The sequence below is a fragment of the Ranitomeya imitator genome, chromosome 2 (assembly GCF_032444005.1).
Source record: "Ranitomeya imitator isolate aRanImi1 chromosome 2, aRanImi1.pri, whole genome shotgun sequence".
Lineage (NCBI taxonomy): Eukaryota > Metazoa > Chordata > Amphibia > Anura > Dendrobatidae > Ranitomeya > Ranitomeya imitator.
The window spans coordinates 309,832,723-309,904,811 of record NC_091283.1 but is presented as its reverse complement, the minus strand read 5'-3'; the positions used below and the strand labels follow the sequence as shown (position 1 = coordinate 309,904,811).

Genomic DNA, 72,089 nt, shown 5'->3' with positions numbered 1-72,089 from the left:
CGCTCCGTACACTTTGTACACACATGGCTCCGCTCCGTACACACATGGCTCTGCTCCGTACACCTTGTACACACACAGCTCTGCTCCGTACACCTTGTACACACACGGCTCTGCTCCGTACACCTTGTACACACACGGCTCTGCTCCGTACACCTTGTACACACATGGCTCTGCTTCGTACACCTTGTACACACATGGCTCCGCTCTGTACATCTTGTACACACATGGCTCCGCTCCGTACACACATGGCTCCACTCTGTACACCTCGTACCCACATGGCTCCGCTCCGTACACTTCGTACACACATGGCTCCGCTCCGTACACACATGGCTCTGGTCTATACACCTCGTACCCACACGGCTCCGCTCCATACGCCTCGTACACACACGGCTCCGCTCCGTACACCTTGTACACACACGGCTCCGCTCTGTACACCTCGTACATACACGGCTCCACTCCGTACACCGCGTACACACATGGCTCTGCTTCGTACACCTTGTACACACATGGCTCCGCTCTGTACATCTTGTACACACATGGCTCCGCTCCGTACACACATGGCTCCACTCTGTACACCTCGTACCCACATGGCTCCGCTCCGTACACTTCGTACACACATGGCTCTGCTCCGTACACACATGGCTCAGCTCTGTACACCTCGTACCCACACGGCTCCGCTCCGTACACTTCGTACACACACGGCTCCGCTCCATACACCTCATACACACGCGGCTCCGCTCTGTACACCTCGTACATACACGGCTCCACTCCGTACACCGCGTACACACATGGCTCCACTCCGTACACACACGGCTCCGCTCTGTACACCTCGTACACACACGGCTCTGCTCCGTACACTTTGTACACACATGGCTCTGCTCCGTACACCTTGTACACACATGGCTCTGCTCCGTACACCTTGTACACACATGGCTCCGCTCCGTACACACATGGCTCTGCTCTGTACACCTCATACCCACACAGCTCCGCTCCGTACACCTCGTACACACACGGCTCCGCTCCGTACACCTCGTACACACATGGCTCCGCTCTGTACACACATGGCTCAGCTCTGTACACCTCGTACCCACACAGCTCCGCTCCGTACACCTCGTACCCACACGGCTCCGCTCCATACACCTTGTACACACACGGCTCCACTCCGTACACCTCGTACACACACGGCTCCGCTCTGTACACCTCGTACACACACGGCTCCACTCCGTACACCGCGTGCACACATGGCTCCACTCCGTACACACACGGCTCCACTCCGTACACCTCGTACGCACACGGCTCCGCTCTGTACACCTCGTACACACACGGCTCTGCTCCGTACACCCTGTACACACACGGCTCCGCTGTACACCTCGTACCCACACGGCTCCGCTCCGTACACTTCGTACACACACGGCTCCGCTCCATACACCTCATACACACGCGGCTCCGCTCTGTACACCTCGTACATACACGGCTCCACTCCGTACACCGCGTACACACATGGCTCCACTCCGTACACACATGGCTCCGCTCTGTACACCTCGTACCCACACGGCTCCGCTCCGTACACTTTGTACACACATGGCTCCGCTCCGTACACACATGGCTCTGGTCTGTACACCTCGTAACCACACGGCTCCGCTCCGTACACTTTGTACACACATGGCTCCGCTCCGTACACACATGGCTCTGCTCCGTACACCTTGTACACACACAGCTCTGCTCCGTACACCTTGTACACACACGGCTCTGCTCCGTACACCTTGTACACACACGGCTCTGCTCCGTACACCTTGTACACACATGGCTCTGCTTCGTACACCTTGTACACACATGGCTCCGCTCTGTACATCTTGTACACACATGGCTCCGCTCCGTACACACATGGCTCCACTCTGTACACCTCGTACCCACATGGCTCCGCTCCGTACACTTCGTACACACATGGCTCCGCTCCGTACACACATGGCTCTGGTCTATACACCTCGTACCCACACGGCTCCGCTCCATACGCCTCGTACACACACGGCTCCGCTCCGTACACCTTGTACACACACGGCTCCGCTCTGTACACCTCGTACATACACGGCTCCGCTCCGTACACCTCGTACACACACGGCTCCGCTCCGTACACCTCGTACACACACGGCTCCGCTCCGTACACCTCGTACACACACGGCTCTGCTCTGTACACCTCGTACACACACGGCTCTGCTCTGTACACCTCGTACACACACGGCTCCGCTCCGTACACCTCGTACACACACGGCTCCGCTCCGTACACCTCGTACACACACGGCTCTGCTCTGTACACCTCGTACACACACGGCTCCGCTCCGTACAACTCGTACACACACGGCTCCGCTCCGTACAACTCGTACACACACGGCTCTGCTCCGTACACCTTGTACACACATGGCTCCGCTCCATACACCTCGTACACACACGGCTCCGCTCCGTACACCTCGTACACACACGGCTCCGCTCCGTACACCTCGTACACACACGGCTCCGCTCCGTACAACTCGTACACACACGGCTCTGCTCTGTACACCTCGTACACACACGGCTCCGCTCCGTACAACTCGTACACACACGGCTCCGCTCCGTACAACTCGTACACACACGGCTCTGCTCCGTACACCTTGTACACACATGGCTCCGCTCCATACACCTCGTACACACACGGCTCCGCTCCGTACACCTTGTACACACATGGCTCCGCTCCATACACCTCGTACACACACGGCTCCGCTCCGTACACCTCGTACACACACGGCTCCGCTCCGTACAACTCGTACACACACGGCTCCGCTCCGTACACCTCGTACACACTGCTCTGCTCCGTACACCTCATACACACGCGGCTCCGCTCCGTACACCCTACACACACACGGCTCAGCTACATCCACACTGTAAACCCCTCCTGACCTCACACATAAACTTCCCCTCATCCAGCACCATGACAACCAGCACAGCAGAGTCCTGCATACTGAGGCCCCTGATCATGTGACCCCTGACTCCTCCCCTCCTGTGACCTCATCACAGGTCCTGTGCGCACGGAACTGCCATATATGTGGTGGTTGAGCCTAGAGTGTATGGATTGGGCTCCTTCCTGGTTTCCTGACTGCAGCCCATACACTCTAGCCGGCTCACTGTGAAGATGCTAGAGTGTATGGGCTCCTTCCAGGTCCTGACTGCAGCCCATACATTGTAGCTGGCTCAGTACTGAAGATGCTAGAGTGTATGGGCTGCAGTCAGGTATATATTCCTGAAGATAGCAGACTTTATGGGCGGCTGCCTGGCCCTGACTGCAGTAAATACATGACACTAGACTGTATGTGCTCCTTCAAGGTATAAATTATTAAAACCAGCAGAATATATGGGCTCCTGCCAGGTCCTGACTGCAGCCCATACAGTCTAGTCAGCTCACTGGTGAAGACACTAGACTGTATGGGCTCCTGTCAGGTATATAGTATGGTAGATACAGACTGTACGGGCTCCTGTCAGGTATATATTATTGTAGATATAGACTGTACGGGCTCCTGTCAGGTATATATTATTGTAGATACAGACTGTACAGGCTCCTGTCAGGTATATATTATTGTACATACAGACTGTACGGGCTCCTGTCAGGTATATATTATTGTAGATATAGACTGTATGGGCTCCTGTCAGGTATATATTATTGTAGATATAGACTGTACGGGCTCCTGTCAGGTATATATTATTGTAGATATAGACTGTACGGACTCCTGTCAGGTATATATTATTGTAGATATAGACTGTACGGGCTCCTGTCAGGTATATATTATTGTAGATATAGACTGTACGGGCTCCTGTCAGGTATATAGTATTGTAGATACAGACTGTACGGGCTCTTGTCAGGTATATATTATTGTAGATACAGACTGTACGGGCTCCTGTCAGGTATATATTATTGTAGATACAGACTGTACGGGCTCCTGTCAGGTATATATTATTGTAGATACAGACTGTACAGGCTCCTGTCAGGTATATATTAATGTAGATATAGACTGTACGGGCTCCTGTCAGGTATATATTATTGTAGATACAGACTGTACGGGCTCCTGTCAGGTATATATTATTGTAGATACAGACTGTACGGGCTCCTGTCAGGTGTATATTATTGTAGATACAGACTGTACGGGCTCCTGTCAGGTATATATTATTGTAGATACAGACTGTACGGGCTCCTGTCAGGTATATATTATTGTAGATATAGACTGTACGGGCTCCTGTCAGGTATATATTATTGTAGATATAGACTGTACGGGCTCCTGTCAGGTATATATTATTGTAGATATAGACTGTACGGGCTCCTGTCAGGTATATATTATTGTAGATATAGACTGTACGGGCTCCTGTCAGGTATATATTAATGTAGATATAGACTGTACGGGCTCCTGTCAGGTATATATTATTGTAGATACAGACTGTACGGGCTCCTGTCAGGTATATATTATTGTAGATACAGACTGTACGGGCTCCTGTCAGGTGTATATTATTGTAGATACAGACTGTACGGGCTCCTGTCAGGTATATATTATTGTAGATACAGACTGTACGGGCTCCTGTCAGGTATATATTATTGTAGATATAGACTGTACGGGCTCCTGTCAGGTATATATTATTGTAGATATAGACTGTACGGGCTCCTGTCAGGTATATATTATTGTAGATATAGACTGTACGGGCTCCTGTCAGGTATATATTATTGTAGATATAGACTGTACGGGCTCCTGTCAGGTATATATTATTGTAGATATAGACTGTGCGGGCTCCTGTCAGGTATATATTATTGTAGATATAGACTGTATGGGCTCCTGTCAGGTATATATTATTGTAGATATAGACTGTACGGGCTCCTGTCAGGTGTATATTATTGTAGATACACACTGTACGGGCTCCTGTCAGGTATATATTATTGTAGATATAGACTGTACGGGCTCCTGTCAGATGTATATTATTGTAGATACAGACTGTACGGGCTCCTGTCAGGTATATATTATTGTAGATATAGACTGTACGGGCTCCTGTCAGATGTATATTATTGTAGATATAGACTGTACGGGCTCCTGTCAGGTATATATTATTGTAGATATAGACTGTACGGGCTCCTGTCAGGTGTATATTATTGTAGATACAGACTGTACGGGCTCCTGTCAGGTATATATTATTGTAGATATAGACTGTACGGGCTCCTGTCAGGTATATATTATTGTAGATATAGACTGTACGGACTCCTGTCAGGTGTATATTATTGTAGATACACACTGTACGGGCTCCTGTCAGGTATATATTATTGTAGATATAGACTGTACGGGCTCCTGTCAGATGTATATTATTGTAGATATAGACTGTACGGGCTCCTGTCAGGTATATATTATTGTAGATATAGACTGTACGGACTCCTGTCAGGTATATATTATTGTAGATATAGACTGTACGGACTCCTGTCAGGTATGTATTATTGTAGATATAGACTGTACGGGCTCCTGTCAGGTATGTATTATTGTAGATATAGACTGTACGGACTCCTGTCAGGTATGTATTATTGTAGATATAGACTGTACGGGCTCCTGTCAGGTATATATTATTGTAGATATAGACTGTACGGGCTCCTGTCAGGTGTATATTATTGTAGATACAGACTGTACGGGCTCCTGTCAGGTATATATTATTGTAGATATAGACTGTACGGGCTCCTGTCAGGTATATATTATTGTAGATATAGACTGTACGGACTCCTGTCAGGTGTATATTATTGTAGATACACACTGTACGGGCTCCTGTCAGGTATATATTATTGTAGATATAGACTGTACGGGCTCCTGTCAGATGTATATTATTGTAGATATAGACTGTACGGGCTCCTGTCAGGTATATATTATTGTAGATATAGACTGTACGGACTCCTGTCAGGTATATATTATTGTAGATATAGACTGTACGGACTCCTGTCAGGTATGTATTATTGTAGATATAGACTGTACGGGCTCCTGTCAGGTATGTATTATTGTAGATATAGACTGTACGGACTCCTGTCAGGTATGTATTATTGTAGATATAGACTGTACGGGCTCCTGTCAGGTATATATTATTGTAGATATGGACTGTACGGGCTCCTGTCAGGTATATATTATTGTAGATACAGACTGTATGGGCTCCTGTCAGGTATATAGTATGGTAGATACAGACTGTACGGGCTCCTGTCAGGTATATATTATTGTAGATACAGACTGTACGGACTCCTGTCAGGTATATATTATTGTAGATATAGACTGTACGGGCTCCTGTCACGTGTATATTATTGATGTCAGAATGTATGGGCCCCTGTCAGGTATATATTAGTGATGGTATCAGAATGTATGGGCCCGTCAGGTATATATTAATGATGGTATCAGAATGTATGGGCCCCTGTCAGGTATATATTATTGATGTCAGAATGTATGGGCTCCTGTCAGGTATATATTAGTGATGGTATCAGAATGTATGGGCTCCTGTCAGGTATATATTATTGATGTCAGAATGTATGGGCCCCTGTCAGGTATATATTAGTGATGGTATCAGAATGTATGGGCCCGTCAGGTATATATTAATGATGGTATCAGAATGTATGGGCTCCTGTCAGGTATATATTATTGATGTCAGAATGTATGGGCTCCTGTCAGGTATATATTAGTGATGGTATCAGAATGTATGGGCCCCTGTCAGGTATATATTATTGATATCAGAATGTATGGGCTCCTGTCAGGTATAGATTCAAGATTCAAGATTCAAAGAAGCTTTATTGGCAGGACCAAATACACATCAGTTTTGCCAAAGCAAGTGTATAGAGGCAATAGGGATAGGGACTGAGGGGATGTTGGGTAGGAGCTGTGGGGGGAGGTGGATGGGGCAGATCCAGGTTGGGGGCTATAGTCCATGGCATAGGGGAGGTGGATGGGGCAGATCCAGGTTGGGGGCTATAGTCCATGGCATAGGGGAGGTGGATGGGGCAGGTTCAGGTTGGGGGCTATAGTCCATGGCATAGGGGAGGTGGATGGGGCAGGTCCATTGTGGGGGCTATAGTCCATGGCATAGGGGAGGTGGATGGGGCAGATCCAGGTTGGGGGCTATAGTCCATGGCATCATAGTTCTCTTTCTCGCAGTCTATGGCATTCGCTCACATACCGCGCTGCTATCTCCACCGCTCTCTCTTCTTCTCCCAGCAAGATATATGTTTTCTCTTCCTCCTTCATGGTGATGAAGTCTGGGAAGAGATGTGAGAGTCTCCTGAAGTGAGTGTCCCTCACTGCTGAGTATTTGGAGCAGTGTAGCAGGAAGTGGGTTTCGTCCTCTATGGCCTCCTGGTCACAGTGTTGGCACAGTCTTTCCTCCCTGGGCTTGTAGCTCTGCCTGTGTCGGCCACATTCGATTGCCAGAGTGTGGGCACTGAGTCTATATCGGCTCAGGATCTGGCGGTCTCTGGGGTCCGGGAGTTTCTCCAGATATGGGGCCAGTCTGTAGTCTCTCTGTAGGCTCCGGTACATGGTCAGTTTCTGTGAGCTGATGATATCATTCTTCCAGTCACTGACATACCTCTCCTGGCCTTCATCTGCCATCTTCCTAATTCCGGCTTTTGTCAGGTTGTTGTGATTGGTGTTCTGCTCCGGTTGGGTTTGGCTGGGCTGTTCCGGGGGTTCTGGTTTTTCTGTTTCACCTTCATGTATCAGGGCTTTATGGTGATGGGAGCTTGGATTGCTCCTATGCAGGTGAGCCCGGAATGACAGCGCCCTCTTTAGAACTGTCAGGTGTAGAGGGAATCTGCCCAGCTCGGCCCGACAAGCACTGTTGGAGGTGCTCCGATGGACCTGGAGAAGGTGCTTGCAGAATTCCAGGTGGAATATTTCTGTTGGACTGGAGTCCCACTTTGACCAGTCTGGGTAGGTGTGAGGACCCCAGACTTCGCTGCCATACAGGAGGATTGGGGCGATGATGGAGTCGAAGATTTTTAGCCAGACCCTCACTGGTGGCTTCAGATGGTAGAGTGTCCTTCGGATGGCATAGAAGGTTTTGCAGGCCTTGTCTTTCAGGGTCTCTATGGCTTGTTTGAAGTTCCCTGACCGGTGAATCTCTAGGCCCAGGTAGGTATATTTGTCCGTTCCTGTGAGGTCGCAGTTGTTGAGGATAAATGATGGGTGTTGGTCTGATCTTCTCTTTCTCCTCTGGAACACCATGGTGTTGGTTTTCTTTAGGTTGACCGGTAGGGCCCAGGTGGAGCTGAATTTCTCTAGGATTTTCAGGTTGTCCTGGAGGCCTTTCTCGGTTGGTGACAGCAGCAGCAGGTCATCTGCATACAGCAGGAATTTCACCTGAGCGTCGTGGAGGGTGAGTCCTGGTGCTGAGGAGGATTCCAGGGCGGTAGCCAGCTCGTTGATGTAGATGTTGAAGAGCGTTGGGCTTAGGCTGCAGCCTTGTCTTACTCCGCGGCTCTGCTGGAAAAAAGCCGTTCTTTTGCCGCTCACACTCACGCTGCAGCTGCTCTCGGTGTAGGAGCTTTTGATGACATCGTAGGTCTTTCCTCCTATTCCACTCTCCAGCAGTTTCAGGAATAAGCCCGGGTGCCACACTGAATCAAAGGCCTTTTTAAAGTCCACAAAGCAGGCGTATATCTTCCCATTCTTTGTATTGTAGATGTGTCTCTGAATGAGGCTGTGCAGAGTATAGATGTGGTCAGTGGTGCGGTGGTTCGGCATGAACCCTGCTTGGCTCTTGTTGAGGACGTTGTGCTCGGTGAGGAAGGTGAGGATCCTCTTGTTCAGGATACTGTTGAACAGTTTTCCCAGGTTGCTGCTGACGCATATGCCTCTGTAGTTGGCTGGGTCATACCTGTCCCCACTCTTGTGGATGGGTGTGATGAGGCCTTGGTTCCAGGTACGAGGGAAGTAGCCGGCACTCAGTACAATATTGAAGAGTTTAACCATTGCAGCCTGTATTTCTGGTGGGCTGTACTTCAGCATTTCTGGTAGGATTCCATCTAGGCCACCGGCTTTTCTACTTCTTATGGAGGAGAGTCTCTCGGTTACTTCCTGTAGTGTTATAGGTGTATCCACCGGGTTTTGGAAGTTTTTGATTTTTTCCTCCATTGCTTTTAGTTTCGCCATTATGTTTTCCTGTTCTTGGCTTAGTCCTTCCTTTGGAATGTCTTTATAGAGGTCTCTGAAGTATTGGAGCCAGAGGTTGCCATTTTGGATATGGTTGTTGTTTTTCTTGTCTTTGGTGTCCATGTGGTTCCATAGTTCCCAGAAGGAGTGGTCTTGGAGGGCGTCTTGGAGTTGATTGAGCTTCGTAGAGATGTAACTCTGCTTCTTCCTCCTGAGGATGGTTTTGTACTGCTTTTGTATGGAGTCATAGGCTTCCCTCAGACCCAGGTGGTTGGGGTCTCTGTGTTTCTTGTTGGAGGCTGTTCTCAGGGTCTTCCGTACAGCTTTACATTCTCTGTCAAACCAGCCATTGACCTGTGTTTCTTCTGGTCTCTTGTAGTCGACTTTTTTAAGGTCGGACAGTCTGGCCATTGCGTAGAATATATTGTTGAGGTCCTTTGCTGCTTGGTTCACTCCCTCTGGGTTTGGCATGTACTCAAGGTTGTAGAAGTGGTGGAGCATCCGCTGTATTTCAGGTCTTCTGGAAGCTTCTTTATATCTTAGTGCCGATATTGTATATATTATTGATATCAGAATGTATGGGCTCCTGTCAGGTATATATATTATTGATGGTATCAGAATGTATGGGCCCCTGTCAGGTATATATTATTATTGATATCAGAATGTACGGGCCCCTGTCAGGTATATGTTATTGATGATATCAGAATGTATGGGCCCCTATCAGGTATATATTATTGATATCAGAATGTATGGGCTCCTGTCAGGTATATATTAGTGATGATATCAGAATGTATGGGCCCCTGTCAGGTATATATTATTGATATCAGAATGTATGGGCTCCTGTCAGGTATATATATTATTGATGGTATCAGAATGTATGGGCCCCTGTCAGGTATATATTACTGATGATATCAGAATGTACGGGCCCCTGTCAGGTATATATTAGTGATGATATCAGAATGTATGGGCCCCTGTCAGGTATATATTAGTGATGATATCAGAATGTATGGGCCCCTGTCAGGTATATATTACTGATGATATCAGAATGTATGGGCTCCTGTCAGGTATATATTAGTGATGATATCAGAATGTATGGGCCCCTGTCAGGTATATATTAGTGATGATATCAGAATGTATGGGCCCCTGTCAGGTATATATTAGTGATGATATCAGAATGTATGGGCCCCTGTCAGGTATATATTAGTGATGATATCAGAATGTATGGGCCCCTGTCAGGTATATATTACTGATGATATCAGAATGTATGGGCCCCTGTCAGGTATATATGCTGCGATTGTTCTCGTATGCCGATTCGGCATGAAAAAATAATCACAGATGTGATCTGCCCCATAGATTAACACTGGTCCGAGTGCCATGCGATGTTTTCTCACATAGCGCTCGTCCGTATTCTACGCTAGTGTGACCCCGGCCTTAAACTTATGAAGAGACACAGACCACCTGCAGCTCAGCCTTCATCAATATTTAAATTACAAGTTTTTCACCATCCAAAAAATGCTATTTTTTACCTAGTTCCATAGGTTTCTTAAAGGGAACCTGTCACCAGGTTTTCCCCATATATTGTACCACCAGAACCCATATGCCCTTATACACACCCTTCTACAGTGCTGTACCGTACATACCGTATATACTCGAGCATAAGCGGAGATTTTCAGCCCACTTTTTTGGGCTGAAAGTGACCCTCTCGGCTTATACTCAAGTCATTGTCGGCGGGGGAGGGGGAGCGGCGGCTGTCACATACTCACCTGCTCCCGGCGCGGTCCCTGCATGTCCGATGGTCTCCGGGCAGCTCTTCCTTTGTTCAACGGTCACGTGGAACCGCTCATTAATGAATATGGATGCATATTCATTACTTTAATGAGCTGTCCGTGACAGCTGAACATAGGAAGACGCTGCCGACTCCCGGAGACCATCTGACAGTGAGAAGCTGCCAGGGACCGCGTCGGGGGCAGGTGAGTATGACGGGGGAGGTGAGCATTGCGCGATATTCACCTCTCCCCTTTCCACCGCTGCGGGCCGCTCTGTCCTCTGGCTGTGACTGTTTAGGTCAGAGGGCACGATGACGTAGTTAGTGTGCGCGCTGCCCTCTGCCTGAACAGTCAGTGCAGAGGATGGAAGACAGAGCAGCGCGCAGCAGTGGAAAGTGCCGGGGGCCTGAGCGAAGAGAGGCGAGTATGTGTTTTTTTTTTATTTTATTCGCAGCAACAGCAAATGGGGCATAATGTGTGGAGCATCTCATGGGGCATAATCTATGGAGTAAAATCTATGGAGCATCTTATGGGGCCATCAACCTTTATGCAGCATTGTATGGGGCAAAAGTTTCTATGAAGCATCTTATGGGGCCATTATTAACATTTGTGCAGCATTATATGGGGCATATTTTAATATGGAGCATCTTATGGGGCCATCAAACTTTATGGAGCATTATATGGGGCTCCTCATTCAATATGGATATTCAAAAACACTTAACCTACTGATGTCTCAATTAATTTTACTTTTATTGGTATCTATTTTTATTTTTGACATTTACCAGTAGCTGCTGCATTTTCCACCCTAAGGCTTATACTCGAGTCATTAAGATTTCCCAGTTTTTTGTGGCAAAACTAGGGGGGGGGGGGGGGTGGTCAGCTTCTACTCGAGTATATACGGTATGTCCCTAAGCCAACGTGCATAATGTAAATAACTTCTTATACTCACCTACGGGGCGGTCCGGTGTTATGTTTGGCGCTGGTCTTCATCCGGCACAGTCCTTCCCGTGGATGATGTGTTCTACATCATCCACACAACCTCCCTCATCACGCTTCTGTGCAGGAACACTTCTCTGCCGAGCACAAAGCAAAGTACTGCAACGGGCAGAAAGAAGTGCGATGCACAGGAGCACGATGGAAGACACCGTGTGGATGACATAGGACGCGTCATCGACTCAAAGAAAGAAGGACGGTGATAGAAGAGGAGAAGGCCCCGGATTAAGACTAGCAAAGCCCATTGTATGGGGCTAGGCAAGTCTTAAGGGCATACAGATAGTGGTTGTGCTTTATAAAATGCTGTATATAAGGGTATACAGGCAGTGGGCCTACTATATATACACAGCATTCTAGAATGCTGTATATAAAGGCATATAGATAGTGGTCGTACTTTATGTGGGGGGGGGGGGGGCGGCGCAGAAACAATGTTTGAATACCCTGTAGTAAGTGAACGGCCACAGTGCAAGAAAATAAAGGGTACTTAGTTAACACTTTTTTGGGGGCCTGAGAAAGGAGTCAGAAAAGAGCATCGGGGCGGACGCGCTGCTGTGAATGTCAGTGTCTATATCTAGCACGGCATAATTTTCATAACCAGCAGAGGGAAAGCTGACAGCTGATGTTAATATTCTGGAAAGGAGCCAATAACCATAAAGGTTCCCAGGCTATTAATATCAGCTCACAGCTGTTTGCTTAGCCTTTACTGGCTATTTTACAGTGGGACACAAAATATTGACATGGGGTCCCCCTATAAAAGCTGTAGGCTGATATTAATAGTCTGTGAAGAGGCCATGGATATTGGCAGCCCCAGAGGCTAAAAACCATCAGCTCTCAGCCATCCCAGAAATGGCGCATCTTATAGATCTGCCAATTCTGGTACTTAGCCTCGCTCTTCCCACTTGCCCTGTAGCAGTGGGGCTCAGATTTGTGGGGTTGAGGTCACCATTTTATTGTCAAGTAACATCAAGCCCACAGGTAAGTAATGGAGAGGCATCTATCAGACACCTCTCCATAAGTAAGCTGGCCTACTGTCACCTTACAATACAAAAGGTGACATTAACCCCTTATTACCCCATATGCCACCGCTACAGGGCAGTGAGAACAGAGGCTGAGTGCCAGAATTGGCGCATCTTACAGATGCACCTTTTCTGGGGTGGCAATAACCATGGTCCCTCTCTAGGCTATAATATCTGTCCTCAGTCACTGACTTTCCCTCTGTGGCACAGAAAATTGTGTGGGAGCCCACGCCAGTTTTTTCAGTGAAAACATTTTTATTAAATACATACAGGTCCCAAATTTTACACACACACATACTACTAACCGTATTAGTCACTGACCTATATAAATCTAACCGTTCTGCAATGGTTTACTGTATGTAAACCATGTCTCCTATCCTGCAATGATTTGACAGAAGCCGACAAATTAACTATTTGTAAATATTATAAGCTGTCAGTGTGATTTTACTGTACACTGCACCTGAATTGCAAGCCTTTAAAAGGACACCATTGCGTATTTCTCGCAAGTCAAACTGATGGCCCGTGTGGTATGAGTTTTTCTTGCATAAACAGACTTTCATTGGGGATTCTCGGCTGATATACGGTGCAAATCGCAGCATAGTGCAATTTCACTCGCACATATAATACGGCCGTGAAAAAAAAAAAAAGTGATGGGAGCTGCCCAACAGATTAACATTGGTCCGAGTGCTATGCAATTTTTTTTTCTCGCATAGCACTCGTCCGTATTCCTCTCTAGTGTGACTCCAGCCTTAAAGGGAAAATCATTCAAAATTTGAAAATTTAAATTTTTTAAAATTTCTGATATTTTTACAAAATAAAGCAAAACATTAACCCAAGTTTATCATTAGCCCAAGTTTACCATTATCATAAAGTCTAATATGTCAGGAAAAAAAACAACCTCAAAATCAATGGAATATGTTGAAGCATTCCAGAGTTATTACTACATAAAGTGACACTGGTCAGATTTTAAAAAATTGGCCCCGTCACTGAGGGGTTAAATGCTTGTACAAGTGAACATTGTTTCAAAAGTGGTTTACCTGTCTAAGACTGGTTTCACACCAGCGTTCGGCAGCCTTCTTCCTCCGTTAAGCCCCACCCACTGCTACACCTCTTTCAGCTCCGCCTACGTCTGCATGCATCCCCTATCTTTAACATTGGGTACACAGGCACGTGTCGTTTTGACGATGCACTGAACTGCGTCGAACGCAACATGTTGCATTTTGTTGCGGTCGGCGCAGCATTAAAACAACGCATGCAGAGGCATCCGCTTGGCCTGCGTACCCAATGTTAAAGATAGGGTATGCAGGACGCATGCAGATGCAGGACGCATGCAGACGTAGGCGGAACTGAAGGAAGAGGTGCGGCATTGGGCGGGGCTTAACGGAGGAAGAAGGCTGCCATCCGCAGCCCTGCCGAATGCTGGTGTTAAACCAGCCCAAGGCTGTTATTATAGCACCTTACGTCTTACGCTAGGTTCACATTGCGTTAGTGCAATCCGTTAAGCGCATAGCGCTAGCGGATTGCGCTAACGCAATGTTTCTAGAGGGTCGGCGTTCACCCTCCCCGCTAGCGCAGATCCCTGATCTGCGGTAACGAGGAACGGGCCTCAAAAGAACGGCACATCGCTAGCGCGTGCCGAAAATGGCATGCGCTAGTGATGCGCTTCAGCTAAAAGTAACATTGCTGTCCATGGGTGCGCTAACGGACCCGTTGCACGGCGTTAATCTCGACATTTTCGCCGTGCAACGCAGTCCGTTAGAGTTAACCCATTAACGCAATGTGAACCTAGCTTTACACAGATACATCATGGGCTTGTCCTGCCCTACGCATCAAATGAAAGACAAATACAATGTGGAGACTTAATCAGAGCAATGTTTTATTTACATTCAGAACTGGTTTAAGAGGTAAACAATTACCATTTCCCACAGAAATCTCAGACTTTTACTTATAGAAATACTGGATAAATATCATTTTAACAATAGATATAGAAATATTTCTAATTTTATAAAACTGCCTTTTTTTGCATAGAAAAACTTTATGCCTGTCCTTGTTTCATTTTATGCCTTTGCTTGTTTCATTTTATGCATTTCTAAAGTATTGTAAAAATGTAATATGCTGTTGGTGCATGCGGGCAGGACTGTCGGTAGGGTATGCGGCTCTGAAGCCCCCCCCCCCCCAGGCCTGCTTCCGGTGTCTGAGATTTCGGTGTCCCGGACCTGAGATCATAATACTGGCCTTGAATTGTGAAGGACACGGCAGCCGATCCTGAGAAACATCCAAGGTGGGAATGCCCCATCATGTCGAAGAGAGTCTGCTAGATCCAGGCCTAGCAGACCAGTACTGGTGGGTTCATGGATGCCAGGAGGGAGCTGGCCTAAAGGAAGGTCTCGTCTTTTCCTGGCGGGTCAGGAAGTTGTCCCGTCGTTTTTTTTTTTTTTTGGACAGAACATTTCCAAAACAACCAAATTTGAACAGATCTCTTGGGAGGCAGACTTTAGTCCTCTGTTGCAGAAGCGAAGTACTCTTAAACTGATAGGCGCAGAGTAGGACGCACTAGAAAGTTGGCGTGCATGATTGTTCAGGGCGCTGGCGGTGTGGACCGGCCACCAGAGAAGGCCTAGACCAAAGCCTGGATATTTTAAGAGCAAGGTCACTGGAGCCTCTGGAAAACGTGGAGGCTGCATGAATAGGAAGGTTTCCTCAGGAGACGTCCACATTGCTCAGGGGAAAACTAGGACATATTTGTCCTGTGTTTTTTTTTTTTTTTTAAAGTAGCCCCCTTACTGCCTCGTAGGATATACCAGTCCTTAAGATCACAAATCCTTTTTCGCAGAGCGATGATGAAGATGGGCATGGAATAACCTGGACGCAGAGAGGCGAGAGGGTAGGGCGATTCGTGGCATGAACGGTCCTCCGGGGAACCCCAAACACTCTTGATGTGTTAGGGCCTTGCCTCGTAGACCACAGATGATATGGTAGTGACAATTCTAGGTGGGAGATTAGAGTGACAATTCCACTGTCGCCCTCAAAAGCCATATCTGGGAAGAAAAAAAAAAATTAAAAAGAAAAATCGTTAATAAAAAAACCTCCCAAAAACTAAGGCCTAAACTGGGCTGGGCGGTCCAGACCCATGTCTTCCTCCTACTGACATTAAGTTAAAACAGATTAGCTTCGTGCTAGTTGGTGGTGTACCCTCCTCTACAGGAAATACCTAAAAAAAATTTTTGCATAGCATAAGCAGCATACACCCATTTTTTTTTTGTGTACCCCAATGAAGCATTAGCTCCCCCACATCAACCAGAAGGCCACACAGCATAACCTCGCTCCCCCAGTCAGAAACCTCCACCTCACATTAACCAGCGGACCCCACAGGATAAACCCAAAGCCCACCAGACATTCCCTCCCACAAGCGTAAATCCCCATATGACGCCCCCTGCCCCCAACCATAAATCCCATCAGACACCCCCCCAATCGGATGCCACCCCAGCTTAACCCCCCAGCATAAACCCCCATCGGACGTCCACCCCTCCTCCAAGCATTACTCCCATCGTACACCACGCCCACCCAATAATAAACCCCCACCGGACGGCCAAACCCCCACAGGATGTGGACCCCCCCATCCAGCACACACCCCCATCAGACGCGGACACCCCACCCAGCACAAACCCCCCATCGGACGTCCACCCCCGACCCAGCCTAAACTCTTATCGGACGTCCACTCCACCCAGCCTAAGCCCTCATCAGCCCCCCAAACCCAACCCATAAGCAGGTCGCCCCCCAATAAAGGGGATCCCTCCGTAAGCGGCAGGTCGCCTCCCCACGTCCCACCACAGGCAGGTCGCCTCCCCACGTCCCACCACAGGCAGGTCGCCTCCCCACGTCCCACCACAGGCAGGTCGCCTCCCCACGTCCCACCACAGGCAGGTCGCCTCCCCACGTCCCACCACAGGCAGGTCGCCTCCCCACGTCCCACCACAGGCAGGTCGCCTCCCCACGTCCCACCACAGGCAGGTCGCCTCCCCACGTCCCACCACAGGCAGGTCGCCTCCCCACGTCCCACCACAGGCAGGTCGCCTCCCCACGTCCCACCACAGGCAGGTCGCCTCCCCACGTCCCACCACAGGCAGGTCGCCTCCCCACGTCCCACCACAGGCAGGTCGCCTCCCCACGTCCCACCACAGGGGTCCCCCAATAGCCTGCAGCAGGTCTCCCCCCACATCCCACAAGCAGATAGCCCTCAAATCCCACAACAGGGGTCCCCCACTAAAAGGGGTCCACCCCGTAAGCAGGTCACCTCCAAACCCCACCACAGGGGTCCCCCCCAACAGCCAGCAGGTGCCCCCCAAAATCCAACCACAGGGGTCCCCCACAATAGTCAGCAGCAGCAGGTGCCCCCCAAAATCCCACCACAGGGGTCCCACCACAATAGCCAGCAGCAGCAGGTGCCCCCCACAACAGCCAGCAGCAGTAGGTGCCCCCCCAAATCTCACCACAGGGGTCCCCCCACAACATCCCACCACAGGGGTCCCCCACAACATCCAGCAGCAGCGGTGCCCCCCCAAAAAGCCCACGACGGGGGTCCCCCACAACAGCCAGCAGCAGCGGTGCCCCCCCAAGAGCCCACCACGGGGATCCCCCACAACAGCAGCGGTGCCCCCCCACAAAGCCCACCACAGCAGCAACGGTGCCCCCCCACAAAGCCTACCACAGAGGTCCCCCACAGCAGCAGCGGTGCCCCCCCCCACCACGGGGGTCCCCCGCAACAGCCGGCAGCAGCGGTGCCCCCCCCACAAAGCCCACCACAGGGGTCCCCCACAGCAGCAGCGGTGCCCCCTCCCCACAAAGCCCACCACGGGGGTCCCCCACAGCAGCAGCGGTGCCCCCCCCCACAAAGCCCACCACAGGGGTCCCCCACAGCAGCAGAGGTGGCCCCCCCACAACAGCCGGCCGGCAGCAGCGGTGCCCGACCCCCCCCCCCACAAAGCCCACCACAGGAGTCACCCAAAGCAGCAGCGGTGCCCCCCCCCCCACAAAGCCCACCACGGGGGTCCCCCACAGCAGCAGCGGTGCCCCCCCCACAAAGCCCACCACGGGGGTCCCCCACAGCAGCAGCGGTGCCCCCCCCACAAAGCCCACCACGGGGGTCCCCCACAGCAGCAGCGGTGCCCCCCACACAGACAAGCAGGTCGCCCACCACAGAGCCTCCCCCCAATAGCGAGCAGCAAGTAGCATTTTTTCACCCTGAAACCACTAACCTCCATGTGCCATGGCATCCACAAGCTAGAATCATGCTGCTTTGCTTTGCCGCCTTCATGATGTGACTGAAAACACGCCCCTTCCCAATAGGACACGCCCCCCGGAAATGACGTCACACCTGGAAGGAGCCCATACACTCTAGCATTTACCTATATGTGGTGTTCGGCTCTGCAGGTGAAGGTATGTGGAGATTCCCCATTTTTGGCGCATTAATATTAGAAATATATTGCTTGGTCTTCCAGACCTTATCTTGACCTCCACTGTTCCTGGTAACTGCTATTTCTTAATTACATTTAGGACTGAGGAAAGGGCAACTTGTAAACACTTTGTTATCTTCTTCTATCCTTCTCCTGCTTTGTGGCCTCCACCATTGTCAGAGCTCGGCAGCTGCTTAGAGCCCATGGCTGCTGTTGTTTGTCACAAGGTTGGAGGAGGCTGGGTTTTAACAAAGCTGGGAAATTTGCATCACCTGACCTTTCCTAACAATGATAGTGAACAAGCGATAACCCTAAGGCCGGCTTCACACTTGCGAGTTTTACGGACGTAAGAGCGCAGAAACTACGTCCGTAAAACTCGCAAAAAATACGGCACAATTATTCTCTATGCCCCTGCTCCTATCTGCCGTATTTTACTGATCAGTATTATACGGCTTTCTACGGCCGTACAAAATCGCAGCATGCTGCATTTGTCACCGTACTGCGCAAGAAATACACCAATGAAAGTCTATGGAAGCGTGAAAAATACGGATTTCACACGGACAAGCAGTGTGACTTGCGAGAAATACGCAGCGCTGTTAGAGAGAAAAGCCGGTAATTCAGTGCGGTGTACAGTAAAATCACACTGACAGCTTACAGTAGAATAGGTAGAATTAATGTGTACACATAGAATAGGTATATATATATATGTCAGTGAGACACATATATGTATATATTAATATTTTTTCCAGCGCTATACAGCTTGAAAGCCGGTAATTCAATTACCGGCTTTTTCCTTCTCCTTCCTAAAACCCGACATGATTTGAGACATGGTTTACATACAGTAAACCATGTCTTCTCTCCATTTTTTTTGCAGATTCCACACTACTAATGTCAGTAGAGTGTATCTGCAAAATTTGGCCGTTCTAGCTCTTAAAATAAAGGGTTAAATGGCGGAAAAAATTGGCGTGGGCTCCCGCGCAATTTTCTCCGCCAGAGTAGTAAAGCCAGTGACTGAGGGCAGATATTAATAGCCTGGAGAGGGTCCACGGTTATTGGCCCCCCCCTGGCTAAAAATATCTGCCCCCAGCCACCCCAGAAAAGGCACATCTGTAAGATGCGCCTATTCTGGCACTTGGCCACTCTCTTCCCATTCCCGTGTAGCGGTGGGATATGGGGTAATGAAGGGTTAATGCCACCTTGCTATTGTAAGGTGACATTAAGCCTAATTAATAATGGAGAGGCGTCAATTATGACACCTATCCATTATTAATCCAATTGTAGTAAAGGGTTAAATAAAACACAAACACATTATTTAAAATTATTTTAATGAAATAAAAACAATGGTTGTTTGAGTATTTTATTCTACGCCCAATCCAGTCACTGAAGACCCTCGTTCTGTGAAAGAAATAACATAATAAACCAACAATATACTTACCCTCCGCAGATCTGTAACGTCCAACGATGTAAATCCTTCTGAAGGGGTTAAAACATTTTGCAGCAAGGAGCTTTGCTAATGCAGGCTGCTCCTCGCTGCAAAACCCCGGGGAATGAGTCTAAATATAGATCAATGAGCTATGTTTAGCTTCATTTGCGGTGAGGCGCCCTCTGCTGGCTGTTCATAGATTGTGGGAAATTTCCTAGAAAGCTCCCAGGCTTTCTAGGCAAGTTCCCACGATCTATAAACAGCCAGCAGAGGGCGCCTCACCGCAAATGAAGCTAAATATAGCTCATTGATCTATATTTAGACTCATTCCCCGGGGTTTTGCAGCGAGGAGCAGCCTGCATTAGCAAAGCTCCTTGCTGCAAAATGTTTTAACCCCTTCAGAAGGATTTACATCGTTGGACGTTACAGATCTGCGGAGGGTAAGTATATTGTTGGTTTATTATGTTATTTCTTTCACAGAACGAGGGTCTTCAGTGACTGGATTGGGCGTAGAATAAAATACTCAAACAACCATTGTTTTTATTTCATTAAAATAATTTTAAATAATGTGTTTGTGTTTTATTTAACCCTTTACTACAATTGGATTAATAATGGATAGGTGTCATAATTGACGCCTCTCCATTATTAATTAGGCTTAATGTCACCTTACAATAGCAAGGTGGCATTAACCCTTCATTACCCCATATCCCACCGCTACACGGGAATGGGAAGAGAGTGGCCAAGTGCCAGAATAGGCGCATCTTACAGATGTGCCTTTTCTGGGGTGGCTGGGGGCAGATATTTTTAGCCAGGGGGGGGCCAATAACCATGGACCCTCTCCAGGCTATTAATATCTGCCCTCAGTCACTGGCTTTACTACTCTGGCGGAGAAAATTGCGCGGGAGCCCACGCCAATTTTTTCCGCCATTTAACCCTTTATTTTAAGAGCTAGAACGGCCAAATTTTGCAGATACACTCTACTGACATTAGTAGTGTGGAATCTGCAAAAAAAATGGAGAGAAGACATGGTTTACTGTATGTAAACCATGTCTCAAATCATGTCGGGTTTTAGGAAGGAGAAGGAAAAAGTCGGTAATTGAATTACCGGCTTTCAAGCTGTGTAGCGCTGGAAAAAATATTAATATATATACATATATGTGTCTACTGATAGATATATATATATATATATATATATATATGACAGTATATATATATATTTTTTTCTTTTTGGGACACATGGATCACTTCTATAGCGGTATGTTGGTTTTGCAAGCCTGCGAGAAAACCACGCAGTACGGATGCCATACGGATTACATACGGAGGATGCCATGCGCAAAAAACGCTGACACACCCTGCCTACGGAGGAGCTACGGACCACTATTTTCGGGACATTTCAGCGTATTACGGCCGTAATATACGGACCGTATTTTCATACGCTGAGTGTGAAGCCGGCCTAACAGGTTAATTAAGGTGTGAAACCCGGGTCAAAGTCATCTGAGCACACACCTCTCCAAGCATTGCCCAAACTTTTTCATCACCGTCTTTTCCTTTTTGTACTTTTTAAAATGTAAAAAATGCAAATATATATACCGTATATACTCGAGTATAAGCTGAGATTTTCAGCCCAAATTTTTGGGCTGAAAGTGCCCCTCTCGGCTTATACTCGAGTCACGGTCGGCGGGTGAGGGGGAGAGAGGTCTATCGCATACTCACCTGCTTCCGGCGCTCCTGGCGCAGTCCCTGCCTGTCCCACGGTATTCTGGTGCCGCAGCTCTTCCCATGTTCAACGGTCACGTGGTACTGCTCATTAAAGTTATGAATATGGACTCCACTTCCATAGAGGTGGAGCCGCATATTCATAACTGTAATGAGCGGTGCCAGTGACCGCTGACTGAGGAAGAGGCTGCAGTGCCCGGAGACCATCTGTCCGGGATAAGGTGCCAGGGACGCCGGGAGCAGGTAAGTATGTCATGTTTATTGCAGCAGCAGCATTATATATGGGGCACAGCTTTATATGGAGCATCTTATGGGGCAATAATGAACGGTACAGAGCATTGTATATGGCACAGCTTTATATGGAGCATCTTATGGGGCAATAACGCTTGTGCAGCATTATAATGGGGCAAGTGACTGTACGGAGCATCTTATGGGGCCATAAAGCTTGTGCAGCCCTATATGGGGCAAGTGACTGTATGGATGATCTTATGGGGCCATAACGTTTGTGCAAAATTATATTGGGCAAATATCTCTATGGAGCATCTTATGGGGCCCGTATTACCCTTTATGCAGGATTATATGGGGCATATTTTAATATGGAGCATCTATTAGTTACATAGTTACATAGTTATTAAGGTTGAAGGAAGACTATAAGTCCATCTAGTTTAACCCATAGCCTAACCTAACATGCCCTAACATGTTGATCCAGAGGAAGGCAAAAAAACCCATGTGGCAAAGAGTAAGCTCCACATTGGGGAAAAAAATTCCTTCCCGACTCCACATACGGCAATCAGACTAGTTCCCTGGATCAACGCCCTATCAAGGAATCTAGTGTATATATCCTGTAACATTATACTTTTCCAGAAAGGTATCCAGTCCCCTCTTAAATTTAAGTAACGAATCACTCATTACAACATCATACGGCAGAGAGTTCCATAGTCTCACTGCTCTTACAGTAAAGAACCCGCGTCTGTTATTATGCTTAAACCTTGTTTCCTCCAGACGTAGAGGATGCCCCCTTGTCCCTGTCTCAGGTCTATGATTAAAAAGATCATCAGAAAGGTCTTTGTACTGTCCCCTCATATATTTATACATTAAAATAAGATCACCCCATAGTCTTCGTTTTTCCAAACTAAATAGCCCCAAGTGTAATAACCTATCTTGGTATTGCAGACCCCCCAGTCCTCTAATTACCTTGGTCGCTCTTCTCTGCACCCGCTCTAGTTCAGCTATGTCTTTCTTATACATCGGAGACCAGAACTGTACACAGTATTCTAAGTGTGGTCGAACTAGTGACTTGTATAGAGGTAAAATTATGTTCTCCTCATGAGCATCTATGCCTCTTTTAATGCATCCCATTATTTTATTTGCCTTTGTAGCAGTTGCCTGACACTGGCCACTGAATATGAGTTTGTCATCCACCCATACACCCAGGTCTTTTTCATTGACGGTTTTGCCCAGAGTTTTAGAATTAAGCACATAATTATACATCTTATTACTTCTACCCAAGTGCATGACCTTACATTTATCCCCATTAAAGCTCATTTGCCATTTATCAGCCCAAGCTTCTAGTTTACATAAATCATCCTGTAATATAAAATTGTCCTCCTCTGTATTCATTACACTGCAGAGTTTAGTGTCATCTGCAAATATTGAAATTCTACTCTGAATGCCCCCTATAAGGTTATTAATAAATATGTTAAAAAGAAGAGGGCCCAATACTGACCCCTGTGGTACCCAACTGCTAACCGCTACCCAGTCCGAGTGTGCTCCATTAATAACCACCCTTTGTTTCCTATCCCTGAGCCAGCTCTTAGCCCACTTACACATATTTTCCCCTATCCCCATTATTCTCATTTTATGTATCAACCTTTTGTGTGGCACTGTATCAAAAGCTTTTGAAAAGTCCATATACACTACATCCACTGGGTTCCCTTGGTCCAATCCAGAACTTACCTCTTCATAGAAACTGATCAAATTAGTCTGACATGAACGGTCCCTAGTAAACCCGTGCTGATACTGGGTCATGAGGTTATTCCTCTTCAGATACTCCAGTATAGCATCCCTTAGAATGCCCTCCAGGATTTTACCCACAGTAGAGGTTAAGCTTACTGGCCTATCCTATAATTACCGAGTTCAGTTTTTGTCCCCTTTTTGAATATTGGCACATTTGCTATACGCCAGTCCTGTGGTACAGACCCTGTTATTATGGAGTCTTTAAAGATTAAAAATAATGGTCTATCAATGACTGTACTTAATTCCTGCAGTACTCGAGGGTGTATCCCATCCGGGCCCGGAGATTTGTCAATTTTAGTGATTTTTAGACGCCGCCGCACTTCCTTCTGGATTAAGTAGGTGACATTTAATTGGGAATTTTTATCACTAGTCATTTTGTCTGCCATGGGATTTTCTTGTGTAAATACTGACGAAAAAAAGTCATTTAGCATATTGGCTTTTTCCTCATCCTCATCCACCATTTCACCCAGACTATTTTTAAAGGGGCCAACACTATCATTTTTTAGTTTCTTACTATTTATATAGTTAAACATTATTTTGGGATTATTTTTACTCTCTCTGGCAATGAGTCTCTCTGTCTCAATCTTTGCTGCCTTGATTTGCTTTTTACAGGATGTATTTAATTTTCTGTATTTATTTAATGCCTCATCACTACCTACTTCCTTTAATTCTCTAAATGCTTTCTTTTTGTCACTTACTGCGCCCCTTACAGCTCTATTTAGCCATATTGGTTTCCTCCTATTTCTAGTATGTTTATTCCCATACGGTATATACTGTGCACAGGTCCTATCCAGGATGCTAATAAATGTCTCCCATTTTCTTTGTGTATTTTTGTGTCTCAGGATATCGTCCCAGTTAATTGCACCAAGATCCTCTCTCATCCATTGGAAATTTGCGCTCCTGAAGTTTAGTGTCCTTGTAACCCCTCTATTACACATCTTTTTAAAGGATACATGAAAACTTATTATTTTGTGATCGCTATTACCCAAGTGACCCCCAACCCTTATATTTGATATGCGGTCTGGCCTGTTGGTTAATATTAGGTCTAGCAGTGCCCCCCTTCTTGTTGGGTCCTGAACCAGTTGTGAAAGGTAATTGTCTCTCATAGTTGTCAAAAACCGATTACCTTTGCTGGAACTGCAGGTTTCTGTTCCCCAATCTATTTCAGGGTAGTTGAAGTCCCCCACAATAATGACTTCTCCTTGAGTCGCAGCTTCATCTATTTGCTTTACGAGGATATTCTCCATTGCTTCCATTATTTTTGGAGATTTATAACAAACCCCTATCAGTAATTTATTATTTTTTCCCCCTCCCCTTATCTCCACCCACAAGGATTCTACATTTTCATTAGATTCACCTATATTATCACGCAGGATGGGTTTTAAGGACGAGTTTACATATAGACACACCCCACCCCCTCGCTTATCCATTCAGTCATTTCTGAACAGGCTATAGCCCTGCAAGTTAACAGCCCAGTCATGGCTCTCATCCAGCCACGTCTCAGATATCCCCACCATGTCATAATTATGCTCCAACAACATTAATTCTAATTCGTCCATTTTGTTGGCGAGGCTTCTGGCATTAGTATACATGCACTTTATGTATCTCTCTGTACCTCTATTCTTTCTTAAATTATTAACTGTTCTAACCCCACCCCCCATGCCACCGCCACCCCCAACTTCCTTATTTGTGCCCAGGTCTCTGTGTGCACTATCTTCCCCTCCTATAAATTGAATACCCTCCCCCCCAATCCCTAGTTTAACCACTCCTCCAACCTTCTAGCCATTTTCTCCCCCAGCACAGCTGCACCTTCCCCATTGAGGTGCAGCCCGTCCCTAGCATAGAGCCTGTAGCCAACTAAGAAGTCGGCCCAGTTCTGCAGGAACCCAAACCCCTCCTTCCTACACCAATTCTTGAGCCACTTATTAACCTCCCTAATCTCCCATTGCCTTTCTGGCGTGGCACGTGGTACAGACAGTATTTCGGAAAATACCACGTTGGAGGTCCTTGCTTTCAGCTTGCAGCCTAATTCCCTGAAATCATCTTTAAGGACCTTCCACCTACCTCTAACTTTGTCATTTGTGCTAATGTGCACCATGACCGCTGGGTCCTCACCAGCCCCTCCCAGTAATCTGTCCACCCGATCAGCGATGTGTCAGACTCGAGCGCCAGGTAGGCAGCACACCGTTCGATGATCCCTGTCTTTGTGACAGATTTCCCTATCTGTTCCCCTAATAATTGAGTCCCCCACTACCAGCACCTGTCTGGCCTGCCCTGCTCTATTTCCCTCCTTACTGGAGCAGTCACTCCCCCGGCTTTCAGAGGACATGCCTGGCTGCAGCAGTGCTACCCCTGCACTGACACCCCCCTCATCTGCCAACTTAGCAAACTTATTGGGGTGCTCCAGATCAGGACTAGCCTCCCTAGCACTCTTCCCTCTACCCTGCTTCCTAACTGTCACCCAGCTTGCTACTTCATCGTCCTGCAGCTCCATCCTACCATCCCCCCCTCATCTATCCCATTGAGCGTCTGCTCAGTGAGCAGAAGACTCCTCTCCATATTGTCTATGGATCTCAGTGTTGCCAGCTGCACATTTAGATTCAGAATCTGGGTTTCCAAATGCACAACGTGCTCACATCTCGCACAGCAGTATGCACCCTCGATCGGCTGATCAAGGACTGCATACATGTGGCAAGATGTGCACTGGATGGCATTAACAAGAGTGGAGCACATTTCCTAATGGGGATTGCACCAGACAGAAAAGTTAAATAAAAAAAAAAAAAAAAAAATACAAAGTATTAATAAAAAACAGACAGCAATTCCTCCCTTGGAAACTCCCTGAATCCAAAGTCACTGAATCACAAGTCCCACTTACCGCCGTTCACACTTATGCTCAGCTCACACTGAGCTCCCTCACACTCGCTATGCTGAAGATTTATAGATTTTTTTTTTCTTTAGTTCCCCTTAACAGCAATTCACCTTGCTGTTCAAATTCACTTCCAAAAACCTCCTGTGAAGCACCTGAAGGGTTAATAAACTTCTTGAATGCAGTTTTGAGCACCTTGAGGGGTGCAGTTTTTAGAATGGGGCCATATAGACCCCTCAAACTGACTTCAAATGAGAGGTGGTCCCTAAAAAAAATGGTTTTGTAAATTTTGCTGTAAAAATGAGAAATCGCTGGTCAAATTTTAACCCTTATAACTTCCTAGCAAAAAAAAATTTTGTTTCCAAAATTGTGCTGATGTAAAGTAGATATGTGGGTAATGTTATTTATTAACTATTTTGTGTACCATAACTCTCTTGTTTAACAGAATAAAAATTCAAAATTTGAAAATTGCGAAATTTTCAAAATTTTAGCCAAGTTTCCATTTTTTTCACAAATAAACGCAAAAGTTATCGACCTAAATTTACCACTAACATGAAGCCCAATATGTCACGAAAAAACAATTTCATAATAGCTAGGATCCGTTGAAGCGTTCCTAAGTTATTACCTCATAAAGGGACACTGGTCAGAATTGCAAAAAACGGCCAGGTCATTAAGGTCAAAATAGGCTGGGTCATGAAGGGTTTAACCCCTTCATGACCCAGCCTATTTTGACCTTAAAGACCTTGCCGTTTTTTGCAATTCTGACCAGTGTCCCTTTATGAGGTAATAACTCAGGAACGCTTCAATGGATCCTAGCGGTTCTGAGATTGTTTTTTCGTGACATATTGGGCTTCATGTTAGTGGTAAATTTAGGTCAATAAATTCTGTGTTTATTTGTGATAAAAACGGAAATTTGGCGAAAATTTTGAAAATTTCGCAATTTTCACATTTTGAATTTTTATTCTGTTAAACCAGAGAGGTATGTGACACAAAATAGTTAATAAATAACATTTCCCACATGTTTACTTTACATCAGCACAATTTTGGAAACAAAATTTTTTTTTGCTAGGAAGTTATAAGGGTTAAAATTTGACCAGCGATTTCTCATTTTTACAACGAAATTTACAAAACCATTTTTTTTAGGGACCACCTCACATTTGAAGTCAGTTTGAGAGGTCTATATGGCTGAAAATACCCAAAAGTGACACCATTCTAAAAAATGCACCCCTCAAGGTGCTCAAAACCACATTCAAGAAGTTTATTAACCCTTCAGGTGCTTCACAGCAGCAGAAGCAACATGGAAGGAAAAAATGAACATTTAACTTTTTAGTCACAAAAATGATTTTTCAGCAACAATTTTTGTATTTTCCCAATGGTAAAAGGAGAAACTGAACAACGAAAGTTGTTGTCCAATTTGTCCTGAGTACGCTGATACCTCATATGTGGGGGTAAACCACTGTTTGGGCACACGGCAGGGCTTGGAAGGGAAGGAGCGCCATTTGACTTTTTGAATGAAAAATTGGCTGCACTCTTTAGCGGACACCATGTCAAGTTTGGAGAGCCCCCGTGTGCCTAAAAATTGGAGCTCCCCCACAAGTGACCCCATTTTGGAAACTAGACGCCCCAAGGAACTTATCTAGATGCATAGTGAGCGCTTTAAACCCCCAGCTGCTTCACAAATTGATCCGTAAAAATGAAAAAGTACTATTTTTTCACAAAAAAAATTCTTTTAGCCTCAATTTTTTCATTTTCACATGGACAACAGGATAAAATGGATCCTAAAATTTGTTTGGCAATTTCTCCTGAGCACACCGATACCTCACATGTGGGGGTAAACCACTGTTTGGGCACATGGTAAGGCTCGGAAGGGAAGGAGCGCCATTTGACTTTTTGAATGAAAAATTATCTCCATCGTTAGCGGACACCATGTCGCGTTTGGAGAGACCCTGTGTGCTTAAACATTGGAGCTCCCCCACAAGTGACCCCATTTTGGAAACTGGACCCCCCAAGGAACTTATCTAGATGCCTAGTGAGCACTTTAAACCCTCAGGTGCTTCACAAATTGTTCCGTAAAAATGAAAAAGTGCTTTTTTTTTCACAAAAAATTTCTTTTCGCCTCAATTTTTTCATTTTCACATGGGCAATAGGATAAAATGGATCCTAAAATTTGTTGAGCAATTTCTCCCGAGTACGCCGATACCTCATATGTGGGGGTAAACCACTGTTTGGGCACACGGCAGGGCTCGGAAGGGAAGGCGCGCCTTTTGACTTTTTGAATGGAGAATTAGCTCCATTTGTTAGCGGACACCATGTCGCATTTGGAGAGCCCCTGTGTGCCTATGCAATGGAGCTCCCCCACAAGTGACCCCATTTTGGAAACTAGACCCCCCAAGGAACTTATCTAGATGCATACTGAGCACTTTAAACCCCAAAGTGCTTCACAGAAGTTTATAATGCAGGGCCATGAAAATAAAAAATAATTTTTCTTTTCTCAAAAATGATTTTTTTGCCTGGAATTTCCTATTTTGCCAATGGTAATAGGAGAAATTGGACCACAAATGTTGTTGTCCAGTTTGTCCTGAGTATGCTGATACCCCATATGTGGGGGTAAACCACTGTTTGGGCGCACGGGAGGGCTCAGAAGGGAAGGCACGCCATTTGGCTTTTTAAATGGAAAATTAGCTCCAATCATTAGCGGACACCATGTCGCGTTTGGAGAGCCCCTGTGTGCCTAAACATTAGAGATCCCCCACAAATGACCCCATTTTGGAAACTAGACCCCCAAAGGAACTAATCTAGATGTGTGGTGAGCACTTTTAACCCTCAAGTGCTTCACAGAAGTTTATAACGCAGAGCCATGAAAAAAAAAAAAATCTTTTCTCAAAAATGATTTTTTAGCCCGCAATTTTTTATTTTCCCAAGGGTAACAGGAGAAATTTGACCCCAAAAGTTGTTGTCCAGTTTCTCCTGAGTACGCTGATACCCAATATGTGGGGGTAAACCACTGTTTAGGCACATGTTGGGGCTCGGAAGTGAAGAAGTGACGTTATGAAATGCAGACTTTGATGGAATGCTCTTCGGGCGTCACGTTGCGTTTGCAGAGCCCCTGATGTTGCTAAACAGTAGAAACCCCCCACAAGTGACCCCATTTTGGAAACTAGACCCCGAAAGGAACTTATCTAGATATGTGGTGAGCACTTTCAACCCCCAAGTGCTTTACAGAAGTTTATAATGCAGAGCCGTGAAAATAATAAATACGTTTTCTTTCCTCAAAAATAATTTTTTAGCCCAGAATTTTTTATTTTCCTAAGGGTTACAGGAGAAATTGGACCCCAAAAGTTGTTGTCCAGTTTCTCCTGAGTAAGCTGATACCCCATGTGTGAGGGTAAACCACTGTTTGGGCACACGTCGGGGCTCAGAAGGGAAGTAGTGACTTTTGAAATGCAGACTTTGATGGAATGGTCTGCGGGCGTCACGTTGCGTTTGCAGAGCCCCTGGTGTGCCTAAACAGTAGAAACCCCACACAAGTGACCCCATTTTGGAAACTAGACCCCCCAAGGAACTTATCTAGATATGTGGTGAGCACTTTGAACCCCCAAGTGCTTCACAGACGTTTACAACGCAGAGCCGTGAAAATAAAAAATCATTTTTCTTTCCTCAAAAATGATGTTTTAGCAAGCAATTTTTTATTTTCTCAAGGGTAACAGTAAAAATTGGACCCCAGTAATTGTTGCGCAGTTTGTCCTGAGTATGCTGGTACCCCATATGTGGGGGTGAACCACTGTTTGGGCACACGTCGGGGCTCGGAAGTGAGGGAGCACCATTTGACTTTTTGAATACAAGATTGGCTGGAATCAATGGTGGCGCCATGTTGCGTTTGGAGACCCCTGATGTGCCTAAACAGTGGAAACCCCTCAATTCTAACTCCAACACACCCCTAACCCTTATCCCAACTGTAGCCATAACCCTAATCACAACCCTAACCCCAACACACCCGTAACCCCAACACACCCCTAACCCTAACCACAACCCTAATTCCAACCCAACCCTAGCCCTAAGGCTATGTGCCCCCGTTGTGGATTCGTGTGAGATATTTGCGCACCATTTTTGAAAAATCCGTGGGTAAAAGGCACTGCGTTTTACCTGCGGATTTACCGCGGATTTCCAGTGTTTTTTGTCCGGATTTCACCTGCGGATTCCTATTGAGGAACAGGTGTAAAACGCTGCGGAATCCGCACAAAGAATTGACATGCTGCGGGAAATACAACGCAGCGTTTCCGCGCGGTATTTTCCGCAACATGGGCACAGCGGATTTGGTTTTCCATATGTTTACATGGTACTGTAAACCTGATGGAACACTGCTGCGAATCCGCAGTGGCGAATCCGCAGCGGCCAATCCGCAGCCAAATCCGCACCGTGTGCACATAGCCTAATTCTAAAGGTATGTGCACACGCTGCGGAAAACGCTGCGGATCCGCAGCATTTTCCCATGAGTTTACAGTTCAATGCAAACCTACGGGAAACAAAAATCGCTGTGCCCATGCTGCGGAAAAACTGCACGGAAACGCAGCGGTTTACATTCCGCAGCATGTCGCTTCTTTCTGCGGATTCCGCAGCGGTTTTACAACTGCTCAAATAGAAAATCGCAGTTGTAAAACCGCATTGAAATGCGCAGAAAAAACATGGTAAATCCACCATAAATCCGCAGCGGTTTAGCACTGCGGATTTATCAAATCCGCAGCGGAAAAATCCGCAGAGGACCAGAATACGTGTGCACATACCGAAACCCTAACCCTAACCCTACCCCTACCCCTACCCCTAACCCTAACCCTACCCCTAACCCTAACCCTACCCCTAACCCTACCCCTAACCCTAACCCTAGTTCTTACCCCAACCTTAGTGGAAAAAAAAAAAAAAAAAAAATTTATTGTCCCTACCTATGGGGGTGACAAAGGGGGGGTGTCATTTACTTTTTTTTTTATTTTGATCACTGAGATAGATTATATCTCAGTGATCAAAATTCACTCTGGAACGAATCTGCCGGCCGGCAGATTCGGCGGGCGCACTGCACATGCGCCCGCCATTTTGGAAGATGACGGCGCCCAGGCAGAAGACGGACGGGACCCCGGCTGGATCGGTAAGTATGATGGGGTGGGGGGGGACCACGGGGGGGCGTCGGAGCACGGGGGGGGGGGATCGGAACACGGGGGGGTGGTGGATTAGAGCACGGAGTGGGGGATCGCTGTGCGGGCAGGCGGATCGGAGCACGGGGGGGGGATCGCTGTGCGGGGGGGGTGATCGCTGTGCGGGGGGGTGATCGGAGTGCGGGGGGGTTTGATTAGAGCACGGGGGGTGTGATTGGAGCACGGGGGGAGCGGGCAGGAGCACGGGGGGAGCGGAGCACAGGACCGAGGAGAGCGGACCACAGATCGGGGGGCTGGGGGGGCGATCGGAGGAGTGGGGTGGGTGCACATTAGTGTGTCCAGCCATGGCCGATGATATTGCAGCATCGGCCATGGCTGGATTGTAATATTTCACCATTTTTTTAGGTGAAATATTACAAATCGCTCTGATTGGCAGTTTCACTTTCAACAGCCAATCAGAGCGATCGTAGCCACGAGGGGGTGAAGCCACCCCCCCTGGGCTAAACTACCACTCCCCCTGTCCCTGCAGATCGGGTGAAATGGGAGTTAACCCTTTCACCCGATCTGCAGGGACGCGATCATTCCATGACGCATATGCTGCGTCATGGGTCGGAATGGCACCGACTTTCATGACGCAGCGTATGCGTCAAAGGTCGGGAAGGGGTTAAACACGTGATAATTAGTTTTCCAGGTGATTCTAATTAAATCCCAGCCCCCCAAGGAAGACATTGCGAAACGCGCGTCGGGGCGCGTGGCTACAGATGGACATCTACAGTACAGACCAAAAGTTTGGACACACCTTCTCATTTAAAGATTTTTCTGTATTTTCATTACTATGAAAATTGTACATTCACACTGAAGGCATCAAAACTATGAATAAACACATGTGGAATTATATACTTAACAAAAAAAGTGTGCAATAACTGAAATTATGTCTTATATTCTAGGTGGATGACTATATGAAAATAGTCGTGCGTTCAGGCTTCCACTATGTGCGCCTAATGGATCCTGTGCAGGTATTGTCAACCCACAGGATATTAACTTAAATGTGACCCGACTAAGGTGCTCTGCACATTACAGGGTATGGGTGTGTGGCGTATATATGCACACATGTAAATTGTGTAAACCACATACACCGGTAGGGCCGGCTGAGGACTCAACAGGATCCAAATGAGTTGTGGATGTGGTTCTGCTTTATATGTTGCTGCCTGAAAAGATCCGTGATGGCGGTCCTGGTGTTCAGATGGCAGGAAGGCGGATTAGTGGCAGCCGCGGCACAGCAGTAATGCAAAGAAGCTGCGTAGAGCCAGGGAGAGCCCCGGCCGGTGGCGTCCGTGGATACGAGCGGGGGAAGAGTGGCCGTGGGAAAGCGTGGCGTGTGATGGAGCAGTGCTGAGGCCAAGAGGGTATCCGATGCGTTTCGAAGGAGTAGCATCCTTCTTCATCAGGGTTACCGCTAAATGAGACCTCAGTCGGATCTCATTTAGGTTAATATCCTGTGGGTTGACAATACCTGCCCGAGGCACATGATCCACTAGGTGCACTTAGTGGAAGCCTGAACGCACGACTATTTTCATACAGTCATCCACCCCTAAACTGCCAGGGTTTTTGTTGCAGCCGCAGCTGATCTGTTCCTGCGGTGTACATCTATGTTCTGGGGTCCAAAAGAGTTTATTTAAAAACAAATGTTTAGCGTGTTAAAAATAATAGAATGTGTCTTCTGCTTTTTTTTTGTTTTTTTTTCTTCTTCCAAGAATTGTTAGTGTCTATTTTCTCGTTTTTTAAACATTTTAATATTTGCTTTTTTTTCTGGTGTCTTTCTTGTAATGTAGGAAAACCTAAGGCCAGAAATAAACCCCATAAAACACTGTATATGGAGACTTTGCTGTCAAGTACCATATTTTTTGGACAATAATATGCACTTTTTCCCTCCAATAATTTAGAGAAAAGGGTGCGTCTTATAGCCCAGATGTACTTTATAGTGGCTATGGGCAGGGGGAAGTGGCAGAGACAGAGGAGCAGGTTACAGGAGGCAGGAGCCAGCAGCTGCGGCTAACACGTTTGCCCACTGTTAACCCCTTCATGACCCAGCGTATTTTGACCTTGCCGTTTTTTGCAATTCTGACCAGTGTCCCTTTATGAGGTAATAACTCAGGAACGCTTCAATGGATCCTAGCGGTTCTGAGATTGTTTTTTCGTGACATATTGGGCTTCATGTTAGTGGTAAATTTAGGTCAATAAATTCTGCGTTTATTTGTGATAAAAACGGAAATTTACATAGTAACATAGTAACATAGTAACATAGTTAGTAAGGCCGAAAAAAGACATTTGTCCATCCAGTTCAGCCTATATTCCATCATAATAAATACCCAGATCTACGTCCTTCTACAGAACCTAATAATTGTATGATACAATATTGTTCTGCTCCAGGAAGACATCCAGGCCTCTCTTGAACCCCTCGACTGAGTTCGCCATCACCACCTCCTCAGGCAAGCAATTCCAGATTCTCACTGCCCTAACAGTAAAGAATCCTCTTCTATGTTGGTGGAAAAACCTTCTCTCCTCCAGACGCAAAGAATGCCCCCTTGTGCCCGTCACCTTCCTTGGTATAAACAGATCCTCAGCGAGATATTTGTATTGTCCCCTTATATACTTATACATGGTTATTAGATCGCCCCTCAGTCGTCTTTTTTCTAGACTAAATAATCCTAATTTCGCTAATCTATCTGGGTATTGTAGTTCTCCCATCCCCTTTATTAATTTTGTTGCCCTCCTTTGTACTCTCTCTAGTTCCATTATATCCTTCCTGAGCACCGGTGCCCAAAACTGGACACAGTACTCCATGGCGAAAATTTTGAAAATTTCGCAATTTTCACATTTTGAATTTTTATTCTGTTAAACCAGAGAGTTATGTGACACAAAATAGTTAATAAATAACATTTCCCACATGTATACTTTACATCAGCACAATTTTGGAAACAAAATTTTTTTTTGCTAGGAAGTTATAAGGGTTAAAATTTGACCAGCGATTTCTCATTTTTACAACGAAATTTACAAAACCATTTTTTTAGGGACCACCTCACATTTGAAGTCACTTTGAGGGGTGTATATGGCTGAAAATACCCAAAAGTGACACCATTCTAAAAAATGCACCCCTCAAGGTACTCAAAACCACATTCAAGAAGTTTATTAACCATTCAGGTACTTCACAGCAGCAGAAGCAACATGGAAGGAAAAAATGAACATTTAACTTTTTAGTCACAAAAATTATCTTTTAGCAACAATTTTTTTATTTTCCCAATGGTAAAAGGAGAAACTGAACCACGAAAGTTGTTGTCCAATTTGTCCTGAGTACACTGATACCTCATATGTTGGGGTAAACCACTGTTTGGGCGCACGACAGGGCTTGGAAGGGAAGGAGCGCCATTTGACTTTTTGAATGAAAAATTATCTCCATCGTTAGCGGACACCATGTCGCGTTTGGAGAGCCCCTGTGTGCCTAAACATTGGAGCTCCCCCACAAGTGACCCAATTTTGGAAACTAGACCCCCCAAGGAACTTATCTAGATGCCTAGTGAGCACTTTAAACCCCCAGGTGCTTCACAAATTGATCTGTAAAAATGAAAAAGTACTTTTTTTTCACAAACAAATTATTTTCGCCTCAATTTTTTCATTTTCACATGGGCAATAGGATAAAATGGATCATAAAATTTGTTGGGCAATTTCTCCCGAGTACGCCGATACCTCATATGTGGGGGTAAACCACTGTTTGGGCACACGGCAGGGCTCGGAAGGGAAGGCGCGCCATTTGACTTTCTGAATGGAAAATTAGCTCCAATTGTTAGCGGACACCATGTCGCGTTTGGAGAGCCCCTGTGTGCCTAAACATTGGAGCTCCCCCACAAGTGACCCCATTTTGGAAACTAGACCCCCCAAGGAACTTATCTAGATGCATATTGAGCACTTTAAACCCCCAGGTGCTTCACAGAAGTTTATAACGCAGAGCCATGAAAATAAAAAATAATTTTTCTTTCCTTAAAAATGATTTTTTAGCCTGGAATTTCCTATTTTTCCAAGGGTAATAGGAGAAATTGGACCCCAAATGTTCTTGTCCAATTTGTCCTGAGTACACTGATACCTCATATGTTGGGGTAAACCACTGTTTGGGCGCACGGCAGGGCTCGGAAGGGAAGGCACGCCATTTGGCTTTTTAAATGGAAAATTAACTCCAATCATTAGCGGACACCATGTCACGTTTGGAGAGCCCCTGTATGCCTAAACATTGGAGATCCCCCACAAATGACCCCATTTTGGAAACTAGACCCCAAAAGGAACTAATTTAGATGTGTGGTGAGGACTTTGAACCCCCAAGTGCTTCACAGAAGTTTATAACGCAGAGCCATGAAAAAAAATAAAAAATTATTTTCTCAAAAATGATCTTTTAGCCTGCAATTTTTTATTTTCCCAAGGGTAACAGGAGAAATTTGACCCCAAAAGTTGTTGTCCAGTTTCTCCTGAGTACGCTGATACCCCATATGTTGGGGTAAACCACTGTTTGGGCACATGCCGGGGCTCGGAAGTGAAGTAGTGACGTTTTGAAATGCAGACTTTGATGACATGCTCTGTGGGCGTCACGTTGCGTTTGCAGAGCCCCTGATGTGGCTAAACAGTAGAAACCCCCCACAAGTGACCCCATTTTGGAAACTAGACCCCGAAAGGAACTTATCTAGATGTGTGGTGAGGACTTTGAACCCCCAAGTGCTTCACAGAAGTTTATAACGCAGAGCCATGAAAATAAAAAATAAAAATTATTTTCTCAAAAATGATCTTTTAGCCTGCAATTTTTTATTTTCCCAAGGGTAACAGGAGAAATTTCACCCCAAAAGTTGTTGTCCAGTTTCTCCTGAGTACACTGATACCCCATGTGTGGGGGTAAACCACTGTTTGGGCACACGCCGGGGCTCGGAAGTGAAGTAGTGACTTTTGAAATGCAGACTTTGATGGAATGGTCTGCGGGCGTCACATTGCGTTTGCAGAGCCCCTGGTGTGCCTAAACAGTAGAAACCCCCCACAAGTGACCCCATTTTAGAAATTAGACCCCCCCAAGGAACTTATCTAGATATGTGGTGAGCACTTTGAACCCCCAAGTGCTTCACAGACGTTTACAACGCAGAGCCGTGAAAATAAAAAATCATTTTTCTTTCCTCAAAAATGATGTTTTAGCAAGCATTTTTTTATTTTCACAAGGGTAACAGGAGAAATTGGACCCCAGTAATTGTTGCGCAGTTTATCCTGAGTATGCTGGTACCCCATATGTGGGGGTAAACCACTGTTTGGGCACACGTCGGAATTGAGGGAGCACCATTTGACTTTTTGAATACAAGATTGGCTGGAATCAATGGTGGCGCCATGTTGCGTTTGGAGACCCCTGATGTGCCTAAACAGTGGAAACCCCTCAATTCTAACTCCAACCCTAACCCGTAACCCTAATCCCAACTGTAGCCATAACCCTAATCACAACCCTAACCCCAACCCTAACCCTAAGGCTATGTGCCCACGTTGCGGATTCGTGTGAGATTTTTCAGCATCATTTTAGAAAAATCCGTGGGTAAAAGGCACTGCGTTTTACCTGCGGATTTTCCGCAGATTTCCAGTGTTTTTTGTGCGGATTTCATCTTCGGATTCTGCACGGTATTTTCCGCACCATGGGCACAGCGGATTTGGTTTTCCATAGGTTTACTTGGTACTGTAAACCTGATGGAACACTGCTGCGAATCCGCAGCGGCCAATCCGCTGCGGATCCGCAGCCAAATCCGCACCGTGTGCACATGGCCTAATTCTAAAGGTATGTGCACATGCTGCGGAAAACGCTGCGGATCCGCAGCAGTTTCCCATGAGTTTACAGTTCAATGTAAACCTATGGGAAACAAAAATCGCTGTACACATGCTGCAGAAAAACTGCACGGAAACACAGCGGTTTACATTACGCAGCATGTCTCTTCTTTCTGCGGATTCCGCAGCGGTTTTACAACTGCTCCAATAGAAAACCGCAGTTGTAAAACCGCAGTGAAATGGGCAGAAAAAACATGGTAAATCCGCCATAAATCCGCAGCGGTTTAGCACTGCGGATTTATCAAATCCGCAACGGAAAAATCCGCAGAGGACCAGAATACGTGTGCACATACCAAAACCCTAACCCTAGCCCTAACCCTAGCTCTAACCCTAGCCCTAACCCTAACCCTAGCCCTACCCCTAACCCTAGCCCTATCCCTACCCCTAACCCTAACCCTATTCTAACATTAGTGGAAAAAAAAAATTCTATATTTTTTTATTGTCCCTACCTATGGGGGTGACAAAGGGGGGGGGGGGTCATTTTATCATTTTTTAATTTTGATCACTGAGATAGATTATATCTCAGTGATCAAAATGCACTTTGAACGAATCTGCCGGCCGGCAGATTCGGCGGGCGCACTGCCCATGCGCCCTCCGTTTTGGAAGATGGCGGCGCCCAGGGAGAAGACGGACGGACCCCGGCAGGATCGGTAAGTATGATGGGGGGGGGGATCGGAGCATGGGGGGGTGGATCGGAATGCGGGAGGGGTGGAACGGAGCACGGGGGGGTGGAACGGAGCACGGGGGGTGGAACGGAGCACGGGGGGGTGGATCGGAGCGCGGGGGGGTGATTGGAGCACGGGGGGGTGATTGGAGCACGGGGGTGAGCGGACAAGAGCATGGGGGGGAGCGGAGCACAGGACGGAGGGGAGCGGGGCAGTGTACCGGGCAGATCGGAGGGCTGGGGGGGCGATCGGTGGGGTGGGGACACATTAGTATTTCCAGCCATGGCCGATGATATTGCAGCATCGGCCATGGCTGGATTGTAATATTTCACCCGTTATAATAGGTGAAATATTACAAATTGCTCTGATTGGCAGTTTCACTTTCAACAGCCAATCAGAGCGATCGTAGCCACGGGGGGGTGAAGCCACCCCCCCTGGGCTAAACTACCACTCCCCCTGTCCCTGCAGATCGGGTGAAATGGGAGTTAACCCTTTCACCCGATCTGCAGGGACGCGATCTTTCCATGACGCCACATAGGCGTCATGGGTCGGATTGGCACCGACTTTCATGACGCCTACGTGGCGTCATGGGTCGGGAAGGGGTTAAAGAACATGAATATTCACTGCTCCCCACGCCCATAGTCCCTCTCGCCCACAGTCCCTCTCACTGGGCCTGTGGAGCAGTGAATATTCATTCTCTTTAATAGCGGGCACACATGATCGCCCACCCACTATTAAAGAAAATGAATATGAATATTCACTGCTCACCACGCCCAAAATTATGGGCGTGGGGAGCATTGAATTATTCTGGAAGATGACCTCGGCGTTTGGAGACTACTTACACGTTGTGCGCTGCTTGCACTCTGAAATCAGCTGATTGAATCGAACATGGAGCTGAGCAGAGGGAAGGTGCGTAAAATTGTTTATTTTTTTATGTGAGCAGCGTGATAGGGCCATGTTTGCCAGGATTGGGTGGCATCTACAGTTAGGGCCAGAAATATTTGGACAGTGACACAATTTTCGCGAGTTGGGCTCTGCATGCCACCACATTGGATTTGAAATGAAACCTCTACAACAGAATTCAAGTGCAGATTGTAACGTTTAATTTGAAGGGTTGAACAAAAATATCTGATAGAAAATGTAGGAATTGTACACATTTCTTTACAAACACTCCACATTTTAGGAGGTCAAAAGTAATTGGACAAATAAACATAACCCAAACAAAATATTTTTATTTTCAATATTTTGTTGCAAATCCTTTGGAGGCAATCACTGCCTTAAGTCTGGAACCCATGGACATCACCAAACGCTGGGTTTCCTCCTTCTTAATGCTTTGCCAGGCCTTTACAGCCGCAGCCTTCAGGTCTTGCTTGTTTGTGGGTCTTTCCGTCTTAAGTCTGGATTTGAGCAAGTGAAATGCATGCTCAATTGGGTTTAGATCTGGAGATTGACTTGGCCATTGCAGAATGTTCCACTTTTTGGCACTCATGAACTCCTGGGTAGCTTTGGATGTATGCTTGGGGTCATTGTCCATCTGTACTATGAAGCGCCGTCCAATCAACTTTGCAGCATTTGGCTGAATCTGGGCTGAAAGTATATCCCGGTACACTTCAGAATTCATCCGGCTACTCTTGTCTGCTCTTATGTCATCAATAAACACAAGTGACCCAGTGCCATTGAAAGCCATGCATGCCCATGCCATCACGTTGCCTCCACCATGTTTTACAGAGGATGTGGTGTGCCTTGGATCATGTGCCGTTCCCTTTCTTCTCCAAACTTTTTTCTTCCCATCATTCTGGTACAGGTTGATCTTTGTCTCATCTGTCCATAGAATACTTTTCCAGAACTGAGCTGGCTTCTTGAGGTGTTTTTCTGCAAATTTAACTCTGGCCTGTCTATTTTTGGTATTGATGAATGGTTTGCATCTAGATGTGAACCCTTTGTATTTACTGTCATGGAGTCTTCTCTTTACTGTTGACTTAGAGACAGATACACCTACTTCACTGAGAGTGTTCTGGACTTCAGTTGATGTTGTGAACGGGTTCTTCTTCACCAAATTAAGTATGCGGCGATCATCCACCACTGTTGTCATCCGTGGACGCCCAGGCCTTTTTGAGTTCCCAAGCTCACCAGTCAATTCCTTTTTTCTCAGAATGTACCCAACTGTTGATTTTGCTACTCCAAGCATGTCTGCCATCTCTCTGATGGATTTTTTCTTTTTTTTCAGCCTCAGGATGTTCTGCTTCACCTCAATTGAGAGTTCCTTTGACCGCATTTTGTCTGCTCACAGCAACAGCTTCCAAATGCAAAACCACACACCTGGAATCCACCCCTGACCTTTTAACTACTTCATTGATTACAGGTTAACGAGGGAGACGCCTTCAGAGTTAATTGCAGCCCTTAGAGTCCATTGTCCAATTACTTTTGGTCCCTTGAAAAAGAGGACGCTATGCATTACAGAGCTATGATTCCTAAACCCTTTCTCCGATTTGGATGTAGAAACTATCATATTGCAGCTGGGAGTGTGCACTTTCAGCCCATATTATATATATAATTGTATTTCTGAACATGTTTTTGTAAACAGCTAAAATAACAAAACTTGTGTCACTGTCCAAATATTTCTGGCCCTAACTGTATACCATGATAATGATGGGAGCCATGTTTACCAAAATGGGGATAGTAGCCATATACTGTATATGAGGTTGGGGATAGGGGCCACGTATACTATGATGGAGATGGGGGCCATGTATACTAGGATGGGGATGGTGGCCATGTAAACCAGGATGGGGTGCCATGTATACCAGGAAGGGGTGATATGTATACCGGGATGGGGCCAGCCATATATACCAGGATGGTTAACCATGTAAACCAGGATGGGGGTGGGGGCCATATACACCAGGATAAGGGGCCATGTATACTCAGTGGGGGGCACGTATACTTGGATTGGTGGCCAAATATAACTAAATGAGGACATACATACCATGATAGATGTTATATATACCTGAATGGAGCCACTTATATCAGTATTAAAACATATACAGCTCTGGCAAAAATCAAGAGACCACTGCACAGTTTTCTAAAAAATCACCATCTCTACATGTCTGACAGCCATTCCATTCCAGGGTCAGTTCATTGCCAACCAAAGTACACCTCATTCTCCTTAATGTGCTTCTGATTTGGTGATCACCTGAACCAAATCTTATTTAACGAGGGAAAGTATAAAAAAAACACTGTTGTGGTCTTCACAATCCTCTTGCAATAGGACAAGCTGGATGACCAAACAAGTGCTAGAAATAGTCCAAAAGTACGGTCATTTGTATGAAAAAATAATTTGTAACCATGTCAAAGAAGTTGAAAAGAAAAGTCTTGAGTGAGGAAAAGATGGGCTCAATTCTGGCTTTACTAATAGACGGACTGTAGTCCATTACAACAAAGTCAAGCAGCAGACATTGGGGACAACAAAGCTACAGACCGGCAGAGGGTGAAAGCGACTCTCCACTGACCGGGATGACTGTCCTCTTATTCGAATGTCACTCAGCAACCCCAGGATGACATCAAGTGACCTACAAAGGGAATGGCAAATAGCAGCTGGGGTGAAGTGTGCGGCAAGAACAGTTCATAACAGACTCCTAGAGGCAGGCCTCAAGTCATGTAAAGCTAGAAAAAAGCCTTTCATCAATGAGAAGCAAAGGAGAGCCAGGCTGAAGTTTGCCAAAGACCCTAAGGATTGGACCATAGAGGACTGGAGTAAGGTAATCTTCTCTGATGTGTCTAATTTTCAGCTTTGCCCAACACCTGGTCGTCTAATAGTTAAACTGAGACCTGGAGAGGCGTACAAACCACAGCGTATTGCACCCACTGTGACATTTGGTGGAGGATCGGTGATGATCTGGGGATGCTTCAGCAAGGCTGGAATTGGGCAGGTTAATCTTTGCGAAGGAAGTATGAATCAAGCCGCATACAAGGTTATCCTTGAAAACCACTTGCTTCCTTATGCTCAGGCAATGCTCCCTTACTCTGGGGGCTGGTTTTTCCAGCAGGAGAATGCCCCATGCCATACAGCTAGGTCAATCAATGTGTGGATGAAGGAGCACCACATCAAGACCCTGTCATGGCCAGCCCAATCTCCAGACTTGAGCCCCATTGAAAACCTCTTGAATGTAACCAAGAGGAAGATGGATAGTCACAAACCATCAAACACAGAACTGCTTACATTTTTGTTCCAGGAGTGGTATAAGGTCACCCAAAAGCAGTGGGAAAGACTGGTGGAAAGCATGCCAAGACGCATGAAAACTGTGATTAAAAATCATGGTTATTCCACCAAATATTCATTTCTGAACTCATCCTAAGTTAAAATATTAGTATTGTTGTTTCTACATGAATAAGAACTTGTTTTCTTTGCATTATTTGAGGTTTGAAAGCACTGTTTCTTTTTTATTATTTTGTCAATTTCTCATTTGCTGAAAATAAATACAACATTTTTAGCTTTAAATTTCGGAGACATGTTGTCAGTACTTTATAAAATTAAACAGTGTACATTTTCCTCAAAAAGCATACCTATAAAGAGAAAAATCAGAGAAACTGAAAATTTTGCAGTGGTCTCGTAATTTTTGCCAGAGCTGTATATATAAAATTTAAAACCTGGGTGCGTCTTATGGTCCAGTGTGTCTTATAATCCAAAAAATATGGTCATTTCTGACCATGGTGTTTTCAAAAACAATTTTTTTTTTTTATAAAAGCCTCAAACTTATGTGTGTAAATCAGGCATGAGATCTCACGTCATAAAAGATTACAGTGCAGGGAAGACTGGAAACATTCATATAGACGCCTGGTGGTGATGGAGTCATGTAGTATGTTCCTAGAGCCATAGTAGAAGATGAAGATGTCATCCTCATCATGAAGTAGTTATTTCTCCTGTCACGTGTAATGGATATCTCCTGCAGTATTGCTAATGCCGATTTCAGGGTCTGTAAATGAGACGAGAATTAGCGTTATGGAAGATGAGTCTATGAGAAACGTATTCATCTGCCGACTCCGAGGAACAAACTATTTGTTGTCTGTGGCCTAAACTTTATATGTTTTTTCTCTGACATCTACTAATAAAACCATGTTGTAAAATAATAAAAATATACCATTTTTCGGACTATAAGACGCACCGGACCATAAGACGCACCCCAAATTTACAGAAGGAAAATAGGGAAAAAAATGTGTCAAATGGTGGTCCATCATACAGACCGAATTCAGCTTACCGTGGGAAATCGGTAGCGCTGGTGGAGGGTAGTCACAGGGGGTGTTCGGTGGTCCAGCAGTGATATGACTCCTATCGCAGACTGATGCGGTAGGTTCTGTGGTTCTCTACTGGTGTGATTCCTACAGCAAATGAATTGCCAAAGCAGTGAGTAACATAGCCAGTGATTGGTTGCATGGAGGAGATGTCTTACTCAGTAACTCAGCTTATGTTCCAGTCCATACAAGACTAGAGAATACAACATCTACACGTTCTGTCTTCTGAAATGTTTCCCTTGTTATCTCCAGTAATTTTATTATTATTCATATTCTTTATAATGATTCATCGTCTCATCGTCTTCCTATTCAGGTCCCTACAATATCCGATCCTTTCAGTAGACATCTTCTATATTAAGAGAATTTTTCCTAACTACCCATCAAGAATGGATATTAAGAGGGACAAGATGGCAGAGAGGATATTAGACCTCACCCTAGAGATCCTCTTCCGTCTTACTGGAGAGGTGAGAGATTTTCATAGCGTCACATTACATAATTCTTATTTATGGCAATAAAACTGTTGAACAGAACTCAAGAGGTGAGGAATCTGGAAATGTCTGTAGAGAGATTTATTAATGTGTCTCTCCATTACCAGGATTACATAGTAGTGAAGACCTCTAGTGAACGCTGTCAGGCCCCTGTTTCTGAGGGATACGGAAGACCCCTGAGCCCAATCATGGGGCCTCCACCTCACCAACTGATACATGAGGACATCAGTGACCAAAAGATCCTAGAACTTACCTACAAGATGATTGAGCTGTTGACTGGAGAGGTGACACTGCTGGGAATGCTGGGACATTATACAGTAAAACTATGAAGGGATCGGGGGGTGACTGTATCATTGTATGTGTCAGGTTCCTATAAGGTGTCAGGATGTCGCTGTCTATTTCTCCATGGAGGAGTGGGAGTATTTAGAATTACACAATAATCTGTATGAGGACATAATGATGGAGGTTCCCCAGCCCCTTACATCACCAGGTAATAGGATTAAATACACACAGCCTATAATCATCTGTATGTAAGGAATGAATTCAGTCCCTGTGTGTGTTTCCTCCAGATCTATCCAGTAAGAGGACAACACCAGAGAGATGTCCCCGTCCTCTTCTTCTACAGGACTGTAAACAAGAAGATCCCAATGTTCCTCAGGATCATCAGGTAGATGGAGAGAAGGTGTCCTGAGATCTCTCCTATGATGTGTAGACGGTGGTGAAGGTCTTGTACTCAGTCTTGTTTTATCCACCAGTATTACATGTTTCATACTGGTTTCATGAGAACGGTGGAGATGGCAGGATTAGAGCTGATTATAGATGTGACTTTCTCCAACTGTCTGTGACTTTTACAATATTTCAGGGTGAAGAGCTGACCCATATTAATACTACAGAGACATATGTGAGGGGTGATGAGCGGTGTAAAGAGGAGACTCCTACATATGAATACCCAGGTGAGTAGTGACCACTAACTACAGAGAAGTCACAGATTCTTCTCAGTCACCGGCTGTGGCTGCTTTATCAGTGGTGTAGTTCGGACGTTTTATCATGTGATCCCCATTTTGCGGGTAGAGCATAACATTCTCCTCCATCCGAAAATGTTTAAATGGCTTTGTGAAATTGTGAAAACTCTTTTGTATAGCGCTTACAACCTGCAAGTGTAAGGCGGCCAGGGTGGTAGTCGTGGCAACGAACTGTAGTGTTTCCACACCCTGGCGCCCCACAGATGAAATACAAAATTCTTTCTGGTGTGTGTGTGTGTGTTTGTGTGTGTGATGTGTGCAGCAGAGTACTCATTTCAGTTCCCTCGGTTTCTTTCACTCCAGCTTCAGGATTCCAGGTTCCATAAAACACTGCAGCGTCACAGTCCTTTTCAAACAGTTCGACTTTACTGATAACATGGGCACCCATCACTTTTGCAGCACATTTCACACAAAGCATCATATCTTGCACTTTCCCTGCAGACTCCATTTCCTCTATAACCGCTCCTTCTTCTCTCCCGGCAATCCATGCAATTTCTGTGGACAATCTGCGCCCCTTCCGTACTACCTGCATCACCAGCTCCCTGTCAGCCCCTTGTCCGATTCCATCTTGCAAAGGTGCCAGGAGTTCCATCTTACTGACTCCAGCCCCAGTCGTAGACCCCAGAACCGCCCTGAGGATGATCCTATTGAGCTAATGCCCGACTGTTCTATTCTCCAGCCTGGGGCCCCTTATTGCCATCCGCATCTTTACCCCCAAGACCTGTAGCTGTCTCATACACTGCATGCACCCTGCCCTTGGCAAGGCTGCCCGGGTGTCTGTCTCTAATCAGGAAGTATCCTGATTATACTTTTTTGCTCCTTGCTGTACCTCCCCTTTAGTTAACCCCTGTGCTGCCTATCTCCTGCTCTATTCTATGATATCATCTATCACTACTGTGCCCCCATCTATTCTAGCCCCACTACACTTCTAGCCTATCCTGTATCCTATTCTAGCCCCAATCCTATAAACACTACCCATTGAGTATATTTACATATAAATATATATACAGTACAGACCAAAAGTTTGGACACACCTTCTCATTTAAAGATTTTTCTGTATTTTCATGACTATGAAAATTGTAAATTCACACTGAAGGCATCAAAACTATGAATTAACACATGTGGAATTATATACTTAACAAAAACAAAGTGAAACAACTGAAAATATCTTATATTCTAGGTTCTTCAAAGTAGCCACCTTTTGCTTTGATGACTGCTTTGAACACTCTTGGCATTCTCTTGATGAGCTTCAAGCGGTAGTCACCGGAAATGGTCTTCCAACAATCTTGAAGGAGTTCCCAGAGATGCTTAGCACTTGTTGGCCCTTTTGCCTTCACTCTGCGGTTCAGCTCACCCCAAACCATCTTGATTGGGTTCAGGTCTGGTGATTGTGGAGGCCAGGTCATCTGGCGTAGCACCCCATCACTCTCCTTCTTGGTCAAATAGTCTTTACACAGCCTGGAGGTGTGTTTGGGGTCATTGTCCTGTTGAAAAATAAATGATGGTCCAACTAAATGCAAACCGGATGGAATAGCATGCCTGCAGGAGATGTGTTGGCATGACTCGAGTCCTGGTTTCATAGATTCACTCCATGTCATAAATTACATTATGTTTTCAATCATAAGAAATTCAGATTACTGCACAATCTCTCCTGAAATGGGGGCGCTAATACTTTCTCTACTCTTCTGGTCAGGACTCAGTAGCTCCAATGGTCCACCATAAACGAGTGCAACTCCAGTTTAGTGTTGGAGTTCTTCCCTCGTACATACTTTTTTGGGGGAGATGTAACTGGAGCGCCCCCAGACACAGGGCCACAGGTTACTTGGTACCGGTCCTTTCTGTCTCAGTTCTGGGGTTGTCACGGTGGCTGGACCCGGTCCGTGACCCTGCTAAGGGGCGTCCAATAAAGAGTGATGGGGCGTAGTGCGAGGAATAACGAGGACACAGGGTTCAGTTTCTTTACCTTTTACTGAAGGTTTCAGGATCCTCAATCCAGGGCACTTTCAACAGGGCTGTCTGAGACCGGCCGGTCCGAAGGCACATCCAGAGTTCCCTTTGCAGGCGGAAATCAGTGTCTACCCACTAGCGCCTGTGTGTTGTAGTGCTTCCCTGCTGAGCATTCAGGATAGTCCTCACAACTTCTGTTCTCGGTCATTCTGGATCTTTCTCTTCTCCGTCCCCCAGGTATGTTATGGCTAGGACGCACCTTTATGACAGGTAGGCCTGGAGTTATTCTGGAACCCTAGTGTCGCCCCTCTCCCACGATTGCTTCCTATGTCCTTCTTAGGTGTCGTATGGTAGACAGCCAACCTGTAATTAACTGTCCTGCTGCTGTTTGAAGTAATGCGTGGAGACTGTTACTTCTTCTGTGCTCCGGCCACCGACTATGCGCCTCAGTAAGATGTTGCCGTTCTCGGGGCACGACTCCTACTGGATCTCCTTTATGCTGATCTCGTTTCTCACTGTTCCACAATATCCTTCCTTTCTTGTCTCTTTCTTAGATTACCCGCCGCAAGGTTGTGCAGGCGTGGTTCCGTAACAATCTGTCCTTTCACTAGGTACCTGCCAGATTTCCCAGTTCTGACAGGTCCTCCCTGGAGCTCTCCCAGGTCTCGTTCTCCCTAACTTCCTGTCCGACCCCTAGTTTTACCAATGTGAGAAGTGGCCCAGTAAATAAGCCTTTTGCTCCCCCTAGTGGCCGGAGTGTGAAGTGTAGTGTGTGCTTGTTGATACCTGGTCAGTAGAACTCCTTTAGTGCCATCAGACGTACCATCACTCCCCTTAGTGGCAGAGCGACGTTACTGCAACGACCAGATCTCTGGGGCGCTGCATAACATATTTTTTGTTCTATGTTTTTTTTTTACATGTTCATTCTGGTTGATACTTTGATTGTGGTAGGATCAGCCTGCCTCAGTTAGGTGAGTTTGTAAGTTTGGAACTCCCTGGTATCTTTTTTTTTTTTTAAAGTCTCCATTACCTCTTCCAAATGTGCGAGATCTAAATTGAAGATGCCCCAGCTCTGCAGTATTATAAAAAGTTCTCTTTAAATGTCTAATATTTTTTTCTTGAATCTCATCTGATAGAAAATATTGGCCTTATGATAGTTTAGATTGCCAAGAGCCACCGAGCACCATACTCTAATTACTCCAGAGAGTTGATACCACTACTCATATTTTACTGATGAAGACTGTTGAGTTTGAACATTTTGAAAGATGTTATTGTCCATAGTCACAGTTTTTGACTACAGTAGTTACTGCCCAACATACTCCCATTTTTCACATCTGACATGTCGCTTTTTGTGGTGATAAGTTTAGAATTCTTCACAAAGGATAATAGGAAACAAATGGACCTTACAAATTATTTTCCAACCTCTCTTGAATCCAACAATACCCTGTATACGGTTGTACACTACTGTCTGGGCACATGGCAGGGTTAAGAAGGGAAGGAGCACCATTTAGCTATTTGAATGCATATCTTGTTGGAATAGATTCCAGACACAATGTATTGGTTACCTGGCAGCTCAAAATGTGGCTACCACAATCAGGCTTGGCACTATCTACTCAGCTTTGAAGATCCTAAGGATTGCCTTGCTCAACATTCTTTACATGGATCTGTTCTTACACAAAGATCCCTAGGCTTGGGCCATGGTGTTACCTGCTGTTCTGTGGAGTGAGGTGGGATGACGAATAGTCAAGTAGTTGGGTCAGATCCACGAGGGCAGAGAAAATACAAAATCATAAGAAGCAAGATTAAGGGGTCACAGCAGCTTAGCACAGAGAGGACTGAACCAGAGGAGAACAAGGCTGTATCTGGCATCTTCCTTCAATTTGCTTTGAGCTTTAGTAGGGTGGGGTGCTTTCCAATTGGTGAAAGCAGGAAGCAGATTACTCCAGATGGACAGCGCACACACACCCATAATGCCTGACTGGATGGTACTTGTCACGGGGCTACCGCAACAGAGAGGTTCCAGAGAACCGCAGCGCTCTGGGCCTCGTTCACACACAGTGAACAGAAGCTCTTCACCTGTGTTCTGACCTTTGGGCCAGCAGTGCAGGAGTTAACCTTATTGCTGAGAGCTGGGTCTCTCTCAGCTGAAGTGGATTTTGTGATCTGTTCCTCTATATAGACCCAGTCCTGACTTCAAGCTATTGTCAGTGATCAGTTCAACTGCCTGGCTTGGAGGTTGAAGGAGCGTAGTGTTGGTGTTGGAGGTTTATTTAGAGATTGGTGTCTGCTGTTTTGGTTGCATGTTCCTCTGTGGTTGTGTGAGCATTTGGTGAGTTTGAGACTTTTAGTTACCTTGTCTGTGTACCCTGTAATTTGTTGTATTATTACACTGGTGCAGTCCACCTCCTTTGGGGGAGATAGGGCCACTGATAGGGCCTGCACAGGAGACAGGGATACGCTGGCGGCTCGGGCCTCTTAACCATCATAGGTACCCCCGAGATAAGGGAAAGCCAGGGCCCCATTAAAGTGGTAGGGACAGGTGCGGGTCCCAGTATGCCGTCCTGCCCCTTTATCGCCGCTTACAGCGTGACGGTACTACAGTTCACAGCAACCCTAATCTAAGTGGCTGAACAGAGCCTGCACAATCCAGAGCTTCTGGTTCCGATATCTCCTCCATCCCCAGTGCTGCCTGCAGAATGAATGAGGCCATGCCTGGTGACAGAAGTAGAGGTGGCAGATGTGGATCCCAGGCGAGATGGTACACGCCATTTTCACAAGCCTTAATATGACAAAATGCAGGAAATCAGAGCAGTTTAAAACCTCATAAAGTGACTCCATTTTGGAAATGATTGAGTCACCCCCAGGGCAGTGGGGTACTCTGTATCGGGTCCGGTCTCGAGGGGGAATGTCACGGTGGCTGCGATCCGGTCCATGGCCCTGGGCCTCAACGTTAATGGGGAACGGTCTTTTAAAGGAAAAGTGTATAAAGTCTGTTGTGATGCCACCTTTGGAGTTCGGTCAATAGTGGGACCGACGCTGCATTAAAGGTGTCCTCTGGGGGATGTGTTGGCAGCACTGATGTTACTCTTCCCACAGGTGAAGCAGGGTCCTAAGATGTAAGGCGTGGATGTTATGTGCCGGTGAATAAAGATAGGACATAAGTTGTAAGTCTTTATTTGGTTTACTGCAGTTGGCTGGCCACAGTCCAGGGCACCAGACACGAGTGGTGGTATGGTCCGGCCAGCTCAGAGGCAATGGAGGGTCCCCTTCTCCAGGTGAGGTCCATGAGCCTTTCCTCTAGCGCCTCTTAAAGATGAAGTTCCTGCTGCCTGAAATTTCCTACAGGGTCCTCCACTTTCCCCCTGTCCTGGGACAGGTACCTGCACAATGGGCAGTTCGAGCTGTTTTACAGGGACTCTATCATGCTCCGGGCTCCTTAGGTGCTGCTGCACCTCAGGCGAGGTGTGGGCCAATTACATACAGTTCCTGGCCTTCCGGTTCTACTCTGTGTCCTAGAGTTCCACAAAAGCCTCGGGCTCCCGGTACCTGGTTCCTGCGCTATGGCTCTGAGGGTGCCCGGTCACAGTTCCCCTCTGAGCCCTGTTCATAACCTTTGCTCCTTTCCTCTTCAGGTACTCCACATCAACCCTCCAGTTTCTTTCTACTTTCCCAGAGGCTGCAGCTTTTTCGTGGCTGTCAGATCTCTCTGCGTCTCTCCTAGACGTCCGTCCACTTCATTGTTCCTCTCCAACTAACCTAACTCCTCCTCCAGGTCAGGATACGTATAGCTGGGGAACGCTCCCCTGGATTCAGAATGTGTTGCATGTGGGTGCCTTACCTGGTGAAGAGAACTCCCTTGCCTCTGATCATGTCATTACCTTCCCCGAAGGAAAAGCAACATCACTGTAGCAACCGGTTACCTGGGGTGCTACATTAACCTTCAGTGAATTAATCTATAGTAGTGACTATTTTGACTCCACAGCCACTTTCCAAAAATTAGCGCGCAGTGGATGTTGGAGAGTGAAAACTGTGAATATACCATTTTATTACTCACCACATAGTGCCCAGATTGTGCTCCAAGAGACACACACCGTAAATTAAGTGGGTTCTTCTCACAATAATAATGACAACTACATGGGTCCTAATTTTGATTTGGGCACACTGAAAGGCTCAGAAGCGATGGGAAGATTTGACTTTGTGAAAATGGATAGAGATGGATTGGTTTATAAAAGTCATATTGCTATTTGAACATTTCCATTGAAGAAGAACTCTCCACCTCTCGTGGCAGCCTGTTCCACTCATTGATCACCCTCACTGTCAAAAGGTTTTTTCGAATATCCAATCTGTGTCTCCTCCACTTCATAGTTACATAGTTACATAGTTATTAAGGTTGAAGGAAGACTATATGTCCATCTAGTTCAACCCATAGCCTAACCTAACATGCCCTAACATGTTGATCCAGAGGAAGGCAAAAAAAACCCATGTGCAAAGAGTAAGCTCCACATTGGGGAAAAAAATTCCTTCCCGACTCCACATACGGCAATCAGACTAGTTCCCTGGATCAACGCCCTATCAAGGAATCTAGTGTATATACCCTGTAACATTATACTTTTCCAGAAAGGTATCCAGTCCCCTCTTAAATTTAAGTAATGAATCACTCATTACAACATCACACGGCAGAGAGTTCCATAGTCTCACTGCTCTTACAGTAAAGAATCCGCGTCTGTTATTATGCTTAAACCTTTTTTCCTCCAACCGCAGAGGATGCCCCCTTGTCCCTGTTTCAGGTCTATGATTAAAAAGATCATCAGAAAGGTTTTTGTACTGTCCCCTCATATATTTATACATTAAAATAAGATCACCCCTTAGTCTTCGTTTTTCCAAACTAAATAGCCCCAAGTGTAATAACCTATCTTGGTATTGCAGACCCCCCAGTCCTCTAATAACCTTGGACGCTCTTCTCTGCACCCGCTCCAGTTCAGCTATGTCTTTCTTATACACCGGAGACCAGAACTGTGCACAGTATTCTAAGTGTGGTCGAACTAGTGACTTGTATAAAGGTAAAATTATATTCTCCTCATGAGCATCTATGCCTCTTTTAATGCATCCCATTATTTTATTTGCCTTTGTAGCAGCTGCCTGACACTGGCCACTGAATTTAAGTTTGTCATCCACCCATACACCCAGGTCTTTTTCATTGACGGTTTTGCCCAGAGTTTTAGAATTAAGCACATAATTATACATCTTATTACTTCTACCCAAGTGCATGACCTTACATTTATCCCCATTAAAGCTCATTTGCCATTTATCAGCCCAAGCTTCTAGTTTACATAAATCATCCTGTAATATAAAATTGTCCTCCTCTGTATTGATTACCCTGCAGAGTTTAGTGTCATCTGCAAATATTGAAATTCTACTCTGAATGCCCCCTACAAGGTCATTAATAAATATGTTAAAAAGACGAGGGCCCAATACTGACCCCTGTGGTACCCCACTGCTAACCGCTACCCAGTCCGAGTGTGCTCCATTAATAACCACCCTTTGTTTCCTATCCCTGAGCCAGCTCTCAACCCACTTGCACATATTTTCCCCTATCCCCATTATTCTCATTTTATGTATCAACCTTTTGTGTGGCACCGTATCAAAAGCTTTTGAAAAGTCCATATACACTACATCCACTGGGTTCCCTTGGTCCAATCCGGAACTTACCTCTTCATAGAAACTGATCAAATTAGTCTGACATGAACGGTCCCTAGTAAACCCGTGCTGATACTGGGTCATGAGGTTATTCCTCTTCAGATACTTCAGTTTCATCCCATTGCTTCTAGTCTTTCCTTGTGCAAATGAGAATAAATCAATAAAGCTATTTTTACATACCGCATATACTCGAGCATAAGCCGACCCGAGTATAAGGCGAGTCACCTAATTTTACCTAAAAAAAGTGGGAAACTTATTGACTCGAGTATAAGCCTGGTATGCATTGTCTCCTCATCCCTATCCTTGTATGCTTGGCTCCTCATTCCTATCCTTGTATGCATGGCTCCTCATCCATATCCTTGTATGCAAGGCTCCTCATCCCTATCCTTGTATGCAAGGCTCCTTATCCCTATCCTGGTATGATTGGCCCCAGTCCTATCCTTGTATGCATGGCTCCATTCCTATCCTTGTATGCAAGGCTCCTTATCCCTATCCTGGTATGATTGGCCCCCATCCCTATGCTTGTATGCATGGCCGGATCGCTATCCTTGTATGCATAGTCCCATCCCTATCCTTGTATGCACGGCCCCATCCCTATCCTTGTATGCACGGCCCCATCTCTATCCTTGTATGCACGGCCCCATTCCTATCCTTGTATGCACGGCCCCATCCCTATCCTTGTATGCACGGCCTCATCCCCATCCTTATATGCACGGCCCCATCCCTATCCTTGTATGATTGGCCTCCATCAAAAAACATTAAAAAATAAACCATTACACTTACCTTCCTTCTCTCCCCCGCAGCGTCTTGTCTCGATGCCAACAGCTGCTTTACGTTTGTAAGCATTGCATGGCAGGGACGTCATGCGCTGCTCACAAGCAGAGCACGACTTCCGGAATACTCACCGCTCCCAACGCCGGGACTGTGTGTGTGGGGCAGTGAGTATTCAGTAGCGCACACAGCGTCAACCGCCAGGCGGTCATGTGTGCCACTACTTAAGAGAAATTAATTTTCAGAATAAATATTCATCTCTGTTAAGTAGCGGCACACGTGACCTTCCGGCAGCTGCAGGACCAGCTGCTGCAGCTGACACTGCACGAGCTTTTACAGAGAAATGAATATTAATTTATTTTTAGCAGCGGGCACCGCAGTTAGCTGCAGCAGCCGGGTCCTACCTCTGTGACCCGCTGCTCTGCCGCTGCCTCTCCCCCTCCATGTTCTGGACACCTCACTCGAGTATAAGGTGAGGGGGGTGATTTCAGCACAAAAAATGTGCTGAAAACCTCTACTTATACTCGAGTATATACATCAACTTACCATTTTTACAGACAGTTTTAGGAGAAATGTTCAAAAATATAAAGTTCTAGGAAATTTTATTGAAAAATAATTGGTTTTATTCTTGACAGATGACTGTACCTGGAGATCAGAGGGACAGCTGACATCTTCAATTTTAAAATCAGATGATCTTGAGATCTCACAGGATATAATTGAAGTGAATGCCATTAGTGTATCTGGAGTATCATCCCTTCACAGGAAAGATCTGCAATCTGATTCACTACCGGCTACTGAGGAAAATCAAAGACCCAAAAGAGGCATTAAAAACAAACTGCTCCTAAAGCAAGGAAGTCTTTTTCATGTTCAGAATGTGGGAAATGTTTTAACTGGAAACATCATCTTGATCGACACCAAAGAATCCACACAGGAGAAAAGCCTTTTTCCTGTTCAGAATGTGGGAAATATTTTAATAAGAAAAGGCATCTTGATTACCACCATAGATCTCACACAGGGGAGAAGCCTTTTTCATGTTTAGAATGTGGAAAATGTTTTATGAAGAAATCAACTCTTATGGAACATCAGAGACGCCACGCAGGGGAGAAGCCTTTTTTCTGTTCAGAATGTGGAAAATGTTTTGTGACAAAATCACATCTTGTTAGACACCAGAAACTCCACACAGGGGAGAAGCCTTTTTTCTGTTCAGAATGTGGAAAATGTTTTGTGACGAAATCACATCTTGTTAGACACCAGAAACTCCACACAGGGGAGAAGCCTTTTTTCTGTTCAGAATGTGGAAAATGTTATGTGACAAAATCGGATCTTGTTAAACACCAGAGACTCCACACAGGGGAGAAGCTTTTTTCATGTTCAGAATGTGGAAAACGTTTTGTGAAGAAATCAGATCTTGTTAGACACCAGCGAACCCACACAGGAGAGAAGCCTTTTTCATGTTCAAAATGTGGGAAATGTTTTATCCAGAAAACGCATCTTTATAACCACCAGAGACTCCACACAGGAGAGAAGCCTTTTTCATGTTCAAAATGTGAGAAATGTTTTGTCCGGAAATCGGATTTTGATAAACACCAGAGAACCCACACAGGGGAGAAGCCTTTTTTTGTTCAGAATGTGGAAAATGTTTTTTGACAAAATCAGATCTTGTTAGACACCAGAGACTCCTCACAGGGGAGAAGCCTTTTTCATGTTCAGAATGTGGAAAATATTTTGTAGCCCTGCTCTATGTAACAGAAGCAATCAGACAAGTGCAGCTTCTAGTCTCCCATGGGGACTATTGAAGCAAGTAGATACCGTATATACTCTAGTATAAGCCGAGATTTTCAGCCCATTTTTGGGGGGCTGAAAGTCCCCCTCTCGGCTTATACTCGAGTCATACCCAGGGGTCGGCAGGGGAGGGGGAGCGGGGGCTATCTAATTATACTCCCCTACTCCTGGCGCGGTCCCTGCACGTCCCTGCTTCTTCCAGCGCTGCATATTCTTCCTGTACTGAGCGGTCACATGGTACCGCTCATTACAGTAATGAATATGCGGCTCCACCTCCCATAGGGGTGGAGCCGCATATTCATTACTGTAATGAGCGGAAACGGTGACCGCTCAGTACAGGAGAGAAGCAGGGACTGCAACGCGCCAGGAGCAGGTAAGAATACGGGAAGGGGGAGCAGCACTGCGCGATATTTACCTCTCCTCGTTCCGGTGCGGCTCCGTCATCAGCGTCCTCTGGCTGTGATGCTCAGGTCAGAGGGTGCGATGACGTTGTCAGTGCGCGCCCTCTGCTGAACGTCGGTGCTGAGGACGGAGTCGCACCGAACGAGGAGCAGGTGAAAGTGCCGGGGTCCTTAGCGACGGAGAGGTGAGTATGTGATTTTTTTTTTTTTTTATGGCAGCCACAGCATATGGGGCAAGTGACTGTATGGAGCATCTGTATGGGGCCATAAGGATTGTGCAGCACTATAAGGGGCAGTGACTGTATGGAGCATCTTATGGGGCCATAACGATTGTGCAGCACTATATTGGTGCAAGTGACTGTATGGATCATCTTATGGGGCCATAACGTTTGTGCAGCATTATATTGGGCAAATGTGTCTATGGAGCATCTTATGGGGCCCTTATTACCCTTTATGCTGGATTATATGGGGCTTATTTTAATATGGAGCATTTAATGGGGCCCATCAAACTGTATGGAGCATTATAAGGGGCTCCTGATTCAATATGGATATTCAAAAACATAACCTACTGATGTTTCAATTAATTTTACTTTTATTGGTATCTATTTTTACTTTTGACATTTACCGGTAGCTGCTGCATTTTCCACCCTAGGCTTATACTTGAGTTATTAAATTTTCCCAGTTTTTTGTGGCAAAATTAGGGGGGTCGGCTTAAACTCGAGTATATACGGTAGTTAACAAAAATGTTTTTAAAAATATTAAATAAAAAAATATAAAAGTTCATATCACCCCCCTCTCGCGCCATTCAAAAAAACAAAAAAAACAAACAAATATACACATATTTGGGATCACCGCATTCAGAATCGCCTGCTCTATCAATATATAAAAAGAATTTATCCAATCAGTAAACGGTGTAGCGAGAAAAAAATTGAAATGCTGCAACATTGCAACAAAATGCCAAAATGCAATCAAAAGATCGTATCTACACCAAAATGGTAACAATAAAAACGTCAGACCGGTGTGCAAGCAATAAGCTCTCATCCAGCCCCAGGTACCGAAAATGGAGACGCTATGGGTCTCGGAAAATGGCAACTTTTTTTTTTTACAAACTTTGGAATTTTTTTTCACCACTTAAATAAAAAAGTTTAGTGTCTGTGAGCTTGTAATGACCTGGAGAATCATAATGTCAGGTCAGTTTTAGCATTTAGTGAACATGGTAAAATAATAAATAAATAAAAAACTGTTGTGGAATTGCACTTTTCTTGCAATTTCACCGCATTTGGATTTTTTTCCCATTTTCCCTTGCATGGTATGGTAAAATCAATGGTGCCTTTCAAAAGTACAACTTGTCCTGCAAAAAACAAGCCCTCACATGGCCATATTGACGGAAAAATATAAAAGCTATGGCTGTGTGGATAAGGGGAGAAAAAAATGGAAACTCAAAAACAGAAATAACCCTGGTTCTTAAGGGGTTAAATAGACCAATCATGAGGAATAAGAAGGGGTTGTCCTAGTAGTGGACAACCCTTTTAAACATCTAAAATCCCACACAGATAGCAGTCATTATTAGCGATGAGCGAGCACAAAAATATTTGAGTCAACAGGTTGCATGCTCAGCAGACGTTTCCAGGAAGACTGAGGGGGCAGGAAAATCGCTGAAATGGATGAAAACGGCGCTAAATTGGAATGAGAACAGCATAGGGAAGATGGCTGGATGCATCTCTGACTCTCAGGTCGCTTTTGGGATCAATGTTGTCGGAGTAGTACGCCACTTTTAAGGAGTGACAACAAAACATCCAAAACCGAAAATAAAATGTACAGGGGGATTGGCCCCTACACACATCCGTCATTAACGGACAGGTGACGTCCCCGTTCAGTCACCCCCCCCCTTCCCGCTCACCACGCTACTCCTACAGCGGCGCCATCGGCTGAGGCTAACCGCTATGAACACCAGCATTTTCACGGGGTGTTGCAGCTTTGGGAGGACGCTCCCGCATCTGATACAAGTGGACATTTGGCAGGAAACTACCACGCAAGTCCGACCACCCTTTACAGGACCACACGTGCACCTTTAAGTGCCTCTCAGCGCAGCAATCTAACTTTTACTGTTCATTTATTTCTCGATTTTAAGGCAGTTTTACACACCACACCTGTCGGATTGCCTGCTGCTTTGGCTTCAGGCACATTGTGACTAGCGCCATTGTGATTTGCTGGTTCAGCATTTGCATTATGAAAATAAAATGTGTTTTACAAGTGAAAACATTTGTTCTTGTATATAAGGCAATTTAAAAAAGAGAAAAAATAAGCTTCCTTCACCCTGTAGTTTGTGTTTACACGTAGCCTCTTTGCTGCATTTTTCCATTTTCTCATTGCTTTCAATGGTGAAAAAAACATTCATTGTAAATGTAATTTTAATATTTTAATACCTTATCTGGACATGTGGTGTGTGACATAGTGAGACACATCCTGTTTACTTTTTAAAGGGACTCTGAAAATCCAAAATCATATGCGGACAATGCAAGAACTTCCAAAAATTAGTAGGAAGAGGGACTCTGATACACCCTGTATTAGACATAAAGGAGGGTCTCATAAACATTCTTTTAAAATTGTTAGATAGTGGGACTTCTAGACTCATAAAGTTTATGCACTAAGTGCAAGGTCTAGCAAAAATTTAAATGAGGGTGAGATGACACAGCATTTTATTTTAGTTAACCAGATGTCTATTTTCAGTAAGCCAGGAGGAATAGACTGTTATCTATATGACGACTTTTGAATTTATGCAATTGTTCTTCAGTTGGTCAAAAACCATACACTGTTGTCATGAGTCTTAAATGTTGATTTTTGATCATTTTAAATGGCTAATGTTTGCCTCTTACATCAGCTCCTACAACTTATTGTCTGCTTTCTGTGCAAGACACTGATGCAGGGTCATTGAACAATGGATGTTTGCTTAATTTATTGAATGACCATTGTGTGGGTCTTGTGGCTTGTTGACTTACAAAACAAGGAATAAGAACTATGCAAATAGATTAGTCAAACTATACAAGATAACCTCATCAAGTCTTCCTCTTGACCTCTGGATGCTGGCTTGAAAGACAACAATTGTGAGCTATATACTTGGGATATGCCTCTAAAGGTACCTTCACATTAAGCGACGCTGCAGCGATACCGACAACGATCCGGATCGCTGCAGCGTCGCTGTTTGGTCGCTGGAGAGCTGTCACACAGACAGCTCTCCAGCGACCAACGATGTCGGTAACCAGGGTAAACATCGGGTAACTAAGCGCAGGGCCGCGCTTAGTAACCCGATGTTTACCCTGGTTACCATCCTAAAAGTAAAAAAAAACAAACAGTACATACTTACCTACAGCCGTCTGTCCTCCAGCGCTGGGCTCTGCACTCCTCCTGTACTGTCTGTGTGAGCACAGCGGCCGGAAAGCAGAGCGGTGACGTCACCGCTCTGCTTTCCGGCTGACCGACGCTCACAGACAGTACAGGAGGAGAGCAGAGCACAGCGCCGGGGACAGACAGCGTTAGGTAAGTATGTACTGTTTGTTTTTTTTTACTTTTAGGATGGTAACCAGGGTAAACATCGGGTTACTAAGCGCGGCCCTGCGCTTAGTTACCCGATGTTTACCCTGGTTACCAGTGAAGACATCGCTGGATCGGTGTCACACACGCCGATCCAGCGATGTCAGCAGGAGTCCAGCGACGAAATAAAGTTCTGGACTTTATTCAGCGACCAACGATCTCCCAGCAGGGGCCTGATCGTTGGTCGCTGTCACACATAACGATTTCATTAACGATATCGTTGCTACGTCACAAAAAGCAACGATATCGTTAACAATATCGTTATGTGTGAAGGTACCTTAACAATATGCATTCTGACAGCCAAGAAATCCAAAGAACCAGAGACTCTTTACATAAGCACAGCTAGGAACACTTTACAGGATAGACAAAGAAACTGTATATTACAGTATTTGTACCTGCGCTTAGCCTAATAGGATACTATAGTACACATACACGGTGGGTAATTACCTTGTAGGTGGAGAGAAAGTAGTAAGTCGGTCTGGGGCGTGTATGACGAGACTGGGATTGCTGGTGTGCAGGGACTAGAGTGGGAGAGCAGTAACGATATCAAAATAAATAGATGGATAAAATCACAGATAGTGGGCCACTGAGAATAGAATAAAACACAAGCGAGAAAATGTGAGCTATACGGGACTAATAAGTACCTTTATAGCAAGTCACTCATATAGAGCTAAAAAACAATAAAAGGGGGGGGTGGCTAGTGAACTAACACCCCGGACAGTGCACAACCTGACATAGATAGTATGTGTGTATATGTAACTCCAGTTGGTGCTTCAGGTATATAACAAGTGGAGATCCAGTAACATAGTAACATAGTAACATAGTAACATAGTTAGTAAGGCCGAAAAAAGACATTTGTCCATCCAGTTCAGCCTATATTCCATCATAATAAATACCCAGATCTACGTCCTTCTACAGAACCTAATAATTGTATGATACAATATTGTTCTGCTCCAGGAAGACATCCAGGCCTCTCTTGAACCCCTCGACTGAGTTCGCCATCACCACCTCCTCAGGCAAGCAATTCCAGATTCTCACTGCCCTAACAGTAAAGAATCCTCTTCTATGTTGGTGGAAAAACCTTCTCTCCTCCAGACGCAAAGAATGCCCCCTTGTGCCCGTCACCTTCCTTGGTGTAAACAGATCCTCAGCGAGATATTTGTATTGTCCCCTTATATACTTATACATGGTTATTAGATCGCCCCTCAGTCGTCTTTTTTCTAGACTAAATAATCCTAATTTCGCTAATCTATCTGGGTATTGTAGTTCTCCCATCCCCTTTATTAATTTTGTTGCCCTCCTTTGTACTCTCTCTAGTTCCATTATATCCTTCCTGAGCACCGGTGCCCAAAACTGGACACAGTACTCCATGTGCGGTCTAACTAGGGATTTGTACAGAGGCAGTATAATGCTCTCATCATGTGTATCCAGACCTCTTTTAATGCACCCCATGATCCTGTTTGCCTTGGCAGCTGCTGCCTGGCACTGGCTGCTCCAGGTAAGTTTATCATTAACTAGGATCCCCAAGTTCAGTACCTGTCATATGAATAACCACAGGGAGGAAGTAGGTAAAATTGCACTTAAGGAGTCCATAACTTGTTAGTGATGGTAGCAAATAGAAGCGTTGTACTTAGCTCGATTAGGCGTTCTCTTTGAGAAGTCCTCAGGCAGCTAATGCAGGCGCCGTCCCGGCCGGTGACGGGCGCTCGCGCGGCCTGTGTAGAGTCCTGTACGATGCTGTGCAGGACCTGCGGTGATGTTCGGGTCACGTGCTCGGGAGTCACGTGGTGCCCTTGGTGATGCTACGGTGCGCTGTGGGAGCCAAAACCAACGCGTTTCGGAAAATCTTCGGTTTCCTTCATCAGGGTAGGCTCCCCCTGCGCGTGCTGGCTATTTATAGCGATGGTCTCCTCTCCCATAGGTTCAATTGAAAGCAAAGAGATCCACCTCATTATTCAGGCCCCTTGGCTTTAATGTATCCAGTTCAAAGATGTGCCATCCATCTCACAAGCGCCGCTAGTATATATACTATTGTATCTTAAACTTTACAGGATAGATCCACGATCTGGCAGCTATCACAGGATGCCAGCCAGGCCCCAGCTGAAAGAATATACATCTGCTTCATTGACCATCACTGAACCCATGAATACATTTGAGGTAGTCAGGATTTGGACTCACCGGAGGCCCATGGATACATTTGTGAAAGCCAGGAATGGGACTCACCAGTCACCTGGCTCCATGGAGATGTTCGGAGAAGCCAGGTTGTGACCTTCCTGGCACCTGGCCTTGTACTTCAATGGACTGTCAGCTTCCTATTCTTGACGTTACGGGAGATGTCGAGGTAGTTGGCCCTGGAAGCTCTGAAGTCACAGCTGCTCTTATCCCAGCGAGTCAGTGGGTGAGACTGTAATTTGCACCATCTTGGGTATTTTGCTGGTACTGTTCTATGTGTTATTTAGAAGTATAAAATGAAAATAGTGGCGCAAGTGTTAAGGTTTTATTTGCAGTGAATAAGACAATTACCGGAAAACTAAATAAGTATTATGAATATTCGCACTGATACGCCTTGGCAAAAATTGAAAATTGACTGGTGAACAGTGTGAGCTAGCTTTGGGCCTTGTACCTGTTGATAAAGGGGGGAAGGGAACAGGATTAAAATACTGTAGACCTTGTGCCTATTCACACTAGTTTAATTGAAAAGTTGTGCATATAAATGCTGGTAGGTACTGTTAGATAAAAGGGCTGTATTCATTAACCCCTATTTCCACAAGAAAAAGTTATGCAATTCTACACAACTAGATGGTGGCCCGATTCTAACGCATTGGGTATTCTAGAATATGCATATCCACGTAGTATATTGCCCAGCCACGTAGTATGTTGCCCAGCCACGTAGTATATTGCCCAGCCACGTAGTATATTGCCCAGTCACGTAGTATATTGCCCAGCTACGTAGTATATTGCCCAGCTAAGTAGTATATTGCCCAGCTACGTAGTATACTGCACAGCGACGTAGTATACAGCACAGCGCCACGTAGTATACTGCCAATTCATGTAGTATATTGGCCAGTCGAGTATGTAACAGGTTAAAAAATAAAAAAGAAACATATACTCACCTTCCGAGAGCCCCTTGTTGTCCTGTCGCCTGTGTGCGGTGCACGCAGCAGCTTCATGTTGTGAATTCTGCTCTTGGGTTCCCTCCAGTGGTTGTAGGTGGGAATGCAGTTGTCTCTGAGTCACAGACTTGGCCAGGTGTATCGGATGATTACAATTCTGACTGGGATATTTAAGTGGGCAGGATCCTTTAGCCCTTGCCAGTAGTCAATGTTCCTTGTGAAGTGTTGGATCACTTTCTGGCTTCTCCTGCTCGCTGCCTATTTCAGCAAAGATAAGTGTTTTGGTTTTTGTTTCTGTGTGTGTTGACCTACTCTTTTTCTTCCACTGTAGTGACCTTTTTGGACCTGCAGGTTATGGCCAGAGATGGCTCTCTCCATACTAAATTATTTCGGAAACCAACTGCAACCAACTGTCTCCTGGATTACAGGAGCTTTCATCCTATGCACACCAGGAATGGGGTTCCTGTTGGACAGTTCCTGAGAACTAGAAGAAATTGTACTTCGGACGAAGATTTCCATCAAGAGGCTCTCAGTTTGACAAATCGCTTCCGACAAAGGCATTACCCACGGAGGAGTATTTCTGTAGCCTTCCAGCGGGCCAATTCACATACTCAGGAGTCACTATTGGTGCCTCAGAATAAGGTACGGGACAATAAGCCCAGATTTGTTACCAATTTTAACAACAATTGGTCACAAATTAGATCCATTCTTCAGAGGCATTGGGGTATTCTTACCACTGATTTGTCCACTTCTAGGGTGGTGGGTGACCAACCGCAACTTACGGCTAGAAGAGCGCCTAATTTTAGAGACCTCTTGACAAGTAGCCATTACCAACGACAAACTATCAGGCTCAATCGGGGTATTCACCTCCGTGGGTCGTTTGCTTGTGGGAATTGTAACATTTGTCCACATATGTGTCCCACTAGGGATCATTTTGTTAACCCCACCAATCAGAGTAGACATAGGTTGTGTACTTACATTAATTGTAGAACGACCTTTGTCATCTATGCCCTTATCTGCCCTTGCCAACGTGTCTACGTTGGCCAGACTTCTCAGGAGCTACGGCGCAGAATACAAAAACACTTCTCTACCATTAATTTGGCACCAAAACATGGGTCACAAGGGCCCGAAAAAACGACCTTAACCCCTTAATGACAGCCAATACGCCTTTTAACTGACCTGAGATATAAGAGAATATCATCCCCATACAGGTGATAATCCCGCAGCTGTCGGCTGTGCACTATAGCTGACAACTTGCTGTATCAGCAACGATCAGTGTTTGCTCCATCCAAATTTGTTTAACCCCTTAGATGCTGCTGTAAATTGTGACTACATCATTATATATGGTTAACAGAGTGTGGGGGCTTCCTCTTTATCCCAATTGGTGCCCTCAGATTATGACTGTGTGGTCCTGATATTTGCCGTGGAAATTCATGACCAAATAGCGGCCTTAGCGTCTGCTGGCTGTTGTAATCTGTTCAGACGTTAGAGGCATTTAGGTGGTAAAAGTACACATTTTCATTTCTATCATGCCACTTTGCATTAATTCCTGTAAAGCACCTAAAGGGTTAATAAACTACCTGACAGCAGTTTTCGATATGTCAGGGGGTGCTGTTTTTAAAATGGTATCACGTTTGGGGGTTTTCCAATATATGAGACCCCTAAAGACACTTCAAACATGGATAAGTCCATAAAAAAATAAATTTAGTAAATTTCCTTGAAAAAAATGAAAAATTACTGCTACATTTTTAAACCTCCTAAAATGCTAACAAAATAAAATAACATTTTACAAATGGCGCTGATGTAAAGCAGGCATGTGAGAAATGTTATTTATTAATGGTTTGCTGTGGTATGACCATCTGGATTAAAGGGATAATCATTCAAATTTCGAAAATTGCTAATTTTTTTACATTTTTTTCAAATTTTTGATATTTTTTATAAATAAACACAAAACATATTGATCTAAATTTACCATTATCATAAAGTATAATGTGTCACGAAAAAACAATCTCAAAATCACTGGGATTTGTTGAAGCGTTGCAGAGTTATTACCACGTAAAGTGACACTGGTCAGATTTCAAAAATTTGGCTCCGTCACTAAGGGGTTAAAGTCCATATAGTACAAATGTAAACAAACTTTATTAACAATTAAAACAACATACTAGGACAATCCAGGAACAAGTAAGAAAGGGTACAGCCCGGTGAACATAAACGCTGCACCGACCTAAGATGTTCCACAGGCGCGCGGAACCGGGATGGAGCCATACAGATATACAAGCTGCTTATAATGTTATAAATCCGAGCCAAATGTCAAATGACAGTAAATATATAAAAGCACCATCTATAAACAGGGACAGGGGTACATAATATAAATGGAATTAAACCATCAGAGCCCTGTATATAGTAAACAGGTGGCGCTAACACATGTAAAAAGACAAAGGCTCTGGACAGAAAGTTACCTTTAAATGGAGCGCAGTATGCAGACTCCTCCCGGGACCGAGCGCCCAGTATGGCTCCATCCCAGTTTTGCGCACCTGTGGAACATCTTAGGTCGGTGCAGCGTTTATGTTCACCGGGCTGTACCCTTTCTTACTTGTTCCTGGATTGTCCTAGTATGTTGTTTTAATTGTTAATAAAGTTTGTTTACATTTGTACTATATGGACTTTAAGGTCGTTTTTTCGGGCCCTTGTGACCCATGTTTTGGTATATTTCGTTAGCGACTAGTCCGTCTATACAGTCCCCTTCTTTTGATCAGCTATAGATAGTTTATATTATGCTGAACCTTGTTGTGCTTCTGTTTAATTACATTAATTTGGCACGCAGCGACTCCTTGAAGGGGAAAGTACTGACTCCGGTAGCTGTTATGACCTGGTGGTTAGGACAATAATGGACCTGATGATCAAGAGCACCCGGAAAGACCTGATAGCTACAAAACCACAGGACAAGCTCTGGGAAGTGGAAACTCTGCTGACCACAATCCCTAATCCTATCACACACACTAGAAATAGCCGTGGATTGCTCCTAACGCTCCCTATGCAACTCGTCACAGCCTCAGAACTAGCTAGCCCTAAGAAAGGAAAATAAAGCCTACCTTGCCTCAGAGAAATTCCCCAGAGGAAAAGGCAGCCCCCCACATATATTGACTGTGAGTTAAGATGAAATCACAAACACAGAGATGAAATAGATTTAGCAAAGAGAGGCCCGACTTACTGAACAGACAGAGGATGCCCCCTTAGAGATGCCCTTAATCTGGTAGACTGGGACAATATCCTCAGAAATGAGAATACAGATAATAAATGGGAAATGTTTAAGAACATCCTAAATAGGCAGTGTAAGCGGTTTGTATCTTGTGGGAATAAAAGGACTAGAAATAGGAAAAACCCAATGTGGCTAAACAAAGAAGTAAGACAGGCAATTAACAGTAAAAAGAAAGCATTTGCACTACTAAAGCAGGATGGCACCATTGAAGCTCTAAAAAACTATAGGGAGAAAAATACTTTATCTAAAAAACTAATTAAAGCTGCCAAAAAGGAAACAGAGAAGCACATTGCTAAGGAGAGTAAAACTAATCCCAAACTGTTCTTCAACTATATCAATAGTAAAAGAATAAAAACTGAAAATGTAGGCCCCTTAAAAAATAGTGAGGAAAGAATGGTTGTAGATGACGAGGAAAAAGCTAACATATTAAACACCTTCTTCTCCACGGTATTCACGATGGAAAATGAAATGCTAGGTGAAATCCCAAGAAACAATGAAAACCCTATATTAAGGGTCACCAATCTAACCCAAGAAGAGGTGCGAAACCGGCTAAATAAGATTAAAATAGATAAATCTCCGGGTCCGGATGGCATACACCCACGAGTACTAAGAGAACTAAGTAATGTAATAGATAAACCATTATTTCTTATTTTTAGTGACTCTATAGCGACAGGGTCTGTTCCGCAGGACTGGCGCATAGCAAATGTGGTGCCAATATTCAAAAAGGGCTCTAAAAGTGAACCTGGAAATTATAGGCCAGTAAGTCTAACCTCTATTGTTGGTAAAATATTTGAAGGGTTTCTGAGGGATGTTATTCTGGATTATCTCAATGAGAATAACTGTTTAACTCCATATCAGCATGGGTTTATGAGAAATCGCTCCTGTCAAACCAATCTAATCAGTTTTTATGAAGAGGTAAGCTATAGACTGGACCACGGTGAGTCATTGGACGTGGTATATTTCGATTTTTCCAAAGCGTTTGATACCGTGCCGCACAAGAGGTTGGTACACAAAATGAGAACGCTTGGTCTGGGGGAAAATGTGTGTAAATGGGTTAGTAACTGGCTTAGTGATAGAAAGCAGAGGGTGGTTATAAATGGTATAGTCTCTAACTGGGTCGCTGTGACCAGTGGGGTACCGCAGGGGTCAGTATTGGGACCTGTTCTCTTCAACATATTCATTAATGATCTGGTAGAAGGTTTACACAGTAAAATATCGATATTTGCAGATGATACAATACTATGTAAAGCAGTTAATACAAGAGAAGATAGTATTCTGCTACAGATGGATCTGGATAAGTTGGAAACTTGGGCTGAAAGGTGGCAGATGAGGTTTAACAATGATAAATGTAAGGTTATACACATGGGAAAAGGGAATCAATATCACCATTACACACTGAACGGGAAACCACTGGGTAAATCTGACAGGGAGAAGGACTTGGGGATCCTAGTTAATGATAAACTTACCTGGAGCAGCCAGTGCCAGGCAGCAGCTGCCAAGGCAAACAGGATCATGGGGTGCATTAAAAGAGGTCTGGATACACATGATGAGAGCATTATACTGCCTCTGTACAAATCCCTAGTTAGACCGCACATGGAGTACTGTGTCCAGTTTTGGGCACCGGTGCTCAGGAAGGATATAATGGAACTAGAGAGAGTACAAAGGAGGGCAACAAAATTAATAAAGGGGATGGGAGAACTACAATACCCAGATAGATTAGCGAAATTAGGATTATTTAGTCTAGAAAAAAGACGACTGAGGGGCGATCTAATAACCATGTATAAGTATATAAGGGGACAATACAAATATCTCGCTGAGGATCTGTTTATACCAAGGAAGGTGACGGGCACAAGGGGGCATTCTTTGCGTCTGGAGGAGAGAAGGTTTTTCCACCAACATAGAAGAGGATTCTTTACTGTTAGGGCAGTGAGAATCTGGAATTGCTTGCCTGAGGAGGTGGTGATGGCGAACTCAGTCGAGGGGTTCAAGAGAGGCCTGGATGTCTTCCTGGAGCAGAACAATATTGTATCATACAATTATTAGGTTCTGTAGAAGGACGTAGATCTGGGGATTTATTATGATGGAATATAGGCTGAACTGGATGGACAAATGTCTTTTTTCGGCCTTACTAACTATGTTACTATGTTACTAGGATAGGAAAGGTAACTTTGCGGTCAGCACAAAAACCTACAAAAAGCCTCACAGAGTGTGCAGGGAAAAAAAAACCTTCCGCACCGACTCACGGTGCGGAGGTGCCACACTGCGTCCCAGAGCTTCCAGCAAACAAGGCAATATTCACAATAGCAAGCTGGACAGAAAAAATAGCAAACAGGAAAATAGCAAAGAGGAACTTAGCTTCTGCTGGAGTAAACAGGTAACAGAACAATCCAGGCGTGAACTAGACCAATAGTACAACATTGACAGCTGGCATGGGGCAAAGATCTAAGTGGAGTTAAATAGAGCAGTCCACTAACGAATTAGCCTCGTCACCTGTGGAAGGAAACACCCACAGCCACCAGAGGAAGTCCATGGACAGAACCAGCCAAAGTACCATTCATGACCACAGGAGGGAGCTCGACAACAGAATTCACAACAGGTAGCATCCCATTTTTTGGCCCATCATGATGGCCAGATCTCGGGTACTAAAATCATTGGGCTGGATAAAGTACGGACATCTAATAGGGGCGGCGCATATAGACAGTTACTCCTGCGTATGGAGGCGAGATGAATTTTTAACCTTGGTTCCATTACTCCTGTAGGTTTAAACAAAGAGTTGTTATTTACGGGATTCCTCGGATAAACATCCCTCCATGTGTTGGTCTATTGCGGATGAATTTGGAAGAAGTTATGCCCTCTACGCCTGGGTTTATTATGGGAATTGCCTCTGTTCATCTTCCGTTTGGAATTTGGTGTGCTTACCATCGTCTTTTGGTCTGGATCATGGACTCTGCAGGCCTTTGGTCGATTTGGTTGGGTCAGCCTTCCATATACAAATGTCTCAAGGGACTTTCTTGGAACTTCATCTCATTTATGGTATCTGCTTGACTGTATTTTGGGCTTTATCAGGCACTTATTTATCTCTAGCTTTGGGTAGCATCCTTACCCCATTCATGTCATATGTTGGCTCAAGGGGTGCGACGGTAATATATAATATAATACACACAAAATAAGGGTTCCGGCTCATGGGGGGTGCTACTTTTTAGCACTGCGCATACTTGGCCATTATGGTCTTTTACTTCCCCTGTATCTTCTTATGGTCAGGATATGATATATCATATTAGTCTTTATACTTTTTTGACTAGTATGTTATTTTGTTAAGTACCAACTTTTCATATGTCATGTTGTCTATTTATCATTCTGTCTAATAAAGTTATACCATGGAGAATGTCTTACTACCTTTATTATATTATTATTATTTTTTCTGTGTGTGAGCCCCTTGCTTCAAATGTATGTATGAATGCCCCCGGGGGATGTCTGGCGTTGTGTGACTGGGTATAGATGTGTGTGGCTTTATTTTGGCACTATCACATACATTCTTGTTTGGGACTTCAGGCCCGTCCTCACAAGCCTGATCTAGTCCCGCCATCTATATGTTGTTGTACTTCTGGCCGGGCTCATTCCGTTATTTATTGCTACATTGGGGCGGCCTTTGCTTTCCCTCTTATTCCAGATATATGCAATGGGGCACTTATATGTACATTTCTGTGGCTGTTCAATGCATATATCGTGCCTTGCCACTTCAATACACTGGGGCTCCCCTTGTAACCCTTCTATATCCTGTTGGCTGTGCATCCCGGCTCCTGCTTAGTGCGCCCCGTACACAGCACTTACATGCTCTCTTTGAGACATTTCTGCCCCCTGTGTCGGTCTTACCGGTCCCTGCGCATGCGCCTGGTCCTTGTCCTTATTGGCTGCTATTGGCGCCTGCGCAGTATGCCGGTTCTTGGCTTTCCTCTTCTGCGCATGTATGCGCTACACGATCGTGACTCCACGGACCCATTGTTTGCAGGTAGTTGTCCGCCCTGTTCTTCCTGTCTGCTGTTCTTTCTGCGCACATTTGCGCTGGGCCATCACAGCAGGCGGACCTACTAATGCACTGTACCAACTTCCGGTTTGCGATCTATCATACACACCGGTACCATATTAGCAATCTGGCTTTTAGCATTTAAGGCTGAGGAACGGGTCAGCACACTTCTCCCCTGACGAAGCCTGGTGCGCCGGGCGATGCGCGTGGGCATCACGTCACCAGGTGGTATTTCTATGGGAGGTTTCTCCCGCTCATGTTCTGTGGCTCAGGGATACTATTTTGTATAGGTGACCTATTAGGGTATGTGTCCACGTGCAGTAAACGCTGCGTGTTTGACGCTGCATAGAGCCGCAGCGTCAGACACGCAGCGTCCAGATGTTACAGCATAGTGGAGGGGATTTAATGAAATCCCGTCTCCACTATGCGTGGTAACACGCACGCGGCGGCCCTGCGACTCCGGACATGCTGCGCGTCTTTTCAGATCGCAGCATGTCCGTATATCTTGCGGCGACGCTGCGTCGCCGCAAGATATAGCACAGGGCCCTATGGTGGGGAGCGATGATGCCGGATGTGTGCTGTGAACACATCCGGCATCATCGCGTCCCAGAAAGGGGGCGGGGCTTACCGCAGAGCGGCTAAGCCGCTCCGGCGATACCGCCGGCCATCCTGAAAGTGGACACATACCCTAAGTCTGCTTTTTGGCTCTTTGTTGTCTATTGCTCTGTGGACATTTTCTGTGCCTGTTACCGCTTGCTTGCTTGGTGCCGTGTTCGCGGCCCTGCGAGCCGTTTTTTGCACTGTCCTATTGCTAGTATATTTATATATTTTTGCGCTACACCCTATGAGCCATTAGGTCCCTTTCTTTTGGGTTATCTTATTACACTGAGTCATTACACATGTTTCCTGTGTGTTCTTGATGGCGTCTCTATATGTTTTTAATCATGTTTTTATTGTTTATGTTGTGTGTTTTTGATCTGTTAATAAAATCAGCCTATGTTATTTTTTACATTTATTCATTTGATGGTGTGCATTTTTTTACAGTAATGCTTTCTCTTTTGGTTATTTAGTTTAGTGGTCTACTGCTGTTTTGCACCCTCAGGATTTCTTTATATGATATATAGCAGTGCGCCTAAGTGCTTTTGTTTTCTGGTTTTTGTTTCTGTGGCACACTGCCAGTGTGCTGGTTTCAGTTTTATTCCTGCTCTGATTGTAGGATTCACTGGAGTTGCAGATTTACGCTCCTACATCTTTTATTAAAGATGTAGAAAGTTTTTGTATATTCTGCTGTGGATGTTTTTGAAGGGTTTTTTATACAGACCGCACAGAACTCTGTCCTATCCTGTCCTATCTAGCTAGAGTGGCCTCCTGTGCTAATCCTGTTTTTCTGCCTGTGTATGTTTTTTCCTCTCCAACTCACCGCCAATATTTGTGGGGGGCTGTCTATCCTTTGGGGATTTTCTCTGAGGCAAGATAGTATTCCTATTTCCATCTTTAGGGGTATTTAGTTCTCCGGCGGTGACGAGGTGTCTAGGTGTGTTAGGTACACTCCACGGCTAATTCTAGTTGCGGTGTTAAGTTGAGGATTGCGGTCAGTACAGTGGACCATTTCTCCAGTGAATGTTCTCATGCAGCTCCTAGGTCACCGGATCATAACAGTACTACTGTCCATGTCCGAGGGAGATGTCGAGGTAGTTGGCCCTGGAAGCTCTGAAGTCACAGCTGCTCTTATCCCAGCGAGTCAGTGGGTGAGACTGTAATTTGCACCATCTTGGGTATTTTGCTGGTACTGTTCTATGTGTTATTTAGAAGTATAAAATGAAAATAGTGGCGCGAGTGTTAAGGTTTTATCTGCAGTGAATAAGACAATTACCGGAAAACTAAATAAGTATTATGAATATTCGCGCTGATACACCTTGGCAAAAAATTGAAAATTGACTGGTGAACAGTGTGAGCTAGCTTTGGGCCTTGTACCTGTTCACACCAGTCAGTACAAAGAGGACCCATAAGATAGTATAACATATAGAATGATCTGTGGGCAGTATGGATAAAGGGGGGGGGAGGGAACAGGATTAAAATACTGTAGACCTTGTGCCTATTCACACTAGTTTAATTGAAAAGTTGTGCATATAAATGCTGGTAGGTACTGTTAAATAAAAGGGCTGTATTCATTAACCCCTATTTCCACAAGAAAAAGTTATGCAATTATACACAACTAGATGGTGGCCCGATTCTAACGCATTGGGTATTCTAGAATATGCATATCCACGTAGTATATTGGCCAGCCACGTAGTATGTTGCCCAGCCACGTAGTATGTTGCCCAGCCACGTAGTATATTGCCCAGCCACGTAGTATATTGCCCAGCCACTTAGTATATTGGCCAGTCGAGTATGTAACAGGTTAAAAAATAAAAAAGAAACATATACTCACCTTCCGAGGGCCTCTTGTTGTCCTGTCGCCTGTGTGCGGTGCATGCGGCAGCTTCCGTTCCCAGGGTTGGTATGAGCGCAGGACCTGTAATGACGTCGCGGTCACATGACCATGACGTCATGGTAGGTCCTTTTTGCATAGCATCCTTGGCACCGGAACC

General features: G+C 45.4%; 1 protein-coding gene and 1 long non-coding RNA gene across 4 annotated transcripts; one reads left to right on the top strand and one right to left on the bottom strand.

The window, feature by feature from the left end:
* Nucleotides 1–14,799: 14,799 nt before the first annotated feature.
* On the bottom strand, nt 14,800–18,312 carry LOC138663391 (uncharacterized). Its single transcript, XR_011318182.1, has 2 exons — nt 18,201–18,312; nt 14,800–15,983 (listed from the first exon to the last, which is right to left on the bottom strand). It is a non-coding gene; the product is annotated as an uncharacterized lncRNA (long non-coding RNA).
* Nucleotides 18,313–43,720: 25,408 nt separating this feature from the next.
* LOC138663389 (uncharacterized) lies at nt 43,721–69,153 on the top strand. 3 transcript variants are annotated; one of them, XM_069749564.1, is made up of 6 exons: nt 43,721–43,867; nt 43,999–44,175; nt 44,258–44,381; nt 44,461–44,558; nt 44,754–44,844; nt 53,964–54,367. In XM_069749564.1, exons 1-6 carry the CDS (start codon nt 43,790–43,792, stop codon nt 54,365–54,367), a joined length of 972 nt encoding a protein of 323 aa, XP_069605665.1. In that variant the 5' UTR covers nt 43,721–43,789. The 3 variants fall into 3 exon arrangements, with proteins under 3 accessions (XP_069605665.1, XP_069605666.1, XP_069605664.1); XM_069749565.1 differs by lacking the exons at nt 43,721–43,867; nt 53,964–54,367 and adding exons at nt 62,547–62,857; nt 68,234–69,153 and having other exon boundaries at nt 43,875–44,175; XM_069749563.1 differs by lacking the exon at nt 43,721–43,867 and having other exon boundaries at nt 43,875–44,175.
* The last annotated feature ends 2,936 nt before the right edge of the window (nt 69,154–72,089 follow it).

Excerpts from the sequence above, each read along its gene's own strand:
- LOC138663389 (XM_069749563.1), top strand. The coding sequence starts at position 43,909 with ATGGCAATAAAACTGTTGAACAGAACTCAAGAGGTGAGGAATCTGGAA. Across the intron at positions 44,176-44,257 it reads TTGAGCTGTTGACTGGAGAG|GTTCCTATAAGGTGTCAGGA; the intron begins GTGACACTGCTG and ends TGTATGTGTCAG. Across the intron at positions 44,559-44,753 it reads ATGTTCCTCAGGATCATCAG|GGTGAAGAGCTGACCCATAT; the intron begins GTAGATGGAGAG and ends ACAATATTTCAG.